The 72,089-nt window shown below is 42.2% G+C and overlaps 1 long non-coding RNA gene and 1 pseudogene across 1 annotated transcript; one reads left to right on the forward strand and one right to left on the reverse strand.

Annotated features, from left to right (window-relative positions):
- Window positions 1–1,677: 1,677 nt before the first annotated feature.
- Window positions 1,678–2,721, reverse strand: LOC117083011 (annotated as a pseudogene).
- Window positions 2,722–9,859: 7,138 nt separating this feature from the next.
- Window positions 9,860–49,295, forward strand: LOC117076388. Its single transcript, XR_004434351.1, has 3 exons — window positions 9,860–9,956; window positions 10,986–11,207; window positions 48,684–49,295. It is a non-coding gene; the product is annotated as an uncharacterized LOC117076388 (long non-coding RNA).
- Window positions 49,296–72,089: the final 22,794 nt, after the last annotated feature.

Here is a 72,089-nt window from a genome sequence, read left to right on the forward strand (position 1 = left end):
GGTCACCTCCAAGAATGGAGCCACTTCCTCCTACGAAGAAGTGATTATTCTTGTTTAAGACCTGGAGAGAAGTTAGTATATCTCCATTTTCAGCTTAGCTAGCCAAGTTCTAGCAGGAATCGTGATAATTGAATCAGCAAAGTACATTCTGGGAGTAAAATGTTTACTATACAAAGATTAATTCACCTCTGCAAAGAGATACTTCCTCATCCTCAGAGCTTCTACAGATTTCTGTGGAAGTATTTTTGGGTTTAGTGCCCTGACCATAAAGAAGTTGGGAAAAAGATATTATACTCTTGGGCCCAAGAGTAACTATCAGTCACTCCTGGAAAATGCTAGGAATCACTGGTGTTACTGTAGGAAATAAGAAGAGAGTAGGAATTGAATGCTTGTGGTTGAGCAGATGAGTAAATTGAGGCTCAGAGAGCTTAACTCTTTGTTCAATCTAGAAGGAGATAGAACCAGGATTTGAACTCAGGGCTATCTGGCTATAAAACCCACCACCTTTTTACTATCTCATTCTTGATAAGAGCAAGATTCTGTAAGTTGGTAGTTGGAAGGCGTTTCTGGCATCTGCAGAGAGGGAATGCCTCTTTACTCCTTTTTGAGACATTTAGTTAAATCCATGTGCTTTACATCAGTGTCTAGTGATCTGGGAAAGGCCCTTTTTTTCTTACTTTTCCATCTGTTCAATTAGAGAGTGGAACCAGATCACCTCTCAGGACGCTGCTGGCCCTGACTCAATGTTTGACCAGAGTAGAGCCAGTGGGCAGTTCTCACTATGTATTTGAAATGGATTGTGTTTGCCTTTGTATCAAAGATAAGCCAGGTGGTCACAAATCTGTTTCCTCTTCCTAGGCACGTGGCTAAATTGTATTTCCCAGCCCCCTTGCATCTGTGTGGGCCATGTGACTAAGTTCTCATCAGTGAATGCAAGGGCAGATTGCTGGGTCATTTCAAGGCCAAGGCAGCTGAGAACAGTTATGCTTCATCCAGTTCACTTTGCCCCTTCGACAACAACCTTGGAGACTATGTGATGTGGGTAGCAGCATGCCCAAGATGGAAGAGGCTTGGTTTCCTGAGTCAGTGCTGGTGGAGAGCTGCCAAGGGAGCTGCCCAACCAGAACATCTCTGCATTTGACTTTGCACGAGTGAAAAATACAACTGATTGTTGAGCCATGCCGTGGATATGTGGGATTGCTTGTTATGGCAGCTAATGTTAAGGGCCCTAATACAGGCATCCAGTGTCCATTCCCTCATTCCCTTTTCTGAAAGAAACAGCATCATTTTCAGTCCATCTGCTCCAGAGGATTTACAGTCATCTCTCAGTATCCATGGGGGATTTGTTCCAGGACCCCCACAAATGCCAAAATCCGTGGGTGCTCAAATCCCTGATATAACCTGGTATAGTATTTGCACATAACCTACGCACATCCTCCCATATACTTTAAATCATTTCTAGATTATTTATAATACCTAACACAATGCCTACACATCACTTCATTTGTGTGGATTCATCCTAGTACTTGTTGCGCGGCAAATTCAAGTTTTGCTTTCCAAACCTTTGTGGAATATATATATTTTTATACTGTATGAAGTTTATTGATATGTTACTCTTGGTGGCAGACTCCTCCCTGAACGTTTGTTGACCCAAACAGTGTCATTTCTGGATGAGTTTTAAGTTTCTGCTTTGCAAACTTTGTGAGCAGGAGTCACATTTATCTCCCAAGCAATACTATAACTTCCAAAGGGAGCACATTTGTCACCAGATCCTGAACTTTTTAAAGCTACACCTTCTACTGAGAGAACAACAGAAAGAAAACAAGGCTCTCTGGCCTGGGGACATCTTGTCCACTTGTAGCAAGATGAGCATTCTGGGGACTTAAGCTATGTTTCTGGAATTTCTCATCTGCAGGAACAGCAATGGGCACTTATGCTGCAGCGTAACTCTTCAAGACTTCTGACTTTGAAACAACAGCATGTCCAGGAAGAGGTTTCCATTCCTGTGCTTTCTGAGCATTTGAACCTACTAAGATAAAAGGTGGGGCACTGGTCTTACTATCTTCAATCATCTTGTAAGTTGGAGAAGTGACTTTTGTTGGATGCTGCAGAAACTGTGGATCCTTAGGATTAGATAGACAGAGAGTTGCTTGGGGAAAAGGCCCAGGTGCAGGTGGCAGTGATGGGTGACTTTGTTGATTCTTATTAGTTAGACAATAAGGGGTCCACATGTTAGAATATGGTGGTGGTTGTCCTGCTTCACTTGCTGCCATTGCTAATATCTGAGAAGCAAAGTGAGCTGTGTCAGCTGGGACATAGGCAAACTCTGGTGAAACAGCTGTTGGAGATGGTTATGAGGGTGGGGTAGTAGTCTTAGGGGTGGCTGGTTTGGAAGAAGGAACACAAACTGCTTCAGTTTGCTCAGTGCCTAGCTCAGCATAAATTGATGGAAACTGGGTGGTTTTGTCCCTATATCCTATTCCAGTTACATTGTCCTTGTCTTTGTCTGTAGATTTTTCTACCTGTGTGGGTACGTTAGATTCCGCTCCCTCTGACCACTTCATCCAGAGAAATATTCCCTTCTCTATACCTAATAAGTTCTTTAAAATAAACTGCTGCAAACTGGGTCATGTTTGATGGGTTGGTTTTGAGAATGGCTCTGCTAATTTCCCTGAGCAGAGTCTGGAGGTCACAGGGTACAGCAAGTCTGGGCTTTGAAAAAATTATTTTGGCATGAAGAAATTATTTTGGCAGGCTGTCTGTAACTCAGCTTCTTTCCAGCTGTGCTCTTAAGAACTTCCTTGTTGCCCCCTTGCTGGAATATTTTTTAAACAAATATTTTAGATCTACGGTTGATTGAATCCATGTTTGCAGAACCATGGATATGGAGGGCTGACTATGTGAATACCATGAGCCTGGCCAGTCAGAGCATTGCATGTCCCCCACCCTTAGCCACAGAGATTGGCTTAGCAATGGGCATTAGAGCCAAGCAGAGCCTTTGGGGAAGGCTCTGTTCTACTGGCTTTGAAGCTGTGATGAGAATGCAGCTGCTGAGCACCACCACATGAAGAGAGCCTGCCTGAGAGTGGCCACAGAAGAGAACAGACAAGAGACAGAAAGTGAGATTGGGAGAATCAGCTGGCACTGTATAAACCCCTAGGTTCAATCACACTGAAAGCCAGATCTACCTCGGGTATTTCTGTCACCAGAGCAAATAAATTCTCTGTTACTTTTTATTAAGTCATTTTGGTTTTTTTTTTTCTTTTGTCACTTGTTGCCGAAAGTGTATTAACTTACATAGGCAGTAAAGATGAGGAAGGGTTGAATAAAAACAAAACAAAAATCGCTGCAGGTTCAATGGCATGCTCAGTATCATGAGCTCCTTTTGGAGTCAATTTTCTATTTTTTACAAGTCATCAATTTTTATCCACCACATTTCAGAATGAGTGAATGAATAAAGGCCATGAAGGCCAGTGCCATGAGGAGAGTGAGCTGTGTTTCAGCCAAAGTACAAGAGTAGTTGGTGAAAGGTCTTTGGGGTACAACATCACCTGATCTAGAGTCACATGTGATTTTTCTATATAATATTTGAAAACATGATGTATTAGAACAAATTATTATAACTCTAACTTACATAATGAGTATGTATCACAGTACAGGATGTACAAATAAATATAATACTCATAAAGTACTTGATGGATTTATTTGACAATCAGCAGTGGTCTAGCTTGAATTCTTCCAGAACGCTGAAGCTCAATTATCATTGCAGGAACCATTGTGCTACTATAGGTAGGCTCAGTTTGGAAGCTTTAGTAATTGTAAGAGAAGAAAAGCAATCTTCATAAAGCAGAAAATAGTATGTGCATTTCCTTATTGAGTTTTTAGTATTGAGTTTTCCTTGGTTCATACAAATTGGCATCCTTCTTTACTAAACCAAATTCAGAATGAATGATTGAATGAATAAATGAATGAATAACAAAGTAACATAATTTACAACTGAAAACCAAATTCTAGTTGGTTGAACAATAAGAGAATAATAGCCCCATAAAGTTGAGAAGTCCAGAAGACCAGAAGTCAGATCCAGATAGTGAGATGAGGTCCTCCAAGACCCTCAGATTTTCTTCATGGAGCAGGCTTCACACAGTCCTGGCAGACCAGCTTATCTTTAGCAGCAGCAAGATGGCTGCAGAATTCCAGGCTGTAACATCATTGCAGTACATTCTCCGAGTTTAGAGAGAGGGTCTTCTTACACTAGTTTTTGCAGAGGATGAGAAATCTTTCCTTGCTGGAAGGATTCAATGATGCCCCCTCATCCTCTCGTGTGTCACTGGCTGATCCCTAGAGCCAGAGGGTCGGGAGATACTGGTTGGCTAAAGCTGATCAGGGCCTACACATTGTTGGGGGTTTCAACCTCACCTAAATCACATGGTTAGGTAGGGAGGAGGGATGGTTTCCCAAAGGAAATATGGGGAGATTGTTCCCAGGAAGAGGGTGAATCAATGATGGGCAGCAGATAACAGATGGCTTCTACAAACGGGAAGTGTATTTGCTGTAGTAACCTTGAATATATTTTGATAGCACCTCTTTGAAGAGCCATTTGCTTCGTTTTGATACATTGAATGGTCTCTAAGGGTCATAGAAAATCTGCAGTAAATGTTACTGAAAGGAAGAAAGGTAAAGAAAGAAAGACTGTTAGTAAAAGTAACACTAGTTTCACTAGTAGGTTCTCATATTTCAGTGGTTTAACACAATAGAAGTTTAATTCTGTTCTCCTCTCACATGGTGGTCTGTCAAGTTTTTCACACTCTGATTCTGAGACCCGAGTTTCTTCTGTCTTGTGCCTCAGCCAAAGGCCCCATAATATTTCACTTTCCAGGCCATACATGGGGAAAAAGAGGGGAACATAACCTTTAGGAGGTTTTGGGAAGCCATACATAGAAGTGATAAACATCACTTCTGCTTACCTTCTATTGAGCAGAACTCAGTCACAGGGTTACTTGTGACTTAACTGCAAGGGAATCTGGGAAATGCAGTCCAGCTGAGTGTTCAGGAAAAAAACAAACAAAAAAAAACCGTGAGAAAGGAACACAATCAGCCAGGCGCAGTGGCTCATGCCTGTAATCCCAGCACTTTGGGAGGCTGAGGCAGACAGATCACCTGATGTTGGGAGTTCAAGACCAGCCTGGCTAACATGGTCAAGCCTTGTCTCTGTTAAAAATACAAAATTAGCTGGGCATGGTGGCACACGCCTATAATCCCAGCTACTCAGGAGGCTGAGGCAGGAGAATCACTTGAACCTGGGAAGCTGACGTTGCAGTGAGCAGGGATTGAGCAACCGCACAGAGTGAGACTCTGTCTCAAAATAAAATAAAATAAAATAAATACATAAAATAAAATTTAAAAAGAAAAAGAAAGGAACACAATTAAAGAAATTCCATTCCCCTGATGCATTTGCTGGCAAAGAAAATGTTTTTCTAAATCAAAATGTATTACTAAGACAATAGGTGAGAATAGCTGCAGATTACATTGCACAAGTGTGTTAACACTATTTAAAACTTAAAAAAAGGTCAGGTACAGTGGCTCATGCCTGTAATCCCAGCACTTTGGGAAGCCAAGGCAGGTGTATCACTTGAGGCCAGGAGTTCGAGTCCAGCCTGGCCAATATGGTGAAACCCTGTCTCTACTAAAAAAAACAAAAATTAGCCGGGCATGGTGGCGCAAACCTGTAATCTCAGAGCTGTAGTGAGCTGAGATTACTCCACTGTACTCCATCCTGGGTGACAGAGTAAGACTCTGTCTCAAAAACAAACAAAATACTTAAAAGAAATCTGTATGTAACTGACATAGACATACACAAATGGCAATTTCACATAGTTTGACTTAATAACAATTTGCCACAAAATCTAGGAAATGGTGAAGCTGAAAACATATTGGGAACATCTCCTATTGAATTTCTGGGATCTTTATTTTGGAAAAACTTTCTGAGGTCTAATTTACATATGAGAAAATGCTGGCATTTTAGGTGTATAGTTTGATAGGTTTTAGCAATCTTACTCAACTTTTGATAGGGAAAATGTACAGGGAAGTAGATCTATACTACCACTATACAAAAGCGGTTGTTGAAGAAATGCCTGAAAAAGTCTCTAAAACAATTTCTCTTTCTTTGAGCTAATTAACAGTGAAAAAAGAATTTTGTCCAAGTCAGATTATTGCTTCAGTTTGCTTAACCAGGACAGATGCGACTTCAGCCTATGAACAGAATGAATATACATAACGAGTTTCTGATAAACCACATTTGCAGTGGTCAAGAGTTTGGGCTTTGGCATCATATTGATCTGGGTTGGGTTCTTTCTCTGTCACTTGGGCATTCTGAGGTTCAGTTTTCACTTCCGTAAATTGGGACTGATAGCATGCTAGCACTTGACATGGTTCGTATAAAGATTAAAAGAGATAGTACATGAAAACAGTACAATGACTAGCTCATAGTAAATGTTCAATACACATTAGCTGGTTTTATTATTATCATCCATTAGAAAAATACCCATTCTTTGAGAAACTCTGGTTTTGTACAGTATATGCCACTGAACAGCTCCTAAAGACATCATGCTCAGCTTGACTTCTTTACCTTTTTTTATTCACCATCCCATTATTTTCTTTTCTTTTTTTTTTTTTTGAGACAGAGTCTTGCTCTGTTGCCCGAACTGGAGTGCGGTGGCCGGATCTCAGCTCACTGCAAGCTCTGCCTCCCGGGTTCACGCCATTCTCCTGCCTCAGCCTCCCGAGTAGCTGGGACTACAGGCGCCCGCCACCTCGCCCGGCTAGTTTTTTGTATTTTTTTTAGTAGAGACGGGGTTTCACCGTGTTAGCCAGGATGGTCTCGATCTCCTGACCTTGTGATCCGCCCATCTCGGCCTCCCAAAGTGCTGGGATTACAGGCTTGAGCCACCGCGCCCGGCCCATCCCATTATTTTCTATAAGATATTTTGAATTCCCTGTGGAAGCAAGAACCATAGTAACAAGCTTTCAGCATCATTTTGCTTTTGAGATAATCATTAATGGAATTATTTTGATACTTTTTTTTTTTTAAACAAGACAGCCTTGAGCTGTCACTACAAATGCCTTTTCAAAATCCCCTGATTTATTTTTCTGTTCATCTGAACTCTTGTATCTTCATTTTCATATGTTCTTGATGAATGGATAATGTTGTCTTTAGATGTTCTCAACCATCCTGGGCACATTAAAACCCACCCAATGGCCCTCATCAAGTGGAAAAGAAGAAGGGGAAATCCAAGCAAAAAGATATTGCAGACTCGTCTTCCTGAGATACCCGCACCTGCTAAGGGAGTCGTATTAAGGAAATCTACAAAGTCGGCCTCTGATTATCAGGGTTCTTCCTTAAGGAGAAAAGGAAAAAAGCAAAAGCAAAATAACACATTTACTTCAAAGAACTCCTGTCTGATTGAGCAAAGGAAAAGTAGCCTCATTGCTTTGATCCTTTCACTGAGCAAAACAACATGAAAAGCGAAAACAAGGCTCAAGATATGGGCTTTTGTTGAGCGCATCATTAGGAGTGTTTATTGGCTGCTGCAAACACACATCCCAGCTCTGGAGCATGCAGTAAGGTTTGCTCAATGACAGCATGAGAGCGAGCCTCAGTAGCTTCCCCAGGGAAGGCAGGGCCATTGATTCGGAGTCTCACTCCTTTTCCAAGAGAGGGAGGAGGGACCTTAAGTTTCAAACCTCCTTGGCTCCTGGTGAGTTCAGGCTTAAGAAATACTCTTGGATTTTTATTTAAGGCCTTGGTTTGTTTACCCTTGATAAACACTGTCTGATTCTTTTCTTCCCTTTGAAGAGAAAAGCTGTTGAATAAGCTGATGAAAAAGGCTTTTTGCATATGAGCTTCTTCAAAACAACGCTGTAATAAGTGCAAACAAATCAGGATCAGATGAATTACATTTCCTCTTTAAAATACAGAGTTTAATGGATTTAAGGTGATGGGGAAGTGTTTTTGTGAAAGTGCTCTTCAAATCCAGAATCCTGGGAGGCAGTCAGTACACTAAAAGTATGGACCGAATTTGCCTTCCTATATTTCAGGACAGTATTTCTCAATTGGTGTGTGTGGCCTCAGTCCTTCAGAGGTGACCTGTCACATTTTGAGGAATGCATAAAGTTAATTTGTTTTACAGTGAGGAAATTCCCAACACAGCACTGAGCAGACAGAATGTGATGCTGAGTGGCACTGTCACTGTCTGCTACAAGGAGGTAAAAGGCATAATTTAATAGTAAGCTGGCACCAAAGAAAGATTTCATAATTTGAGGAATGTGCGAACACTTTGCTTCATGAGCACATAAGAGAGTGTGGCCAGGTAGGAAGCAAGCCCATACGGCAGCTCTGCTGGAAACTCCACGAAGGTGGAAGCCCAGGGTTTCTCCTAGCACTGGGAGCCCATTGCCCCACCTGGGGCTAGACAACAACAAATCGTTGTTCCATAAATGAATGAATGAATGAACCTGTCGCACAGTGGCAAACGGTGACCAAGGGGCTAGACTCCGTGGATGAAATCTACTGTCAAACTAGACCAGAAAATCAAAGGTTAAGAACCTTTGTTTTGAGCAGGAGAAAACCCTGTCTTTTCAACAGTCTTTTCTTATGTTGTATGTATTTTCTTGCTTTGCCTCCCGTCCTGGCCTGGAAGCTCACTGAGGGCAGAGTGCTTATCTTAACCCCCCCCTCCTTTTTTTTTTGAGACAGAGTCTTGCTCTGTTGCCCAGGCTTGAGTGCAGTGGTGGAATCTCGGCTCACTGCAACCTCTGCCTCCCAGGTTGAAGCCATTCTCCTGCCTCAGCCTCCCATGTAGCTGGGATTACAGACATGTGCCATCATGCCCAGCTAATTTTGTATTTTAGTAGAGACAAGGTTTCACCATGTTGGTCAGGCTGCTCTCGAACTCTTGACCTAAGGTGATCCATCCACCTCGGCTTCACAAAGCGTTGGGATTACAGGCATGAGACACTGCGCCCAGCTACTTGTATTAACTCTTTTGGTCTTTTTTCTTCTTTTAGAGGGCCTTGTGCATGGCATGAGATGCTAAATGATGCTGAAAGAATCCAGACTGTCATCTTCATCACCATCATTATCACCATCATCTTCACCTTTGTCATTATCTTTATCATTTTCCTTCATCATCAACCTTCATTATCTTCATCATCTTTTTCTTCCCCTTTGTTGATTTCGTTTTCCCTCGGGATAGTGTTGTGCTGATTTCTAAGTGCTTTCACGGGCATGATTCTGCGGCGGTATACACTTGTGCTCTCCGGCTGACCCGGTTAGGATTTTCCTTGTGGTCAGCATCAGTATCAGCCCCTTTTCTTGGGCACCTGCTACTGGTTCTGCTTGTTCTCCTGATTCTCCAGACACATCTTGAGGAATGGGTGGCTTTAGGTGCAGTGAGGAAACATAAGCTAGTGTTTGTTATAGTAAAAGAGAAATTTGTTAAATCACTAGGCAAAAATCAATAATTCAAACAAAGAAAAAGAGACTAACAGCAAAGTTGCGTTGCTTTCAGTAATGTAAAATACTCTGCTGTGACCCTTATTTTGGGCAGTGTTCTCAGTGAAGAATGCGCCAATTCTTAAATATCACGTGACTTCCTTATTAGTCTTAACAAAATAACAAAGAACTGTGCATATGAGAATGGTTAGAGCAGCCTTTTCATCCTACTGATATCAATATAAATAAAGAGATATTTTGCCGTAACTGGTCCTGGCTTCAAAAAGAGCCATAAATGCCTGGTGTGTGTGTGTGTGTGTGTGTGTGTGTGTGTGTGTGTTTTTAATCATTTCTGACTTTTGGTTTTCAGAGCATTTGATCTCTCTTCTTTCTGTCTCTGGCATCCTCTATCACAAGCATGAAGTGGAGATTCGTGGCACCCTCAGGCCAGTTCTTTGGTTTTCAGGTAAGTCTTTTAGATAAACTTGAATGAATAAATTCATATAACTTGACAATTTAGTCATTTAAAGAGACAGAGCTACTTTGAGACTCGTCTGAAATGAACAATGTTTGGGGCCTTTTAAAAGAAAAATCATTCCAGAACCACACCCTGCCACCACCAACGTGTAGACTTCTGCCATTTGAACCACACCCGGCCACCACCAACGTGTGAACTTCTGCTATTTGAATGTTACTGAAACGTATATTGCAGAAAAGTGGATATAAATTTCTAATGTTTGTAGTTCTTATAAAACCATAAAACAGAAAACTGATTTATAGGTTAAAGTCAAACAATAAAACAAATACAATTAAAGTTAACTGCATTAACTTTAGAAAGTTATGGTTTGTGAACGACACAGTTTTTTGGAAGTAGATCACTGCTTGAAACAAGGTGCTGGCCATCTTGGCTTTTCGTGAACTCCTTTGGTACAAATGCAGTATGTTAGAGTTATGGCCAACTCAGTTCTTCACTCACTAGTCTTTGACAAAGTAGTACCATTGGTACCAACATAAAGTAAACACAAGTGCAAACTTCGGCTTTGCCTTGTATAGGTTGGCCATCCAGGTGGTACAGAATAAGCTTACATCAAGTTATTTTATCATCAACCTGAAAACATCAAATTAAAAACTCTCCTTAGAGAGCTCACAGGTACCTGTAAACTCATCCCAGTAACATAGTAAATATGGATTTAGAGTTAAACCATTGAACTCAAGCTTATTATGAAAATGTTTTGATTATAACACAGTGACCTTTACATGTTGTAAGGATGATTTTGTACTTTTTTCTAAGGAGTCCATTTAACTTAGTTATAATTTACCAAATGGAACGGGTGTATCAACAGGAATATAAAAGGCTCTGAAGGAATTTAAAATCTCCTTTCCCTTTTTTTCTTCTATACAATCAGTATGACCTTGGTTACACTGCAGTAACAACCCTTGAATCCTAGTGTCTTAACCTAACAAAAGTGTATTTCTGCACTGCTGGTTGGGACAGGGCCTCTGCTCCTGTGGTCACCTGAGGACTCAAGCTGATGGAAGCCTTGACATGTGCTCCCACCATCTCCCTGGCAAGTGAACAAGGTATGATGACTCATGGCTTGGCTCTCTAAAGTTCAACCTTCTATACACAAACTGTTGGCCACAGACAGTTATATGGCCACCCTAATTTCAAAAGAGAGAAGTACAATCCCACCGTGTGCTCACAGAGGCGAGAACTGTAAGTATTTGTGAAGAGCCCTAGTGCCTACCAGCCCTTCCTTAATCCTCCTTCACTTGGTACGATGGCAGGACCCTCAGGGAGAAGTACTGCCTCTGATGTCTCTTTGGGTTGTCTGCCTGCCTTATCTCTCTAAAAATACTCATGCCATCTTAGAGAGCACATGGGTGATACAAAATAAGAAGGTCTATTTATTACTTTCAGAAAACAAAAGGAAGAAGTATGTAGTTGAGCAAAGGTTGAATAAAAATTGCAAATTTTGTGTTTAGAGGTAATTAATAAAAATAATATCATCTTCCTTCCTGGAGTAAAATTCATCTGAAATGGCTCTGACAGCAAAAAGGTTAGCTTTGGAGTTTGAATTCCATAGTGGATATTGGTTAACAAACGGGGCCCCCAAACCTTTTAGGGGTATTGGGTAATTATTACTCTTCTGGTGACTGTAGTCATTGAGGAAAAAATCCTCCATGAGTATCTTGTATTTTCACTTTCATATTTTAAGTGGCAGTGGGATTAAGGATAATTACGCATGTAATTTGTATTTAAATAAGGCATGTGAGTGGAAATATCACTGAATTTGCCTCTCAGAAATCTGTCCTCAATCGTGATGGTGAAATGTGCATTAAAAGTACCTCATGCTATGATAATTAAATGTTATGTTTTCCAAAGATGCTAGATGACACCTCCTGAGGGCCTCAATGTTTGCAAGTGCCTCTATTTTACATGACAGAACTTTAAAAAATAAGCAAAAGTAACTTTTATAAATTGAGGATTTAAAATGAAAATTAGACATACTCATTCTCTAAAGATATTTTATTCTACTATTTGACCGATGATAAATCTTTAAGTCTCTGGATATGGTACATAAAAACTGGAAATGTTTTTCTTTCACCAATAGGTAGCACCAAATATGCTACTTTTTTGTTTTCATTTGGCCATTAGGTTTTTAAAAAGTCAAAGTGACTTCTTTTGTGATAGGTAGTATACATTTAGATAGAAAACAATTATTGTCTTTGATGTCTATTAAAAAAGTAAAGCATGTTCACTGTAGGAAAATCAGGAAGTACTGAAGAACATAAAGAACCAAACCAAATAAAGCAGAGGTTAAAAAATAATAACTGGTAATAATCTTACTACCTAAGGGCAATCACTGAACATAGTGTTTTTCTTACTAGTCTTTTTAAAAATGTGTGTGTGCATGTGTGTGTGTGTGTGTGTGTACAGTTGGGATCATACGTAGGGAATTTCATTTTCTACATTTTTCATTTAACATTAGAATATTTTGGGTGGTGGTGGTGATGAGAAATGTACCAGGCCCTGTTTTATAACCTTTTTCTTAGAATTATGCAACTTTCTTCCAAATTTCGGAACACTGTTCTTCTTGGGATAAAAGCAACCACAACCCTTACCCACAAGGATGTGCCCCATGGGATGCTATTGGAAGCAAGTATCATAAAACCTGACTCAAATTAAACAATAAGGATATTTATTATTCCACGTTATTAGGCATCCAGAGGTAGTTCAGGCTTCAGCCGTTGCTTGATATAGTGGCACAATATCTTCAGGGACCAAGGTTCTTCCCATATTGCCTCTCTGCTGTCCACCCAATTGGCTTTGTCCCTGGGATAATGGCAGCAATTAGGTCAATGGGCTTCCTTATGTATACCTAGAGGGAGACAGAAAGATATCTCCCTCAAGTACAGCATGAAAGTCCTCCTGTCACTTGGGGGTCCCACTGGTCCAGTTTAGGTTACATTCCTGCCTAGGCACCATTAGCAGCTGTCTCGTACAGTGCTTAAACCTGGGATCCAAAAGGACTGGCTTCTATCTACTGGAACCCTCCCTGGAGCTGAGGGTGGCGCCATCTTTTCAGGCATCACAAAGCTGTATGGGGAAGGGCTGACCACCTCCACAAAGTTGGAATTCCTTTGGTGGGAATGAATGTGATGCTGAATGGGTATCTAACATCATCCAGTAAAAGGGCCCCTTACGATGTCTCTCCTGCCTACCCTCTCCACTTCTCCAGTCTCACCTTGCACTGTGGTCCCCCACCTCTTTGGCTCCTGCTTCTACAGGTCATGTTCTCAACCTCAGGGCCTCTTGTCCATGCTGCTCCCTCTTCCTGGGATGCTCTTGCGTCCTCTGCTCTCATTTCCTAGTTAATTCCTACCCATCCTTCAAATGTCAGCTGAGCTCCCCTCTTCCCTGATGAGGTCAAATCCCTTATTACTCTCCCTTTCTGGAACTTGGTAGTGTTTAGTCTTAATTGTGTCTTTCTTGACTAAGGTTTCTTTGTTTCCCACTAATTCTAGCCTCCCTTAGGGTGGAGATTACCTCACCGTTTTATTTCCTGTGCCTAACACAGTGCCTGAAATATGTAAGGTGCACAACAAATAATTTGTGAATAAAATATGACTGAAATTAATTTTAAGCAAAAGTTAGCCACCAGCATATAAGGATGAAATGTAATATTCAAAATCTAAATTTAGTATTTACCCTTGTTTATTTCAAGTATTATCCTCTATGGGAACAGGGATGGCATTTCAAAGCTGACTCTACTAGGGAGGCCCTGAGAATGTGGAGGCCAGGGGAGAAGAGTATGTGGTAATTGTAAGTTTGCCATACCATGTGGTTAAGTGGTAACTTACCACCCTATTGTGCCAGATCTCGTGGGATTGCTTGTGTATAGGGACAAATAATAGCCCGGTGCCCCCCTCCTTTTCTTATTTTGTCACCTTAAGAAGGTGAATCCCCTGATCTCAATGAGAAAAGGATAATTTTGGATGCGAATTATGATGAGCAATGAGAATATAGACAAGGTGTGAAGTTTCTCCTGGGTAATATTTTTGTTTCATTTAATGAGAAAACATAGACATTCTGTTAAGAAATCACATAGTTTATACATTTTAAACCTTCCATATTTTGAAGATTTATTGAAGAATATTGTTAAAATGCTAATAACTCATGAGGCTTCACAGAATTGATATTAAACTTCTACCAATAAAGATACTAATACAGGCCAGGGACAGTGGCTCACACCTGTAATCCTAGCATTTTGGGAGGCCGAGGCAGGCAGATCACGTAAGGTCAGGAGTTCGAGACCAGCCTTGCCAATATGGTAAAACCTCATCTCTACTAAAAATACAAAAATTAGCCAGGTGTGGTGGCACGTGCCTGTAATCCCAGCTACTTGGGAGACTGAGGCAGGAGAATCACTTGAACCCGGCAGGCAGAGGTTGCAGTGAGCTGATTGCACGACTGCACTCCAGCCTGTGTGACAAGACTCTGTCAAAAAGAAAAAAAGATGCTAATACAAATGGTCATGGAGGGGGAATATAGAGAAGATCCATTTTGTACAGAAAAATCATTGGCTAGTATTTTCTTTTTTTTTTTCTTTTGGATTTCTTTTTTTATTATTATTATACTTTAAGTTCTAGGGTACGTGTACACAACGTGCAGGTTTGTTACATATGTATACATGTGCCATGTTGGTGTGCTGCACCTGTTAACTTGTCATTTACAATAGGTATATATTTTCCTATACCCTTAAGCCTAAGGATGTAGAAAACAGTCTTTGTTTATATTATGTTAATGTCTGCCTACTATCTCATTTTCTGAGCATGCAGTGTCTAACCTGAAATTGACATTTCATTCTCCCCACCTCTTGCTACTATGAATAATGCTTAGATGACCATCTCACACATAAATCTTGGCATAAATCTTCATTCCAGGTTATGTCCTATGTCCAGATTTCCAGAAATAGGATTACTGGGATGTCCACTTTTAACGTCCAGCTTCAGAAGCCTTCTGTGCACTCAGTATTTGAAATATATGTTGGCTTACTGCAATTCTGAAATTGGAGATTAGGCAGAGGAGATGAGGTGTCCCGCTCAGGGTATTGCATTGGCTCACCCGCAATAAGGGGCACTCTGCAGGTGTGCCAGGGATGCGGGCATTGTGATCTTCTCAGACATGCAGATTGTCAGAGAGATGCCTGCATTCATGGGCAAGTTTCTTGCTCAGACCTCAGAGTGTGAGAACCCTGAGAGGAACCCAGGTGAAGTCCATGTCAGCAGCTCACCTTTAAATATTAGACTTGGAATGTGATCAATCAGCAAGCCACAAGGGAAGAAGTATAAATAAAACATGTGCCTTGCAAAGAGGGCAAAGCTGCAATTTGCCAAGTGCACTATAATTGCTCCCGGTTAATTATCTCAGTGGTGAGCTGGGAGCACCAAAGGCAAACACTTACATCCACATTGTGGATAAAAATAATACCACTTCTTGGATGATCCTAATTTCAGCTGTCAAGATGTAGACAATGCGCATCCAGTTCCTTTGGATAGTAAGAGATGGATAATGACTTCAGATAGCTCCAGTTTTTGGATCATCAATTTTTATCATCATTATAATTACTTATAATAATAAAGTAATATAATTCTTAATAATAACCACTAATAATTACAGTAATACTTACTGAATGCAGTCATTGGGCTAAGCACCTCCCATGCATTAGCTCACTGGATGCCCACAATGACCCTAAGAGGCAGTATTACTTTCGTGATTTTCTTTTTCGTTTTTTGGGAGTTTTTTTTGAGATGGAGTCTTACTCTGTCCCCCAGGCTGGAGTGCAATGGCGCGATCTTGGCTCACTGCAACCTCCACCTCCTGGGTTCAAGTGATTCTCCTGCCTCAGCCTCCCGAGTAGCTGGGATTACAGGAGTCTGTGCCACCATGCCTGGCTAATTTTTGTATTTTTAGTAGAGATGGGGTTTCACCATGTTGGCCAGGCTAGTGTCGAACTCCTGACCTCAAATGACCCGCCCACTTCGGCCTCCCAAAGTGCTGGGATTACTGCCGTGAGCCACTGTGCCCGACTGCACTTTCATGATTTTCAGATTTGGGAACTGAAGCTTAGAGAGATTAAGTGACTTGTCCAAGGACACACAGCTGATATTGATTCCCAGTTGTTATGTTAGGATCCAGAGATTTCTCTTAGCCACTGTAGCAAACACTGCTGGTGCCCCACCTAGACAGCAGATCTAGGAAGGACCCCTTTTACCACTCAGCGTGGCCATCCCCCAACTGCTAGAGGTGTTGCTGTTAATAGTTCACAGCTGAAACCTTTTCTGTTGCCCTTCAGAGATTAGAGCAACTTTACCTGGAAGTGCCTAGGGGTAACTGCCAACCTCTACCCTGGAGCAGTACATAGCTAATAAACAGATGGTGCAGAAGCATAAAAATCCAGCTCCCTTGTTTAAGGTGGTTCAAGTTCTGTGATATAGTGTGGTTCTAGAGCTTCCTGCAGGATCACACTGTGGCCACATGTCACCTAAACTGCATCCTTGCTTAATTTCTTTTTCCCTAGCCTACTTTTCCCCTCCCATACTATTTCCCCTGAGATCAATCCCTTAATAAGCGAGAAATCCCCTCTCCTGCTCTACTTCTAGGGAGCCTGACCAAAGATAACCACTATGCCAAGTTAATTCCTGGTATGTTGTCTGATTTGTTAAAGGAATCCTTCCTACTGAAGCAGTGTTGCCTTTGCCTTGCCTCTATGACTTTGGATACATTTTACAGCCTTATATGCCTTCTCTGCAAGATGAGAGAGCTAGATTGGATGGTCCTTAGGCTTCTAGTCCTGGAAGCTGCTGAAGTTTCCACTCTCTAAAATCCATAGTTTTGTGGCTGTGCCAGAAAAGGGACATCTGGCTTGGCAGTGTGCCTGTGGCAGGAAGGCTCCCAGAGAGTGTGAACTTACTTTTCTCCCCTCTCTCTGTCCCTACTACAGGGGACTCCTGCAGGGACTGGATTGTCTGCAGTGTCTTTAGGAGAAAAAGGCATTCCTAGGGTTAGACAGTGAGGGCAGCATCCTCCAGTACAGGAAAGTTACCGCTTGGGGTGGGGTAGGGGTGGGCATTCCGTGTCTAGAACAGGTCGGATGAGTGGAGCTAATGGATCTTCGGATTTATGAAGGGGGAGATCACTGGTGACTTTGACAAGAGTGGATTCGATGGAATTCACTCTGACTGGAATGCATTAATTAGAGAATAATGGCAGTGAGGTCTCACAATTGGCAGCAGTCCTGGAGACTTTCTGACCATGGTGACTCTCTGATCATGGTAGTGGTTGCATGGCTTTGAGGTCAACAGTTATAATGCAAGTTTCCAGATCAGGCAGTGCTTCCTTGTCATAGGAGAGACAGCAGTCTTTTGGTGGTCCATTTCTGCCATTCTAGAAAACTTAAGGTAGAGTCATTTTCTTCAAGTCTCTATAATAAGCCTCTTCGCTTAAAGTTTTTAGAGTATGTTCTATACTTTACAACTGAACTCTTACGGGCCTACTTCAGATAGTGGAAATGCAGATACCCTATAAACACAAAACAGTACCTTCAGCATAAGCCTCTGGTTGACTAGGCTGGGCGTGGTGGCTCACGCCTGTAATCCCAGCACTTTGGGAGGCCAAGACGGGCAGATCATGAGGTCAAGAGATTGAGACCATCCTGGCCAACATGGTGAAACCCTGTCTCTACTAAAAATACAAAAATTAGCTGGGCATGGTGGCGCATGCCTGTAGTCCCAGCTACTTGGGAAGCTGAGGTAGGAGAATCACTTGAATCTGGGAGATGGAGGTTGCAGTGAGCTGAGATCGCACCACTGCACTCCAGCCTGGCGACAGAGCGAGACTCCATCTAAAAAAAAAAAAAAAAAAAAAAAAGAATATTCCAAGAGCAGCTCTTCTTAAGTACCCACTTTGTACCAGGCATTGTCTCAAGTCCTTACATACAGAGTAGCCATGATCGTCTCCACTGCATAGACAAGGAAATTACAGCACAGAGAAGCTGTTTCTTTTTTAAGGTCACACACCTGGAAAGCAGCAGAACCATGTTTTGAACCAGGTCTGTTAGATGGCCAGTCCACCATGCTGCCTCACTGGGTAGGGACTGCTCTATCCAGGACACAAGATCTGAACAAGTTCCTAAGTACAGAAAAGTGTTCGTGTGTGTGTGTGTGTGTGTGTGCGCGCGCTAAGAAATATCTCTGGGGATAGTTTTCCCTCTTAAAACTTTAGTAAAATTGGAGTAACTTTAGTATATGAAAGGTTAGACATGCTTCTGTTTTGACTATCATACCAAATCACAAAGATTCCTAAATGGTAAGGATTTAAAGGCAAGAGGAGAAGGGCTGTTGGAATCCTAAGCTCCCAATGATACAGATAAAAAGAGAGGGTCATTTTAGCAAAAGAGAGAAGGGCTTGGGAGCTGCCATCAAAGGGGCTGAGCTTGGATATACTGAGGGGTGATGTGATGCATCCTCAGATGAGGATTTAAGTCAGAGGCAGAAAAAGAATAAAGGAATCGTGGCTAAGCAAAGAAGTGAGAGATGGAAGGACAGAAGAGCCTCATCCCTAGGAAGGTACACTATACAAGAGGCCACTGTCCTAGCACAGAAGCACGGAGAATCCAACAGATCTCAGGACCTGCTGTGGCATTAGTGGGAGAGGAAGAGAGAAGCCAGCAGAGAGGCTATAAGGAAAGGTAAGCAAAATAACGAAACAGAGAGAGATACCAAGAAGAAAGGCATGTGAGATGTGGCTGAGCTTTAATTGGCTCCTCTCAGCCTTTCTTCTGTCAGACAAACGTGATTCTGACCCATCTGTTTTGGTGCCACAGCCTTTTGCTCTCCAACTATTCCTGGATCTGATTGTTATCAGCCAAATCCTAACATAGCCTCCAGGCCCTGTGCGGTCCTTGCAGGCAGAACTTCCGCATTGCTCAGCTCTGGCTCTTGGGTTTCATTAGCCACTAATAGCGCAGGGACTTGGGCTAGGGATTATTGAGGCTGGACCAGCCTTGCAACCTTGGAAGAGTTACCCAACCTCTCTGAACCTCAATTTTGCCACTAATAAAATGAGAATGATGACAGTACCTGTTGAATAGCTTAAATGAGATAATACGCAAGAAAGGCCCAGAAAAGGGCTTGGCACACAGAAAGTTCTCCATTCAGTAAATGCTAACTCTTATTATCATTCTTATCATTCTTTGGCACCTTATACTTTCCCTCTTGTACTCCTTTTCTTTTTTTTTTTTTGAGGCGGAGTCTCGCTCTGTCGCCCAGGCTGGAGTGCAGTGGTGCGATCTCGGCTCACTGCAAGCTCCACCTCCCGGGTTCACGCCATTCTCCTGCCTCAGCCTCCCAAGTAGCTGGGACTACAGGCACCAGCCACCGCGCCTGGCTAATTTTTTGTGTTTTTAGTAGAGACGGGGTTTCACAGTGTTAGCCAGGATGGTCTTGATCTCCTGACCTCATGATCTACCTGTCTTGGCCTCCCAAAGTGCTGGGATTACAGGCGTGAGCCACCACGCCCGGCCCTCTCTTGTACTCTTACCTGGTGAGAGAGGAAATATTAAGACTTGAAGAATCTGGATTCCTCTTTGGCTCCACCACTTACTTGATGTGTGATTTGGGAAAATCCCTAGACCTCTCTAGGCCTCAGTTTTCTCATCTCTACAATGGTTGAACAGATGAAGTGGTTGAAATTAATGAGGTCTGTCCATGACAGGACTGTGTAATTTATATTCTGTCAGGGATATTCCTGGAAGGTAAGAGTTTACCATTTCCTTCCATTCAGGTTGAAGCAGTCTTCCGGTTGGGCTTTGCAGTGACCTAGTTTAGTTTCATAAATTATTCACTGAAGGCCTCTTTGTGCCAGGCATGGGGTCAGAAGCTGAGGGTGAGTGTGCCTAGTGAGTGTGACAAGCCAAACCCCTGTCTCTGAGGGACGACTCATGTCTAGTGAGAAAACAGGAAGAAACACAAAGCCTATTACAACCTACTGGGGTGCATGCATAAGTTAGAGATCAGAAGATGGACTGATTTGCTGGCTGTGGGGGTGGGATAAGCCTTCATGGAGAAAATAAGGGGCACTCTCTTCCATGTTCATTAAATTAACACATGTTCGGTGGAAGAAATATGCAACACGTTGAAATATTTCAAGAAATCACTTGAAATATTTCAAGTGCGTAGAAAAGAATCCCACTTTGATGCATGTATGTTCTTCTCGTCCTATGTATGGTATGTGTGAGTACATGCCCAATATTGAAATCTTGGTTTGCACAGTGTGTTGTCACTTGTTTTTCAACTTTAGCAAAGTACCCTGAAAGAGAATAGGAGTCTGTGGAGGCAAGCAGGGAAAGGAGGAGAGATGAAGAGGGCAACATTCCAAGCAGCAGTGACAGCATGAGAAGTAGCAGCTTTAGCTTTCTACTTGAAAGATGGTACATTTCTTTCCTAAACACAGCAGCATAGTGACTGGAAACAGTCACTACTGTTCATATAATGAATATGGAGGTGAAACAGCATATTCGCTTCCATGTGTCTTGAGCTTCAAGGTGTAGTCTGTCTAGCAGCAACTGGCCTGCAATTTACTCAGCAATAAAGAAGGACTTAGTTCTGAAAGCAAACAAACCAGAATCCTTCAGTGGCCCCATAGCTCTTCCCAAGGGGGATGAAATGAAGGAGCCTCACTGCAGAAAGGATTTGTGATGCTCCAAGGGCCTGCCATGCACGCAGCACGTTCTGAGGAAAGGGGCCCCAAGAGGCTCTCTCTGCTTCCAAGTGTTAGCACTCAGGCTGTGTGCATACCTGGGGACCCACCCTGTGATTCCAGGCATGATCTATCGGACCCATGACTGTGGCCTGATCTGTGAGCATCTGATGCAGGCTGGTCCTGCGGGAGGCCAGCTCATCCCTGAGGTGTCTTGGTGCACAGCTTTCCAACAGAGGTGACCTTTGATGTCAGAGGTGCGGAGCTGGGCTATGAGAGCTCAGGTTGTCCCCACAACCATGCCAAGCTGATTGCTGCAATCCTACACCAGGCCTGATGGCGCCAGAAACCCCAACAAGCCTGTAGCTGACGAGGTCGTGTCTGGGGCACCCTCACTTCCTGGCACATCATTATGCTAAACTCCCATCACCAGGATCATCCACGTCTGACTCTTTTTTAAATCGTAACAACTCAAACACAATAGTCTTTCCCGACCAGTTAGTGATGAGTCAGACTGGCTTGCACTGGCTCACAGGTACTAATTGTGAGATTCTGGGGAATTCTGTGAGGTGGTTGTTAAGAACAACCATTACTACACATTAAATTATATATATATATGCCTGCAATTAAGTAAATTATATTAAAAACAAAGGTAGTGAATACTTGAGAGCTTGTTTGGAGGTTCTAGCAGCTTCAGGAAGGATACTGAGTGGTGAGGGAGGAAAGGGACACCCGCCTTGCCAGCAAGGTCAGCTGAATCAACCCTGGTGATCGATGAGGTGACACATGTCACAGCCGGATCACCCTCACATCCAAAGGTAGTAAATACTTGAAACTCATCTCCTCTTAGTTATTTTATACATTTTACTCTTCTCTATGCTTTGGGGATTATTTACATCTATTTTATGTATATAATGCTGTGCTAGAAGCTTTAGTGACTTCATGTAGATAGCTCTGAATCAGGCATGGTAGGAGTATTTACATCTCAGAAATCAGTGAATGTTACAAACCAAGGCCTTCCCTTCCCTCTGAAAGCTGGTGATTACACATTTACCAGCACACCCCTGCCCTTAGGCACCGGGGGAAGCCGGGCTTCCTGCATGTGCGTTTTGGAGAACAGCATGCCTCGCTCAATTCCACCAGCAAGTCAGCATGGCTAAAGGCTGGAAACTGTTCTGTATTTGTCACCCATTTATTCATATAATTTCCTCACAGCAAAGGTTTCCCAGCCTGTTCCTTGAGAGGCAGATACTCTTGATCCACCACCCACAGGCCTATTATGATCACTGGATTCTCATTTGACTCTACAACGTAATGAATACAGAGCAGCCAGGATACTCCTTCCTCCCTCTCTTCTGACTTGCCTGTGGCACTGTCTAGGCAGAGTCTAGAGAAGTCTTCAGTGCCCGGGCCACTTGCTGCTAAGTGCAGGTGGCACATGGACCAAACTGGGCTTTGTGGGGAAGCAATTCCACGCTTCTTTTCACCTCACTGAGAAGACAGTGCCTAGGTCCCTTCTCTGCGCTACCAACTGTGAAGTGGAGGGGTAGCAGGATTCCACCTGCTGCCCCCTCTGCCCAGAGGGAGGGGATGGAATTATGCCCCATGTCATGGGGGATGTTAAGGAGCTGGCCTATTCCAATCTCCCAGATGCTTACCTGTGCTGCAGAGTGAGTAGAGAGAGCAAAGTGCCCAGCAGCCTTAAAATAAGATGCCTGTTGTCGTTGCAGACCCTTATATCTCATGAGGAATGAACAAGGGGAGCCTCAGAATGCACTGCTGGTCCATGGCCCTGAGCTGGGTCAGCTGACCTGGGTCAGGGAAAGAGGCAGACATGGCTTGGACTTAAGAGCTGGGAATGACATGAGATACACGGGGATCTTCCTGATGCAGTGGGAAAGAGTTTGCTTTTATTTCTGAAATAAACCCTCAAGGGACCTTGAGCCTTGAGAGTGCCTTTTGGAAATGATCTGTGATACAAAAGTCCTGGCCTAAATGGGAGGTGCTCCAGTGTGCAGGTGATGTCAAGGGCATGGGCTTTTGGGCCTGACAGTGGAGCTGGCATCCCAGCTCTGTCTTTAATGTCTCACCCTACCTAAATTCCATCATCTTAAACAGTGGCTAATAACAATAACACTTGTCACATAGAGTTGTTTTGAGAATTACATGAAGAATGTAAAAAGTTTAGCACAGGGCCTGGCATCTAGCAAACACTCAATAAATCCTGGAGCTCTGGGACAGGAATGGGAGAGAGACATTTCTCTCTAAGCTTTGTTATACTGCTTGAAATTTTATTTTATTTATTTTATTATTATTATTATTCTTTTCAGACAGGATCTCACTCTGTAGCTCAGGCTGGAATGCAATGGCACATTCGTGGTGGCTTACTGCAGCCTTGACCTCCCTGGCACAAGTGATCCTCCCACCTCAGTCTCCTGAGTAGCTGGGACTACAGGCATGCACCACCATATCCAGATAATTAAAAAAATTTTTTTCCTTAGGGACAAGGTCTCTCTATGTTGCCAGGGCTGGTCTTGGACTCCTGGGCTCAAGTGATCTTCCCAAGTTGGCCTTTGAAAGTGCTGGGATTACAGGCATAAGCCACCACACCCAGCTTGAAATTTTTAGATAAAGTGTCTGTATCACCTATTTTAAAATTTTTTATTTAAAAAGTCAGTACCTTTTTAAGTGACAAATAATAATTGTACCTATTCATGGGGTACACAGTGATGTTTTCATACATATAATGTATGGTGATCAGATCAGGGTTATTAGCACATTCATCATCTCAAACATGCATCTTTCTTTGGGTTGGGAACATTCAATATCCTCCTTCTAGCTGTTTGAAACCATTAGTATATAATATGGTTAACCAGTCATCCTATAGTGTATAGAGCACTAGAATTTACCCTCCTATCTACCTGTCATTTTGTATCCTTTAACAAATCTCTCCCTACCCCCACCTCCCTTCCCAGTCTCTAGTATCCTTGGCTCTACTTTTTACTTCTTTTTTTTGCGACCTCTGTCTCCGGGGTTCAAGTGATTCTCCTGCCTCAGTCTCCTGAGTAGCTGGGATTACAGGCACCTGCCACCTTGCCCAGCTAATTTTTTTTTTTTTGTATTTTTAGTAGAGACAGGGTTTTGCTATGTTGGCCAGGCTGGTCTCAAACTCCGGAGCTCAAACGATCCACCCACCTTAGTCTTCCAAAGTGCTGGACTTACAGGCATAAGCCACCATGTCTGAGCTTCTACTTTTTACTTCTATGAGATCAAGTTTTTTCACTTTCATGGATGAGTGAGAACGTGCAATGTTTAACTTTCTACCTAGTTTTTTAAAGGTGAGAACAATAACAATGTTTCACAGACAGAGTTTTAATGGATTGGGAAAAGGACAAGAAAAGTCCACAAATCTTCCTTCTAAGTGTCATGTCTTCTTTTATAAAATTGGATAATAATGGCACCAACATCCTGAGGTGTTTGTGAGTATAAGGGCTCAGCCCCGTGGCGGGCATATGATCATTGCTCTGAAGTGCCCCTCAATGGGGACAAGCTCACAATCTTGAGGTCCTGCATACAGCCTGCTATTCTAGCCTTAGATTTGCGTTTCTCAAACCCAGTACTAAGGGGAATTTCTACAGAAGGAGACCAGTCCTCAGCAGGGGAACCCCTGCAAGTGGTCCTGATAGGAACCTCTGGGCTTGGTGCTGAATCTGAGCCCTTTGGCGGGATGGCCAGTGCCTCCAGTGCTCTCAGTTCCTAGAAGGTGGTCAGCAGGCAAGTTCTAGAGCTGCAGCAGGTCCTGACTCTGGTTACCTGCAGTCAAGCATGCAGGACTATAGGAGAACAAAAGGGAGCTCTAGGAGTTCTGTGCAGCAGGAAAGTTTGAAGCATAGATAAAGTGTGGGAGGGCAGGCTTAGACAGGTAAAAGGCTTTCCATTGCAAGTTACAGCAAACCCTTCTCAACCTGCCTGAAACATAAATGGGCTGTTATTGCCTTACTTATGTTGTTAAGAACAAATAGTTCCTCTTCAAAAGGTTTCAGTTCCTGGTTCTTTGTTCTATTCTAAAATGTAATCATACCCATTCATCTATCAGCCCTCCCTCTCTCTGCTGTGCTCGGACACCCCAAGATGTACCTTACCTGTCCTTCCCATCAAACGTCCACTTTCGCCTTGTTGATGATGTCAACTGTAGCCAATCAGAATTAGCCTAGATTGTGTGGTCCAACCCCAGCCCTCAGGGTAAGGACACAGGAACAGGGTCTGCTTTAGGGATAAAAAACACCTGCTTTCCTTTGTTTTGCACAGTCTCCCTTGCCTCTGCCTTGCATACAGGAAGTGTCTTTCTATAGCCTTGCTGAGTGCTGGGTTCACTTTGTGACACTGAAAATTTGTTGCTAACAGTTTGGGGGCTCGTCCAGGAGTCCCATTCTCCTCCAGGAAAGGGGTCTCTGGTCATCTCCCGGGGGGGGGACGTATCCCACTGCCTCATTGTGGTGGCCTCAGGGGCTAGAGATCAAGACCCCACCCACTATGCTGAATGAATCCATACTCTCAGCAATGTTGGAAGGAAAGTCTTGCCTACAAACACCACAGTGACTAGGTAACTTTGTGCACAGACCAAGGTAAGAAAAGCTGTGGGGGCAGCAAAGTATTTCCTTGGTGGTAGGGACACCCTGGTTGAAAGTGTGTGTGAATAATCACAAGCACTACTGCTTGTGATGCTGCTTGTGTGAACAGTGATAAGCACTACTGCTGTGTGGAGTGAGTGGGTACTATCTATGGTTCTGTGGTCAACTCATATGGCTTAGAACGGATCCTGCCATGGGGCTTATACTGGCATGCCAATGCTAAAAGGGACCTAATTTCCCATGAGGGAAGTGGCCAGATAGGACAAAGCAAATGGAAAGGAGTACAAGAAGCCTCCAGTAAGGTGGGTTGAGCCTCTAGATAAAAGGGAAGGCTTTAATAAGAGAGGTTGGGCCACATACACACACTCTCAAGGGAGCATCCGAAACCTCCAAGATGGGAAACACTCCTAGTACAACAGGGAAAGGTAAGGACGGGGATAGTCAGATCCCCTCTGATAGTGTTTTAGGTCTCATGCTAGAATTATTAGATGGAAAATAAGGGGACCAGACACCAAAAAAAGCAGCAGATGATAAAATATTGTTTTATTTGGGCCAAGAAACCCATCCTCAAACCTGAGGTCTTCTGGCCAAAATATGGATCAGATGAGGATTGGGTCCGTCATCTCTTAATTCAGCATGTGAGTGACAAAAGTCTGGTCTTGCAGAAAGAAATAGACTATGCTCTCTGCTGGAGAAGAAGACCTGTTATCCTCTTTCCCCTAAAAAATGCAGGGGAAGGATCAGATTTCACACTTACCACCACCCCATGAGTCAGCCTAAGTATCCTTCCCTAAAAGGACTCAAAATCTTCCTTTCCCCTCTACCTCTAAGGAATCAGTTCCAACTCTCTTCCCTTTGAGATAGGTGCCCCAGGGAGGAAGAGAATGTCCATCCTGCATATCCTCTTCTCAGGGGAAGAAAGGAGGATATGATTTGCAGGGCTGCCATGACAATTTGGGAACGTGAACATCCTTCCAGCCAAAACCTTCCTGCAGCAGGCCAGAAATTCCCAGCTCAAGATCCTCGATGGGATAATAACAACACAGTCCACTGGAAAAACATGATATGAAGCCATTCTATTAAAAAAAAAAAAAAGATGTTGTCAGGTGTGTTCGCTCACGTCTGTAATCCCAGCACCTTGGGAGGCTGAGGCAGGCAGATCACGAGGTCAGGAGATCGAGACCATCCTGGCTAATATAGTGAAACCCCGTGATCCAAGATCACATCACTGCACTCCAGGCTGGGCGACAGAGTGAGACTCCGTCTCAAAAACAAAGAAACAAACAAACAAAAAAAGATGCACCACTGACAATGCCCTTAACCCTACTGCTTTCCTAATTAGGAATCCAAACCCCAAAGATAAAGATCTTAGGGAAATGATAAAGGAATTTGGGAGTCAGTGCCCCACACTCAGAATCTTTCCCGAGCATTTGACGTACAACAGGAAGAAGATAAAGGCCCCCATGAAATTTCTAAAAAGACCAAGGGAACAAACAAGAAAATATGCAGATTTAGATCCAGAAGACTCTCTCTGGCAAGAAATGTTAAAGCTACATTTTGTCACAAAGAGCTGGCCAGACATAACAAAGAAGTTGCAAAAACTAGAAAACTGGAAAAACCGGTCCATAGAGAAACTCCTAGAAGCCCAAACATTATATGTGAGGACAGATGAAAAAAAGCAAAAACGAAAAACGAAACTTATGCTATCCACCTTCCAACAGATGGCACCCAGCCCATAGACTACTAAACGGAGGCTTCAGGGGGCCAGGAATTATAAAGGGTCCAAACCCCTGTTTAGAGGACCCAAGCCTCCAACTTAGGGACCCAGACCCTCAGCTACCTGGCCCTCTAAAGAGTATAGGGGAGCAAGTTCAAAGAATCCTAGAACTGAGGGAGAGAAAGGACAGGACAGGTGCTTCAAATGTGAAAGAGCAGGCCACTTCAAAAGAAAATGTCCCAGTAGGGGAAGAAAAAAAAAATTGTTCTATCTTTGAAAGCCGAGGAAATAACCTTGCTGATAAAATCACAAAGCAAGCTGCCATCTCTCAAAAAGCACCTATTTTCCACCTGACTCCCTGTCTCTCTCCCCCAGTTGCAATCCCTATCTTCCCTCCCGCTGAAAAAGAAAAGTTAGAGAAACTTAGGGGCTCAGGAAAACTCAGAAGGGAAGTGGGTGTTACCAGACCAAAGGGAAATGCTTTCCAAACCACTTACGAGAGAAATCCTGTCCCAACTACATCCACGGACTTAATGGGGACCTTAAGCTATGTGTGGTGCAGTTCTCAGAGTCTATGGATGTATAAGAATTTATACCTTAGCAAAACAAGTTGTGGACAGCAGCCTAATATGTAAGAAAACTAATAAACAGGCCCTAATAATTTGTGGGGAGAAACCCAAGATTAAGGCCATTTCTTTTTTTTTTTTTTTTTTTTTTTTTTTTTTTTTTTTTTGAGACGGAGTCTCGCTCTGTCGCCCGGGCTGGAGTGCAGTGGCCGGATCTCAGCTCACTGCAAGCTCCGCCTCCCGGTTTACGCCATTCTCCTGCCTCAGCCTCCCGAGTAGCTGGGACTACAGGCGCCCGCCACCTCGCCCGGCTAGTTTTTTTTTGTATTTTTAGTAGAGACGGGGTTTCACCGTGTTAGCCAGGATGGTCTCGATCTCCTGACCTCGTGATCCGCCCGTCTCGGCCTCCCAAAGTGCTGGGATTACAGGCTTGAGCCACCGCGCCCGGCCGATTAAGGCCATTTCAAAGCATTCAAGTTGGCTATACTAAAATATCTCCACTAGGTCACCTTGAAGACCTAATAGTAATAGTAGACCACCTCACTCATTGAGTTGAAGCCATTCCTCTCCCCAGTGCAACAGCTCATAATGTGGTTAAAGTATTACTAGAGAATATAATACCTCGTTTGGGCTGGTAGAAAACATTGACTCCGACAATGGGACTCATTTTACTATAACTATCATTAAAGGACTTACTCAAGCTTTAGGAATCAAATGGGAGTATCATACTCCCTGGCATCCATCCTCATCAGGAAGAATAGAAAGGATGAATCAGACTTTTAAAAAAATCATCTAACTAAGTTAATTTTTAAAACTCAATTACCCTGGACTAAGTGTCTCCCCAATGCTCTACTCAGAATCTGAACTGCCCCTCGAAAAGACGTTGGCCTATCTCCTTATGAAATGCTCTGTGGGTTACCATACTTAAGTTCCACTAGTGACATTCTCACTTTTGAGACCAAAGATCAATTCCTTAGGAGCTATATATACTTGGTCTGTCTTCTACCTTATCTTCCCTTAAGACTAAAGGTCTCTTAGCGCAAACCCCGCCTCTTGAGTTTCCAGTCCATCAGCACCAGCCTGGAGACTTCGTCCTCATTAAGAGCTAAGAGAAAGAGAAAGTTGAACCATCCTGGCAGGGACCATATCTAGTGCTCCCGACAACTGACACTGCAGTCCAAACCACTAAAAAAGGATGGACCCATCACACCCGAGTCAAAAAAGCACCGCCCCCTCCAGTGTCATGGGCCATAGTCCCAGGAGAAAATCCTACCAAACTAAAGCTAAGGGAAGTTTAACTCTCTTTCATCTATTCTATTACTCCTTCTTCTTTCCTTGTTCTGTTACTAGCCACCTCATTATTAATGTAACTAGATCAGACTCACCCCAGACCATTACCTTTGATGCTTGTTTAGTTATGCCTTGTGAAGATCTCCAAAGCCAGAGACAGCTGACAGCAGCAGAAAAATATCTCTGCCTCTCCATAGCAGATGCTTGTAAATTGTTTAGGTACCCGTTTTGTCATACTTAAAAATATGTCTTTTGGACCAGTCAACGTCAAGACTGGGTCCCCTCAGAAGATTTCCCACTAACTGTTCTAAATCTCTATATCCATTTTACCTCTCAATTGTCAATATAACCAATGTAACCCGGGGCAAATTTCCATCACCATCCTGACTCTCCAAGATTCCTCCCCAACCCTAAACTGTTTCTGTGATATGAGAGCAAACATAGCAGAAAAAGACCTCTAAGACTCTTTGAGTTGCACCTCATCACATCCTCATCCCTCACATCTCCACCTCAATCCTCTTCTAAACCTGCTGACCAGACCACTGTCTCTTCTCCACCTAATGACAAAACCAAAGTAGCTATTGTAGAGATTAAAAATTTAAAACAAACACAAGCAATTAAAACAGGATACCAAGACGCAAATGCCTAGATGGACTCTAAACAAAAGTGACTGTTAGGCTTGTGCACACAGTAGGCCAGAGGCCCAGGTCGTCCCTTTTCACTTGGATGGTCTTCTGACCAACCGGACATGAGCTGTACGGTGGCTCTTTTCCAAGACCCCCCAGCTTGGGGTAATGAATTATGTCGAATTCTATCTCTGCTATTCCCTGAAGTTCAACACCCTGTGGGTCAGCCCCTGAGGGCCATCTAGCCTCCATCTCCAGAAGTGAATTTTACTTTGTGTCTCTCATGACAGGGAGAAAATTTGGCATTTCTTGGAGACCTAAAGGGATGCAGTGAGCTTAAGTCTTTCCAAGAACTTACCAATCAGTCTGCCCTTGTTCATCCCCCAGCTGATGTGTGGTGGTATTGTGGTGGACCCCTACTGGACACTCTGCCAAGTCACTGGAGTGGTACTTATGCTCTAACTCAATTGGCCATCCCTTTTGCCATGGCATTTCATCAACCGAAAAAAGGGAAACCACAACACCATAAAACAAGAGAGGCTTCTCATGGATCCTTCAACTTTCATGTCTATATGGATGCAATTGGAGTTCCACGGGGGGTACCTGATAGATTCAAAGCCTGAGACCAAATAGCTGCAAGATTCGTATCATTATTTCTGTGGGTAACTATTAATAAAAATGTAGATTAGATAAATTACATCTATTATAACCAGCAGTGATTTATTAATTACAATAGGGATGCTGTTAAAGAAATAGCCGAACAATTCGGGCCTACTAGCCAAATGGCTTGAGAAAACAGAATGGCCCTAGATATGATATGAGCAGAAAAAGGTGAAGTTTGTGTTATGATAGGAACCCAATGCTGCACCTTCATTCCCAACAATACAGCCCCTACAAAAGCTTTATAAGGTCTTACCTCCTTATCGAATGAATTAGCCACAAATTCTGAGATAAGCAACCCTTTCACAGGATGGTTAGAGAAATGGTTTGGTAAATAGAAAGGACTCATGGCCTCTATTGTTACTTCTCTCGCAATCGCAATCGCTGTGCTTATTCTTGTTAGATGCTGCATCATGCTCTCTACATTTGTGGACTAGTCCAAAAACTTATAAAAACAGCTGTTACCAAAACCTTCCCTAGTTCTTTCCAATCCTATACTAATAAATTCTTTCTCCTAGAAGAACAACAAAGCTGAATCATGTTAGATAAGTTTGAAAAAGAAAATGTATAAATTCAAGCGGGGGAAATTGTTATTAAGAACCAACAGGCCGGGCGCGGTGGCTCAAGCCTGTAATCCCAGCACTTTGGGAGGCCGAGACGGGTGGATCAGGAGGTCAGGAGATCGAGAGCATCCTGGCTAACACAGTGAAACCCCGTCTCTACTAAAAAAATACAAAAAAACTAGCTGGGCGATGTGGCGGGCGCCTCTAGTCCCAGTTACTCGGGAGGCTGAGGCAGGAGAATGGCGTAAACCCGGGAGGCGGAGCTTGCAGTGAGCTGAGATCCGGCCACTGCACTCCATCCTGGGCAACAGAGGGAGACTCCGTCTCAGAAAAAAAAAAAAGAACCAACAGTTCTGGCCGGGTGCGGTGGCTCACACCTGTAATCCCAGCACTTTGGGAGGCCAAGGCGGGCGGATCATGAGGTCAGGAGATCGAGACCATCCTGGTTAACACGGTAAAACCCAGCCTCTAATAAATATCTTTAAAAAATTAGCTGGGCGTGGTGGCGGGCACCTGTTGTCCCAGCTACTCGGGAGGCTGAGGCAGGAGAATGGTGTGAACCTGGGAGGCGGAGCTTGCAGTGAGCCGAGATTGCACCACTGCACCACTCCAGCCTGGGCGACAGAGTGAGACTCCGTCTCAAAAAAAAAAAAAGAACCAACAGTTCCTCTTCAAAGGGTTTCAGTTCCTGGTTCTTTGTTCTATTATAAAAGGTAATTATAGCCATTCATCAATCAGCCCTCCCTCTCTCTGCTGTGCTCAAATACCCCAAGATATACCATACCTGTCCTTCCTGGCAAACACCCACCCTCGCCTCCTTTGACAATGTCAACAGTAGCCGATCAGAATTAGCCTAGATTGTGTGGTCCTACCCCAGCCCACAGGGGGAGGACACAGGGGACACAGGAACAGGGTCTGCATTAGGGACAAAAAAACTCCTGCTCTCCTTTGTTTTGTGTGCTCCCTCTTGCCTCTGCCTTGCACACGGAAAGCACCCTTCTATAAAAGTAAATTGCCTTGCTGAAAAAACTTTTGCCTGAGTGCCAGGTTCACTTTGTGACACCAAAAATTTGTTTCTAACACATAGGTAATGAAAAATCCAGACACATGCTAATTTCAGGCTCACTTGAATGGAGGGGCTCAATCAATGTCACCAATTCTCAGTTCTGTTACGTGGGTTAGTTTCCTTCTCAGGGAAGATGACTGATGGCCCATGGCTCCAGGGCTATACCCTGGTAGGTTCAAGCCCAGTGGGAAAGAAGGGCCCATTTCCCTCTCTCTCTCTTTTTTTTTTTCTTGAGACGGAGTCTCACTTTGTTGCCCTGGCTAGATTGTAGTGGCACTATCTCGGCTCACTGCAGCCTCTGCCTCCAGGGTTCAGGTGATTCTCCTGTATCAGCCTCCCAAGCAACTGCAATTACAGGTGTGTGCCACCACACCTGGCTAGTTTTTGTATTATTAGTAGAGATGGGGTTTCACCATGTTGGCCAGGCTGGTCTCAAACTCCTGACCTCAAGTGATCTGCCCGCTTTGGCCTCCCAAAGTGCCAGGATTACAGACGTGAGCCACCATGCTCGGCCAGTCCCACCCACCACATCTCTTTGCCTTGAACAGGTCCCAAGCTCATTCCTGCACCAGTCATCCCTCCAAGGAGAATTTGATGCCAGGCTTGCCTGATCAGTGGTTGACTGAACTCCACCCAAAACCATGTGGGCTGCAGTGGGAGAGGGGAGAGTTTCCAGAGGGAAACTGAGGTACTATTAGCATTAGAAGAATAAACAGGTGAAAACACGGCAGCATCCACTGCACAGGCCAGTCAAGAAAGTCAGGAGTTAACTGTGTGTGGTGCCTGTTGTCTCTTATCAATTCCCAGAGCCTCCTAGGCTTTCCATCTGTTGCTCTTTGATCAGGGCACTTTGGTTTGGCTTTTGGCTTCAGGGTTGGCCCCAGGCATAAGCACTACCTTTGTCCACCCTGCCTAGGCAGCCAGGAATCTCCCCATTCTCCTGGCATCTCAAGAACAGTATCCTTGTTATTCTTTGTTATGTGTCAGTGAGGACTTGTGCCCTGTTTCCTCGGGGACACATTGGAGATGGCAGAGCTGCAGCAGGCAGTGGCTGCGCAGTGTTTCTGAAGGCTTTGCCAGGTGTACTAGCTAACCATACAGGCAAACCTTGGTGCCACTGCTTACCAGCTGGGCAGTGACTTGCCCTCCCTGTACCTTGTTGTGTCTCCTGAATCAAACAGAAATGGCAGCAGGGCACTCAACAGTGCTTGGAACACTGAACGCTTTCCTTACACTCACGTTTTCTTCTGTACTTTCTCTATCATGTTTCTTGATTGTGGGGCCCTGTGCTGGTCCAGGTTTTCCAAGAAACAGATGTTGAGATGGGATTTTATCGGGGAAAACACCAGTGAGAAAACATGGGCAGGGAAGTGGAGTAGGCTGGGAGACACATCAGACCACAATGCCAGGGAAGGAGAGGGAAGGAAGGTTGGAAGCCCTTAGACTCCCATGCCGTAGGACAGACTTCAAGTCAAAACAGGCCATCACAGGAGGATCGCTTGAGGCCAGCCTGGGCAACACAGGGAGACTGTGCCTTCTAAACAACAACAGCAATAGCAACAGAGGACTCCCAGGGTTTCCTCGGAATGGGCCTGCATTAACAATACCCCTGTTGGACTGAGTTGGCTGGTGCTGCCTGCAGAAGGAATGAACTCAGTGCAAACGCCAGGATGGGTTTCCTGAGTCCTTTACTCTTTCTGTAGTTGAGGGTCTGTGAGGCATATCCCGTGGCCTCACAGACCCTTCCAGACTTTCAGATCCCACAGGACTCTGGCTCATCCCCTGCTGTAATCTCTGAGCCCAGCCTGAGTGTGACCCACACAAGCATCCCTCAATGTTTGTGGGATAAATGAGCAGACTGGAGTCTGCAGTCCTGATATGGATGGTTTTGAAGCTGGTTTCCTTGCATGGGAGAGTGCTCCAGTGTATTCTTCTCAATCTCCTTTCTTTCTGGAAATTAACGAAATGACTTCTTGTGAGCTCAGCTGACTGGTCTGCACTTTCTCTTTGAGGGGAAACTCCTTTCATGTATAAACTGCCCCTCAACTTGGCCTTCTCAACTTGGCCCCTGCCACCATCTGAGCCATGTTCTCTACAATCACTCCCTTGCCAATAACGCCGCCAAAGCTACAACTGAAAATCAAAGAACATTTTTAATGAAAAAGGCCCTTTATATCTTTTTCCTGCAAATCTACTGCAATAATTTTGAGACTGTTAGTGACATTTAAACCCTTCTAGATATCCCTATCCTAGGGGGAGGCTGTTTTTGCAACACAGTTTCAAATAGTAAAATCTCTTTACATTTCACCTGTGACCTTTTCTTTCATATGATGTCAACAATATAGAAAACAAATGTTTGAAGTTTCTGAGACAGGTTTTGGTGCTTGGGTAACCACCATTCTCGCCATTATTCACATTCATTATTCAGGCAGTGTCTCTAGAGAACCTTTTTAATAAGGTTAATTTGCATATGCATGTCTCTTTTGTACTTCATGCTATCTAAGCATAGCACACACTAACATTTTAAAAAATATTCTTTCACATTATGAAAATATTAAGAGGAATTTCTTAATTTCAGTAACCTAACAAACTGTTCTTCCTTGGTGAAGCGTGGAACGAGTGACTGGCATTTGAAAAACAAGTTAGCCAAGAACAAAGCAAGCTTTGCTTCGGCAGGGAGAAGTGATAGATGCCTCTTGGCAATCATGTTTGGAACCTGCATCTATGAATCTTTAAGCACCTACTGGGACCAGAATTTTGTCTGCTTTATCTGTAACCCTCATAGCATCCCTGCAACCTAGAGGGTATCACTTCCATTTCACAGACAGGAAAGTGAGTCTCCGTGAGACAGTTAACTTGCCCACTGTTGTAGGGTTAATAGCTGGCAGATCACAGTCCTGCTCTCAGCACTTTCTGAATGCAAAACAAGGTTGTGTCCCCCCTTGCTGCTCCACATTCACAGCAGAGGTGATAGTGTGACCTGGGGTGTCCTACCTAGACTGCCATTTGGATAAGAATGAGGGAGGCACACCCAGGCATCTACTTTTAAAATGCCCTCTTCCTTCCAAATGATCTCCGTGTGCAGCTGGGGTTGGTGGAGAATGACTTCCCTGGGAGATGCAAACACACATCCGTGGGCCACACTTGGCTAAAGTTGAGGAGGCTTAGTTTGAGACAGTTCTACCTTCCCCCCATGGATTAGGGTGCAGTTCTGCTGCTTAGGTAGGGGGAGAAACCAAGATGTTTATGCTTAAAGGGAATTGGTTGAGTTTTAGCTCAAGAAACTTAGGCAAGATGTGCTTTTTGTCAGGGAAATGACTGTCCAGGGAAGCTCAATATCCCCGGATCCCCACTCTCTCTCTGGTAACAGCACATTGATTGTGTCTGGGGTAGCCAGCCTTCTCTCCTCCCTCACTATGAGTGCACCAGCTGCTGCAGACTTAGGCGCATAACTCAACCCTGGCCAGTCAGGACACAGTATCTCCCAGCTCTGAGATTGGTTCAGGATGCTCACAAAACCCACGCCAAGCAGTCAGGTCCAGTTTGCCAATCTGGGGAACGTTGCTTGGATTTCAAAAGAGATGCACTCCACTCCTTCTTCTCTCCCTCACTTCCCCTTGCTAGAGTTGGGTCTGTGAAAGCCCCGAGTTGTGATGAGCCATCTCGGTTTCACAAGGAAAGAGCGTGAGAATGGAGCCAGCACAGGGAAGTCAAGCTGAGAGAGAAAGAGAGAGAGAGAGAGAGAGAGAGAAAGAGAGAGAGAGAGAGGCCAAGTCCTGCATTGTTTAAGCCCCTGGATCCCGTTGAAGCTTGCTCATAAACGTCATAGTTATGGAAGACAGTAAATCTTCCTTTATGCTTAAGATGGTTAAGGTCGCATTTTATGTCACTTACATCTGAAAAGAGTTCTAACTGACGCAAGATATCAGACATCACACTCACGTCAATCTAAATAAAGGAAACATGCTTCTCTGGTAGTAATTACATTTAGCCAGTCATTCCATAAATATTTGTTGAGCTTCTGCTGGTTGCCACTCATTCTGCTACATGCTGTGGGAGCTTCTGAGGCAGCCCTCAAGGCACAGATGGCCTGGTGTAAGAGGACTGGAAGTAGAAGACAAAGGCGAAACAAGGTGGAAAGGAAAGATACCCAAAAGACGCAGATCATAGGCTAAGGGATTCCGGGGCAGTGCTCACTCGGAGAGAAGGCTTGGGAAAGGCTTCTCTTCTGACTGTCGAACTGTGTCTTCCTGTGCTCTAAATCCCAGCTGCTCAGCTCAGCACCTGGCACCGGATGAGTGCTCAAAGAATCCTTAAAGGGGGAATGGCTTTGTGGAAGATGTAACACTGAGGAACAGGACAGCTGAACCCCTGAGCTAGGCCTCCAGGGAAAAGTTAAACAGTCACAGATCCCTGCCCATAATTCTTTCTGCCACACAGTCTGTTGGAAGAAGGAAGGCTTCACCGTTTGAGTAGAGCAGTAAAGTCAGTTCCAACTAGATGTTCAGCAGTGATCTGATTTCTATCCATTTGGTTAAATGAGAACCTCCTAGGATCTGTCTTTGTCTTTGAGTTTCTTGATAAATAGTCCTTTTTGAAGAAACAGAAATATGATTGTTAATTTTTTTCTGATTATAATTTTGCTATGCTTACCCAATTTTCATGGAATGCATTCAAGTATAAAGGAGAAATAAACTCTCATAATCATATTACCAAGAAATAACCACTTCTAAGGAGCTTGCACACACACAACACACACATACACGCATACACAAAAATGAAAGAATTCTGATGTTTAAGTTAATCCACTTTAACATTATGTCATGTCTTTCCATGTCAACAAATAGAGATGTACATTATTGTTTTAATGAGTGCTGAATATGCTATTGTAGTGATGAACTAAAATTAATGGAACCAATTTTCTGTTGTTGGGCATTTAGGGTTATTCCAGTTTTATGCTATTATAAAACCACTGCTGTGAACGAACATCCTTACAGCTAAAATTGTCCACCTTCTAAATCATTTCCTTCAGATAAATTCCTAGAAGTGCAATTGTTGGGTCAAATGAGATGGACGCTTCTAAAGCTCTGTGGCTCATGTGGCCAGACTGACTTTTGCTATTTACTCTCCCCAGTACTGGGTGTTATCTTTTTTTTTTTTTGCCATCTGAAGGATAGGGACATATAGACTTGTGTAAGAGTGTCAGGTGAGGTGTCATGTTGGTTTCTCCTGTTCCTTTCCCAGAGAGACTCCCTGACAAAGAAACCTTTCTCCTGGACATGGATCAGAGCAGAATAGCAGGTACCCCCTCTATGAACCTATCCTCTAAGTTTGGAGGGGCTAGGAACATCACTTTGCCAGTCTCATGTTTCAGGAGAATTACCTCCTTTTCCCTTTAGTCCCAGGCCAGTGTTCCTCTGAGTGCTTAGGATGCCGGGTTCTTGACATAGTGGAGAAACAGAGAGAGAATCAAACTGCAGATCCTGTCAGCTGACTTAGGAAAGGAAGGGGAGCTCCTAAGTCTCTCAATGATAGTGTGGTCGTTTCATCATGCCACAGTCCTAGGTAATCATGGATGATACTGGCAGGGGTTTTGTTAGAAAAAAGCCTAGTTTTATTCTTGCCACAATTACTATTCTTCCCTCTTTCTCCGCATTAAAGTTTAATGCTACACTCTCAGCAAGGATGCTTTTCCTTAATTGATGGGCACTTCCTCAGCTGAACCATCACGGGGGATGCAGAATGATAACCAAGAGAAGACCTAGTGAGAGGAACAAGCTACCTCAACCCGGAGTGGTGCTCCTGAAAGTCTCTGCAGAAGAATCCAGAACCAGTATCCCTCGTTCATTCAACACCTAATTACCGAGGTCCTTCTCTGAGACAGGCCCTGGGTTAGCTCAGAGAGAGTTCATGAAGACCATTGCTCATGGTCTTTCTTCTAAGGGGATGTTCCTAAAATTCCAGGAGCTCAGTCATATTGAAGTTCTATGGTGGATGAAAAATCACAGGCCTTGCAATCGTGGGGACCTGGGCTCCATTATTGTTTGAATGCTGCTAACCCATCATTTCTCCTCTCAGGTTCAGTTTCTTCCTCTGTGAAACAGCATGGCAACAGTAACTTTACATAGAACTGTGAGGATTCAGCAGGGTGAGCATGAAAAGTGCTTCACATAGAGCTTGATGCGTAGTGAGCACTCAATACATTTTAGGTCTGTGATGATGATAATCTGTAAAATGAAGAGAATAATGCTAATCATATAAAGCTATTATAAAGATTAAATGAAATAAGGCTTGTTATGTAGCTGGTACCTAGAAAGCGCTCATAAAATGGTAGTTTTAGGGCTATTTCTTTATGTTAGAAGTATCAGCCAGGTGTGGTGGCTCATGCCTGTCATCCCAGTACTTTGTGAGGTCAAGGCAGGAGGATAGCTTGAACCTAGGAGTTCAAGACCAGCCTGGGCAACATAGTGAGATCCCATCTCTACCAAAAGAAAATTACTTAGGTATGGTGGTGCATACCTGTAGTCCCAGCTACTTGGGAGGCTAGGGTGGGAGGACCACTTGAGCCCAGGAGGTCAAGATTGCAGTGAGCTATGATCGCACCACTGCACTTCAGCCTGGGTGAGAGGCAGGAAGACTCTGAAGTCTAAGGACATGAATTTCTGAACAAATAGTAGTTTTGACTTTTAAAGTCAGGCTCCTCTTCTTCTATTTATTTATTTATTTATTTATTTATTTTTTGAGACAGAGTCTCACTCCATTGCCCATACTGGAGTGCAGTGGCACAATCTTGGCTCACTGCAAACTCATCTCCCAGGTTCAAGTGATTCTCCTGCCTCAGCCTCCCAAGTGGCTAGGATTACAGACACCCACCACCACACCTGGCTAATTTTTTTGTATTTTTAGTAGAGATGGGGTTTCACCATGTTGGCCAGGCTGGTCTTGACCAGGCTGGTCTCGAAATCCTGACCTCAAGTGATCTGCCCACCTCAGCCTCCCAAAGTCCTGGGATTATAGGCATAAGCCACAGTGCCCAGCTGACAGGCTCTTCTTGAAGCATCTCCAGTAAATGTGCAACAGGGAAGAAACAATTATTTCTGCCATTTGAGAATATAAAGTGTCTATCATTGCTTGGTAAATTATAGGAGAATAGCAGAATTGATCCAGACAACAAGAGAGAGGAAGAAAAGCTCTTGGAAATGGAGAGAAATAGGGCTGGTGACCCAAGGGTCCAAGGAAACTACAACAGTAACTCTTAGTCAGAGGATAGGTGATGAATTTTCAGTAACTATTCATGTCAAGCTTTAAATATGAAGTTTTGACTCCCAGTCCTGAGCTGTAATTACTCTCTGTTCACTCCAGATTTAGTAAAGGTCTTTTATACACAGAACCTTGGATTGGTGGTGCTTGGGAAAGGAAATGGGGGAGGCTTTGCTCATGCTTAAGGAGAAAGGGTTGGAGATGAGCTCTGAGCACAAACTCAGAGCAAAGAGGGAACAGGAGCTTGCCTCTTTACCTCTTGGGAAGAACTGTGGTACAATGAGGTGAGTCATTTTAGTTGGGTATTGAAGCAGAGGGTGACTGTCCCAGAAGGCTGAGGAGTGCAAATAAACAAATTGAAATAAACCCTCAGGATGATTTGCTTATTAATTAGGTTTCTAGGAAGGTCTCTTGGTATCCAAACTACTTGAAAACAAAACAAAACAAAATACAACATATGCATGAGTGTCCGGAGAGTTAAGAATGCCAATTTTTTTTTTTTCAGAAGCCAAGACTAGTGCTGATTCTGCCACAGTAGAGATATAAGCTTTGACGACTCAAAATTATATGTACATCAGCCTCAAGCATGGTTTCTAAAATGCTTTTCCAGTCCCAGAGGGACCAATTTGGCACTCAGGGCACACATTTGCCATGTGCCACCTCAAGCTTTGGCATCATAATCAATGAAGAGGAGCTTAATGATGAATTAGAATACTCTTTGGGTATAAATTACCTGCCATTTAAAGCAGGAAGTCCTCCTCACTTTGTTAGTTGGTTGTGTAAATACCCACCAGCCCTGTGCAGATTTGATCCACCCTAGAGTGAATGGATTAAGATTTAAGATGCAAGAGTGTCCTTGTTTTTTCTTTTTTCTCCCTCTTAGTGATCTGGCTGGATGATTTCTCCCTTCTCTTTGGTATTGCAAGGAATTGTTAAATACAGTATATGGCAAAATGGGAAGAAAGAACAGGGAAGAACATGGAAGGAAGAGAAAAACCTGATTAATCCATGACTTTTAAATAAGAGAAAAGACAGTGGGAGAAACAGGTGCAACATTTAGTTAGAGGGTAGGGAAAGAAATAGAGAGAAAGTGGGAAACACTAATAAAGACTTGTGACAATAATGCAGAAATAGCCACTGTTTAATGAGAACTTACTATGTACTAGTGCTAGGCTAGCAAGTATGCCAAGTACAACCAGTAAAAGCAGGCTTGGTCTTTGTTCTCGTGGAGCTTACCCTCTGTGGTCTACACAACTGGACTCGGTTTCTGAGGCAAAGGTCACATCCACTGATAGGCTGGGACCTCTCCAAACTCACCTTGCACCATTCTGTTCTCTGTATTTTCTCATCAGTCATTCTGTAATCTTTTCAGTTCTTCCAGCCTGCCAGGCTCTCCTGCTGCCCACATATTCCCACATACTCTTCATTGCCTGAGAGCTCTTTGCCCCTTTGCTATGGTTGAGATAGGGTCTTGCTCTGTCACCCAGGCTGGAGTGCAGTGGCATGATCATGGCTCACTGCAGCTTTGACCTCCCAGGGTTCAGGTGATCCTCCCACCTTAGCCTCCTGAGTAGCTGGGACCACAGGTGTGCAGCACCACACCCAGCTGATTTTGTATTTTTTGCAGAGATGGTGTTTTGCCATGTTGCTCAGGCTGGTCTCGAGCTCCTGGGCTCCAGTGATCCTCCCACCTCAGCCTCCTAAAGTGCTGGAATTTTAGGTGTGAGCCACTGTACCCAGCAGTTTGGTTTGAATGTTTGTCCCCTCCAAAACTCATGTTAAAATTTAATCCCCAAGGTGGCAGTATTTCCGGGGTAGGACCTTTAAGAGGTAATTGGTTTATAAGGGCTGGGCCCTCATAAATGAATTAATCCACTCATAATGAATGGATTAATGGGTTAGTGGATTAATGAGTTATCCTGAGAGTAGGACTAGTGGCTTTATAAGAGGAGGAAAAGATACTTCAGCTAGCACAGTTAGCTCCCTCACCATGTGATGCCCTGCACTGCCTCGAGACGCTGCAGAGAGTCTCCGCCAGCCAGAAGACCCTCACCAGATGCAGCCCCTGTACCTAGGACTTCTCAGGCTTTATAACTGTGAGAAATAAATTCCTTTTCTTTATAAGTTACTCAGTTTCAGGCATTCTGTTATAAGCAACATAAACCAGACTAAAACACTCGTCCTAACTGGCAATCTCCTATTCAACTCAGCAAAGACCGTCTTCCTTCCAGAAACTTTCCTCACCCCAGACTAGCTTAGAGCCTCCTGTTACACGTCCTCACAGTTCTCTGTAGGGCTTAAGTAATACCTTGTAACTATTGGCTTCAGGCCTGTCTTCCCCACTACTCTGTGATTTGTGAAGTCACAGACAGTGGGTTGTTCACCAGTGCCTAGCACAGGGCCTGGCATGTGAGAAATGCTTGTTAAACATTGGGGAGGTGAAAGCTCTGTTCCTTACAGCCTAGAAGTTATGGGTCTTAATTTAATTTAATTTTTAACCTTGGATTGTCGGTCCTTTTTTTTTTTTCTTGCGTCTATGACACCGTGGTATTTCTTTATTAGTACATTTTGTTTTTACACACACCATCAAGGCAAAACAAAGGATAAATGTGACTGAAGAAATAAACAAATTTTTTTTCTGACATAATAAGCAGGTCTTGGGAGAATGGAACATTTTCTTCAAGGCGAAGAAGACTGGAGCATTGGTAAAGATGTTGCTGTAAATTCACGTGGACAGAGCGCTCCAGTTTAAACCCTATAGTATTAATCTATGATTATGGCTTTTCTCATTTCTCACATTTGAAAAGGAAATATACATTTTCATTGTGACTTTAGATTACTGTGCTCTATGAAGGCTTTCAACCCAAGGACATTGAAAAGGAGAAAATCTGCACTAGAAAATACAGGCAAGGAAACATGCTTTTAAGATGCTAAAAGCAGTGTGATGTCAGGGTGGACAGAAGCGTTTCTATGGAAAGTTGCACCCCCTTGAGTGCCAGAGAGCACCCAGATTTATTAGTCTGAGGAAAATTTACCAGTGCCATAGCGTCTACCACAGAGAGCCAACTAAATGAAGCATGATTCTTACAGCGGCCTTTCGGAAACTGTAAGTGCCTACAAGCGGCCTATAAAGGGTGAATGATTAACACAGCCCCTGAGTGAAGACCACAGACGCTCTGTAGCTCATTTCACTAAATCCAGCAGTGACTGAAATAGTTGATAACTCAGTGAGAATCTTATGTGGCACAGGAAGAGGTATAAGAACATTTAGAGGCCGTGCGCGGTGGCTCAAGCCTGTAGTCCCAGCACTTTGGGAGGCCGAGACGGGCGGATCACGAGGTCAGGAGTTCGAGACCATCCTGGCTAACCCGGTGAAACCCCGTCTCTACTAAAAAAAAAAATACAAAAAACTAGCTGGGCGAGGTGGCTAGCGCCTGTAGTCTCAGCTACTCGGGAGGCTGAGGCAGGAGAATGGCGTGAACCTGGGAGGCGGAGCTTGCAGTGAGCCGAGATCCACTGCACTCCAGCCCGGGCGACAGAGCGAGACTCCGTCTCAAAAAGAAAAAAAAAAAAAAAATAACATTTAGAGACCCATAGACCAGGATTCCAGACCTAACTTTACAGCTTACAAAGGAGGGTGCCTTGGGAGAATCACTCGTCCCCATGAGCTTCCCCTCCCTTCCTGTAAAATGGGTTTAATAGTCCATAGGCACAGGATGGCTTTGTAGAACACTCAGCCCAGGCTCAGTGAGGGCAGCCGGTTTCCGCCTTTGTTCTGTCTGCTACCAGTCGTTGAGGGCCCAGTTTCCAGGCCTGGGTGGCACAGCTGTCAGCCAGACAGTCCAAGTGGGGCCCTCTAGTTGAGGCTAATTATAAAGAAGGTTGGCAGGGTGAGAAAACTGTTTTCTTCCACTTTGGAGGGTTGGTTTATTAGAAGCAGAGCCCTGAGGGGATTCGTAGGGCTAATAGGAAGTTCAAATACTGTCTTGGGTACAAGGCAGTGATTTCTGCGGGTCAATTTTTCCTCCGACTAAAAGCACTTAAGAGAGTGGTGGGGGCAGGGGTAAAGGAGGCTACAATGAGGAAAACATTGAAAAGAAAGGGAAAAAGAGTTGTGCACCAGGCTGAGCAGCTCCAGATTGCTGAGTTCTTAAAAAATAAAAAAGCCAGATCCGCAGCCGCTTTGCCCGTGACCTCCTAGCAGGCAGCTCAAAGAGGCGCTTCTTAGCAGCCCAGGGTCAGTGTGTCCGCGCGCGGCTCCCAGTCCTCGGGACGTGGGGCTAGGGTCCTGGGATCGCCGGACGGGAGGCACACCCTACGGGCAGCACGCTGAGGGTGGGTGGCCCCACGCAGCCCCTGCCGCCTCAGGAGCCTCTCGCATCACAGGCCCGCCGCTAATTGACCTGCTGTTTTCTTCATTTCCTGGTTGATAGCTTTTCTTCCCGAGCCATCTGGGACCCTGCGGGAGAGAGTCCCGCCCCTCCCCGAGGGCACCGCCCGGCTCTCTCTGCCATCCTGGCCAGCCAGCAGAGCCCGGCATGTTCAGATGCGTTGGGGAGCGGGCACCGGCCAGGCTGCCGCCCTCCTGAGCTCGCCCGAGGTCGGAGGAGACCTGACGCACCCAGGCCCCTGGGCGGCAGCGTGGAGCCTTCCTTTGAGCGTCCCCAAGGCTACCCCCACGTCGGGGGCTTCCGCCAGGGGACCTCAGCCAGCTTCAGACTAACTATTCTTGCCTTCTGGAACAGAACGCATTCTTCCCAAGCACAGACAGCGCGCCAGGCTCAGGGTTGCGGAGCTCTCACTCTTTGCTGGCCTTGGAGTGCGGACTTGAAGGCGTCTCATGGAGTCCTCCCTAAATCTCTTAGAGGTGAGGGCAACGCCCCCTAGGGTCACAGTGAAGAGGCCGAGGCTCAGGAGGTCAAGAGTAGCCCTGGTCGCACACCTTGTGTTGTGGGGGTGCTTGTCGCTTCCCCAGAGATCATCCTTTGGATTTTTCCCTGGGGACGTGGCTTCCCTTACTCCAAGTCATGCAGTTTGGGTGGGAGGACCTCATTCTGATGGTAGCTGCATGGTGATTGCATGGTGAGCTGAGTTTCTCTAACCTGCCTTACTCAGCTGAGGACTGCTGGAGGTGTAGCATGGTTCTCTCCCTGAGAGGAAGGTGGGACAGCCGTCAGTTGGCTGGTCTTTCAGCATAAGAGTTATTGCCAGCTGCCTTGCCAGGCCAGCTGCCTGGGGAGCTTGACTAGATTGTTCCTTTGTTGGGCCAGTCTAGAAACAACTGAGGAGTCAGCCTGGCTCCCACCTGCCCTGCCCCAGTGTACTCTTGCTCCCACCAGGGCTCACAGGACAAAGGGCTGGCCCTGGAGCACAGAGTGGACTCCTTTGGCATCGTAGGAAGAGGGCTGTGTGGGTGAGTGGAGAGCTCTCAGTGAAATCACGTACCTTCCTGTAGCTTGGTTATCACTTATAAATAACATATGTGGGCTTCCATCTACACTCTTGGTCCATACCCATACATTTAGGGGTCGACTTACTCACCACCATTCCCGTATCTTTCCCTCCCCGCAATGAAATCTAGTAGGCCTATTGTGCTGGTGGTGGGGTACAGTCTTAAGGTAGAAGAGACAAAGAGGTGGCACTTCCACTGCGTATTTATCATACCTATGTCCAGTGGCCTGACACCGCATCAGCTCCTGGACTCCATGAGCTCCGCGGTACCCAACTGCTTAGACAGTTGACTGGATTAGCATATTGTCAACCTAAATAACAAACAGAGAGACTCTCTAAAAGCCCCTCTATTCCCAAATACCTGTTCTTGAATAAATATAATTTTCTTTTTTTTTTTTTTTTTTTTTTGAGGCGGAGTCTCGCTCTGTCGCCCGGGCTGGAGTGCAGTGGCCGGATCTCAGCTCACTGCAAGCTCCGCCTCCCGGGTTTACGCCATTCTCCTGCCTCAGCCTCCCGAGTAGCTGGGACTACAGGCGCCCGCCACCTCGCCCGGCTAGTTTTTGTATTTTTAGTAGAGACGAGGTTTCACTGTGTTAGCCAGGATGGTCTCGATCTCCTGACCTCGTGATCCGCCCGTCTCGGCCTCCCAAAGTGCTGGGATTACAGGCTTGAGCCACCGCGCCCGGCCAATATAATTTTCTTTTAGAGAGCCTCTCTCTGTTATTTAGGTTGACAGTTCATTTGTTCATTCATTCATTCAACCTAGAGATTTTCAGGCACTGGGCCAGGCATTGACCTTTTCCAACTCATAACACTAAATTGACTTATCTCAAGTATTCAGAACAAAATTTTATGTTCCATGGGGAATTTTTAAGGATTTAGAAATTCAGATTAGTACTATTGCTACTTTTTAAACTTATAAATTCCCGCTCCCTTTGAGGGAAATCACATTAATTGATTTTCATTTTCATGTATCTAGAAAAATCTCTTCCTGATTTAAAACAAAAATATTTCTCTGATTCAGTCAGAATCACAGCTAAGATATTTACTGAAAGAATAAGTAACAACTACATACATGACAACTGAATAAACAAGGAGAGAAATCTCTTTAAATAAGATAATGTAGGTTGATTCACCTAACCAAATTATGGTTATTTCATTAACTCTCCAATCGAAATTCCAAAGCCTCATTCTGTTTGCTGAGGTGAATTTGTTTAACATGAAGCCCTGACACCCTTTAAAATAATTACGCTTCTAAATGAAAGTTTAATTTTTAATCATTTGCTTTGCTAAAATAGAAGCAAATGAGAGGGTAATATGACAATTTAAAGGATTTGCGGTAGATCCCCTCGAGTTGGAGGAGACATGATTTTTTTCTGAGTACTGCTGACTAGTGTAGGAATTTTAAGTATGGTAATAGAACTACTTCCTCACAATGTTTGCTTCTTTGATGAAAATGAAACTAGAGGGAATTAGAAGCCCAGAGGTGAGGCAGGTCAATGCTACCTGATCAATCGCCAAACTTAATGGAGGCTGTGATCTTTTCTCCACCATAACAGGTCCTCTAGTGGATTTCTGGACTTGAGATTCAGGGCACTGCAATGCAAGTCTCATTATAAAAATGAGCCAATTCTCAGTGAAACAGAGTTAAAACAATTTTCATCTTAGAAGAGGTAGATGCTCTTGTGTATTTGCAAATAATGAAATCTACACAATAGGAGGGACAGCTTAGTTCATCTCCTCTTTCGGCTAAAAGCTGTGATTTTTGGTTTGTTTGCTTTTTAAGTCACTTACCAGCAGTTGAATATGATATCTGCCCAGTTCAGGTTTAGAATGTGCATTCTTTTCAGAGATATTTTTAATCAGAATTACCAGATGATGAGTTAAAAACAAAGCCCCTTTTAATTGATAACTCTCTAGATAATAGGCTTGATTAAGGAGTTTTTAGTCTCTCTTCATTGGGACACACTCTTGCAAATAACCACTTTTTTCTCTTTCCAGGAATTATGAATTGTTGCAATTCTCTTTACCTTTTCATATTCCTCATTGCTTCAGGTGGTGGAGGATACAATTTTCAATACCACATGTGCTTATTTACTTAAGATAAAATGAAAACAGCATAGAAGGAAAATGTACTTGTAATTCTCTTTTGTAGGGCTGCTTCAAGAACTGAGCTCAGAGGTTGAGGGCTCATTTTACAGTGGCCTTGACTTGTAATCTATATTTTGTTTGATTAACTGTCCCTGGTCCTTTTAAAACTGGTAAGAGTGCAATGACATTCACAGTAGTCGGAGTCTTTAGGAGTTCATAGATGACTTTTCTGAAGCTTATTACCATTATTATTTATTGCACAAACAACCGTAAGGCACTATTAATATAAATCAAAGTGAAAGAGAAAGTTCATCCACAATCTTTATCAAATTATTTTTATTGTTTAACTTTCCTCCCAAATCTTGTTTATGGACAGAAGAATTTTTTACACATTTGTAATTGTAGGATAGATAAGATTTTGTATTTTCCTTTTAAATGTAAGGTATCATACACATTTTTCAGTGTTACATTATAGTCTTCACAATTAAAATGCTTATTTCATTAAATGGTGAGACTCTAACCATTTTTCATTTATGAACATTTAGATTAAAAACAGTATACAGGCCGGGCGTGGTGGCTCACGCCTGTAATCGCAGCACTTTGGGAGGCTGAGGCAGGTCGATCACGATATCAGGAAATCAAGACCATCCTTGCCAACATGGTGAAACCCCATCTCTACTAAAAAAAATACAAAAAATTAGCTGGATGTGGTGGTGGACGCCTGTAGTCCCAGCTACTTGGGAGACTGAGGCAGGAGAATGGCGTGAACCCGGGAGGCAGAGCTTGCAGTGAGCCAAGATTGCACCACTGCACTCCAGCCTGGGCGACAGAGCAAGACTCTGTCTCAAACAAACAAAACAACAACAACAACAACAAAACACGGTATATAAATGTTGCTGCGAAGTGTATTTTTATTGCATAATTCAAAAAATTATTTTGGGTTATCTCCTTGGTATAATGTCCTCAAAGTGAGGTCAAAGGGTATGAATATTTTTATTCTTTTTAGCATATTACAAAATTGTATTCCTAATGAGTTGTACTCATTTACACTGCAATTTTTGACAATATCACTTTTATCTGATAGCATGGGGAATTCTCACTTAAATTTTTTTCTACTTGAACTGCTAGAAAGTGACTATGTTTTGACTTCATTATACCATTGTCAGTAGACCAATGAATGTTATCTCTTGCTCTCTTGAGAAAGAATGTGATGGCACTTCTTTAGATCCTTAACTTATCGTTTCATAAACTAATGATTAGGATACAACCAAAGGAAACATTATTTAGAAATCTTAGCATGATTTAATTTCTATTTTCTTATCTTGTCACTTTCTTTTATCTGCTTTTAGTTGGGATGTTAGAAGCAGAAGGGGTCCCAGCTGGGATTAAAGAGGGATGCAGTGTTACTGTTCCCCAAATTGTTCACCCAATGCCCTGTCATTCCCTATGTCTTTGCTTATGCACTCCATTTAGCCTGGAAAACCCTTTCCTTTTGTCCCCATTTTAATGACTGTGGTAGGCAGAATTCTAAAACCAAGATTCCAAGCTCTACTCCCTAGAATTCATTGATTGATAAGCTAATCACTCCTATGATTATGTTTTGTTATATGGCATAGTTGACTTTAAGATAGGCTTAGGCCGGGCGCGATGACTCACGCCTGTAATCCCAGCACTTTGGGAGGCTGAGGCGGGCAGATCACAAGGTCAAGAGATCGAGACCATCCTTGCCAACATGGTGAAACCCCATCTCTACTAAAAATACAAAAATTAACTGGGCGCGGTGGTGTGCATCTGTAGTCCCAGTTACTCAGGAGGCTGAGGCAGGAGAATTGCTTGAACCTGGGAGGTGGAGGTTGCAGTGAGCTGAGATTGTGCCACTGCACTCCAGCCTGGCGACAGAGCAAGACTCTGTCTCAAAAAAAAAAAAAAAAAAAAAGGCTTATCTGGGTGGGCTTGACCTAATCATATGAGTTATTTTAAAAGCTGAGAGCTTTCTCTCCTGTTTACAGAGGGGAAGTCATAGATTTGAAGCCCTTGTAGGGATTTGGCATGCCACTGCTGGATTGAAGATGGAGGCAGTCACCTGCCAAGGAGTGTGGGCCTCCTTCAGGAACTGCGAGTAGCCCCACCTGACAGCCAGCAAGAAAACAGTGCCCTCACACCTACAGCTGCAATCAATCAGCAACCTGAATGAGCGTGGAAACAGATCCTTCCCTGGAGCTTTCAGATAAGAGCTGAGATGGCCAACATTTTGTCTTAGGCCTTGTGAGACCTTATGCAGAGAACCCAGTTGAGACCACCTGGACTTCTGACCCACACAGCTGTGAAGTAAATGAGGATGTTGTCTTAAGCTGCTAAATTGGTGGTAATTTGTTAGAGCAACAACAGAAAACAGATACAATGACATAGAAAGAGCTTTGTCTTACATAATAAACATTAATTTTAGCCAAGTTGCTGGACTTGAGAGAGTTCACATGTAACAGTTACTGACTGAAGCCCATGGCAGCCTGAATGCTTTGGTTGCCAGGGACTTGTACTCCTGTCCTCTCTGCTTTGGTGGGCTGAGTCGTATGCTCCCAAACTTGCTGGTGCTAATTCTATTGCTTATTATAATTTTCTATTTATATGTATTTTGGTACTGTGTCAACAGGGGACATAAGACAGTGAACATGAAGAGAGCTGATCTTTCTACCAAGAGCTGAATGCTTTGGAAACACTGGATGAACAGTAATCACTGAAAAATGCCATGGAATTAGGTGAGTGAGGCAATTAAAGAGCAGAAAAGAACTGTAAAGGTTTAGAAGGTTTTTGGAGTCACATTACTCTGCTAGCCTCTCAATTCTTCCTTTATGTTAAAGACTTCAAAACTAAACTTTACACAGTGCATGTGGAAGATGGCTTACTCAAGACTGCTGCCAGGACAGCCCCCAAGCAGTGCTGTGCCCGGAGAAAAGGTGCTGCCCGAAAGCAGAAGAGTGGTAAATGAAGGCACAGGACTTTGCTTTAAATTAAAATAAGATATTTCAGGTGTTGGTTTTTATCCTATCTGATGATTCCTTGCATTGACTGAATTTTTTTTTAACTGACCTAGTGCATCCAATTCTATCAGATAAGAGAGCTTCTGTTTTAATATTAGATATGTGCATGCACACTCATACACACATGCATGCTGGGTGAAGTCTAATCATGAAATATGAACGAATTTTTGTAAAAAGTGCATATTGCTAGAAAAAATTGGGAATATCAATAGTAATTATATTTGAGTAGGGAGCTTATGTATATTTTCTATAATACAAATATATTGCTTTTTAAATAAGGCAACAAAAGAAAGTAATCATCATCATCATAATAAAAGAATAATTGCTAGCTATCCTTCAAGGTCAGCGTCCAAAAATTTCCTCCCTGAAGTTTTTCTCAATTCACATGAAGTTTCATAAATCACTTATTTCTTTATGCTCCCATAGGTTCTTATTTGTGCTTAATTAGTTCTGATATTTAGCATGGCCAATTGTGTCTTTCCCTTTCATTTGAGAGCAGGGACCATGACTTATAAATATTCATATTTCATAACACCAAGCACAGTTCCCACCATTTAGGAGGTAATTGTCAAAAGAATGAATAAATTGTGTTCTGGTGTAGTCACAAATATATCAGATAGGTTTTGTTATTTTTTTTTTTAAGACTCTTTCTTCATGTCCTTTGGTAAGCAGTTTAAAAAATCATACTTTGGCCTATGTGATCCAGATCATGTGTTTTTGTATCTTATGTAATCTGAAAGCAAAGGCCATACACCTAGCCCTCAAGCAGAGCCTTTCTGGGCAAAATGAGAACAGCTTTCTGAAAAACAAACTTGGCACCGAGTGTGTAGGCACCACACAGATGTTGGCCAGGCCCTAGAAGAATCTGCATAGCGGAGTTCCCTTGGCACTCCTGTCCTGTTCTGCATCTGTACTACCTGTGAGCAAGCTTCCTCATTACGTAGGGGAGCATTGGTGAAGTGTTTGCAAGTATTTTTTCGTCTCCTGCAAGCAGACTGGGCTATGTCCTGATTTTGTTAGTGTGATTGCTGAAAATAGAGTGGTCTATTAAAAAGTAGTGGTCACTGTCTGATGGATTTGCTTCTTGCAACATTAGTGTCATGGTGATGGATTAGGAGAATCTCCAAAGTGGAAAGGCATGTTTCCTCTAATAATTTTGTATAAACATAAATTCACTTGCCAACATGACTTATTTCCCTTTTATTTTTTAATGTATTATCCATAATATTTGCCGTGCATCTTTTAGCACACATGTGGCCCTCTCTGGAAGGCTCTGATAAGTGATTCTAGCAGGGTCAGAGGAAAATTGGTCTTGTCTTGTGCTCATATTTACAAAGCTTTCCCTCTGTTTCTGAGCTGCTTGCAGGATGGGAGGAGAAGGCAAGAACCATAAGGCAGGACCAAGCAACCTCGCTGGGCTAGGAAAGTCCTGAGAGGAATCTCTTTTTACTAGAAAGGTAAATCTGCTTAGTGATTTGAAAACTCCCTGCCTTCATTTCATCTTTCACTGAAAAATTAAAGGACTGTTTTTATGTTGCCTTTTGACATCTAAAAGAACCAAATCAAGAAATGCATGATTTCTCTCACTAAGACTGGACTCAACAGCTTACATAGCTGAACTGTGATGTGTTTTCAGGGATTGGGACTAAAAATCTCTTTCCATTAAGGTCATTCCATTAAGTACTTCAGAAAAATGCATTTAGATGGCGACAAGGCTTTCCTGCACAAGAGAGGAAATATATTGGGAAGCTTGCCCAATAGGGCAACAAACCGAAGGAACCCAGAGACCTGAGAGACTGGGATACCATTGGGAAAGGACCAAAGCTAATAAAAAGCATTAGTGACCCAAACATTCTAATAGACAGAAGAGACACACACTCATGGCCCCTTTTCTTTTTTTTTTTTTTTTTTTTTATTATACTTTAAGTTCTAGGGTACATGTGCATGACGTTTATATCATGTATAACTCCCCAATGCAATCCCTCCCTCCTCCCCCCTCCCCATGATAGGCCCCAGTGTGTGATGTTCCCCTTCCCGAGTCCAAGTGATCTCATTGTTCAGTTCCCACCTATGAGTGAGAACATGCGGTGTTTGGTTTTCTCTTCTTGTGATAGTTTGCTAAGAATGATGGATTCCAGCTGCATCCATGTCCCTACAAAGGACGCAAACTCATCCTTTTTGATGGCTGCATAGTATTCCATGGTGTATATGTGCCACATTTTCTTAATCCAGTCTGTCACAGATGGACATTTGGGTTGATTCCAAGTCTTTGCTATTGTGAATAGTGCCGCAATAAACATACGTGTGCATGTGTCTTTGTAGTAGAGTAATTTATAATCCTTTGGGTATATACCCAGTAGTGGGATGGCTGGGTCATATGGTACATCTAGTTCTAGATCCTTGAGGAATCGCCATACTGTTTTCCATAATGGTTGAACTAGTTTACAATCCCACCAACAGTGTAAAAGTGTTCCTATTTCTCCACATCCTCTCCAACACCTGTTGTTTCCTGACTTCTTAATGATTGCCATTCTAACTGGTGTGAGATGGTATCTCATTGTGGTTTTGATTTGCATTTCTCTGATGGCGAGTGATGATGAGCATTTTTTCATGTGTCTGTTGGCTGTATGGATGTCTTCTTTTGAGAAATGTCTGTTCATATCCTTTGCCCACTTTTTGATGGGGTTGTTTGTTTTTTTCTTGTATATTTGTTTGAGTTCTTTGTAGATTCTGGATATTAGCCCTTTGTCAGATGAGTAGGTTGCAAAAATTTTCTCCCATTCTGTAGGTTGCCTGTTCACTCTGATGGTAGTTTCTTTTGCTGTGCAAAAGCTCTTTAGTTTAATTAGATCCCATGTGTCAATTTTTGCTTTTGCTGCCGTTGCTTTTGGTGTTTTAGACATGAAGTCCTTGCCCATGCCTATGTCCTGAATGGTACTACCTAGGTTTTCTTCTAGGGTTTTTATGGTATTAGGTCTAACATTTAAGTCTCTGATCCATCTTGAATTAATTTTCGTATAAGGGGTAAGGAAAGGATCCAGTTTCAGCTTTCTACTTATGGCTAGCCAATTTTCCCAGCACCATTTATTAAATAGGGAATCCTTTCCCCATTTCTTGTTTTTGTCAGGTTTGTCAAAGATCAGATGGCTGTAGATGTGTGGTATTATTTCTGAGGACTCTGTTCTGTTCCACTGGTCTATTTCTCTGTTGTGGTACCAGTACCATGCTGTTTTGGTTACTGTAGCCTTGTAGTATAGTTTGAAGTCAGGTAGCGTGACGCCTCCAGCTTTGTCCTTTTGACTTAGGATTGTCTTGGCAATGCGGGCTCTTTTTTGGTTCCATATGAACTTTAAAGCAGTTTTTTCCAATTCTGTGAAGAAACTCATTGGTAGCTTGATGGGGATGGCATTGAATCTATAAATAACCTTGGGCAGTATGGCCATTTTCACGATATTGATTCTTCCTATCCATGAGCATGGTATGTTCTTCCATTTGTTTGTGTCCTCTTTGATTTCACTGAGCAATGGTTTGTAGTTCTCCTTGAAGAGGTCCTTTACATCCCTTGTAAGCTGGATTCCTAGGTATTTTATTCTCTTTGAAGCAATTGTGAATGGAAGTTGATTCCTGATTTGGCTCTCTGCTTGTCTGTTACTGGTGTATAAGAATGCTTGTGATTTTTGCACATTAATTTTGTATCCTGAGACTTTGCTGAAGTTACTTATCAGCTTAAGGAGATTTTGGGCTGAGACAATGGGGTTTTCTAAATATACAATCATGTCATCTGCAAACAGGGACAATTTGACTTCTTCTTTTCCTAACTGGATACCCTTGATTTCTTTCTCTTGCCTGATTGCCCTAGCCAGAACTTCCAACACTATGTTGAATAGGAGTGGTGAGAGAGGGCATCCCTGTCTTGTGCCAGTTTTCAAAGGGATTTTTCCAGTTTTTGCCCATTCAGTATGATATTAGCTGTGGGTTTGTCATAAATAGCTCTTATTATTTTGAGGTACGTTCCATCAATACCGAATTTATTGAGCGTTTTTAGCATAAAGGGCTGTTGAATTTTGTCAAAAGCCTTTTCTGCATCTATTGAGATAATCATGTGGTTCTTGTCTTTGGTTCTGTTTATATGCTGGATTACGTTTATTGATTTGCGAATGTTGAACCAGCCTTGCATCCCAGGGATGAAGCCCACTTGATCATGGTGGATAAGCTTTTTGATGTGCTGCTGAATCCGGTTTGCCAGTATTTTATTGAGAATTTTTGCATCGATGTTCATCAGGGATATTGGTCTAAAATTCTCTTTTTTTGTTGTGTCTCTGCCAGGCTTTGGTATCAGGATGATGTTGGCCTCATAAAAAGAGTTGGGGAGGATTCCCTCTTTTTCTATTGATTGAAATAGTTTCAGAAGGAATGGTACCAGCTCCTCCTTGTACCTCTGGTAGAATTCAGCTGTGAATCCATCTGGTCCTGGAGTTTTTTTGGTGGGTAGACTATTAATTGTTGCCTCAATTTCAGAGCCTGCTATTGGTCTATTCAGGGATTCAACTTCTTCCTGGTTTAGTCTTGGGAGAGTGTAAGTGTCCAGGAAATTATCCATTTCTTCTAGATTTTCTAGTTGATTTGCGTAGAGGCATTTATAGTATTCTCTGATGGTTGTTTGTATTTCTGTGGGGTCGGTGGTGATATCCCCTTTATCATTTTTTATTGCGACTATTTGATTCCTCTCTCTTTTCTTCTTTATTAGTCTTGCTAGCGGTCTGTCAATTTTGTTGATCTTTTCAAAAAACCAACTCCTGGATTCATTGATTTTTTGGAGGGTTTTTTGTGTCTCTATCTCCTTCAGTTCTGCTCTGATCTTAGTTATTTCTTGCCTTCTGCTAGCTTTTGAATGTGTTTGCTCTTGCCTCTCTAGTTCTTTTAATTGTGATGTTAGAGTGTCCATTTTAGATCTCTCCTGCTTTCTCTTGTGGGCATTTAGTGCTATAAATTTCCCTCTACACACTGCTTTAAATGTGTCCCAGAGATTCTGGTATGTTGTATCTTTGTTCTCATTGGTTTCAAAGAACATCTTTATTTCTGCTTTCATTTCGTTATGTACCCAGTAGTCATTCAGGAGCAGGTTGTTCAGTTTCCATGTAGTTGAGCGGTTTTGATTGAGTTTCTTAGTCCTGAGTTCTAGTTTGATCGCACTGTGGTCTGAGAGACAGTTTGTTATAATTTCTGTTCTTGTACATTTGCTGAGGAGTGCTTTACTTCCAATTATGTGGTCAATTTTGGAATAAGTGCGATGTGGTGCTGAGAAGAATGTATATTCTGTTGATTTGGGGTGGAGAGTTCTATAGATGTCTATTAGGTCCGCTTGGTGCAGAGATGAGTTCAATTCCTGGATATCCTTGTTAACTTTCTGTCTCGTTGATCTGTCTAATATTGACAGTGGAGTGTTGAAGTCTCCCATTATTATTGTATGGGAGTCTAAGTCTCTTTGTAGGTCTCTAAGGACTTGCTTTATGAATCTGGGTGCTCCTGTATTGGGTGCATAGATATTTAGGAGAGTTAGCTCTTCCTGTTGAATTGATCCCTTTACCATTATGTAATGGCCTTCTTTGTCTCTTTTGATCTTTGATGGTTTAAAGTCTGTTTTATCAGAGACTAGGATTGCAACCCCTGCTTTTTTTTGTTCTCCATTTGCTTGGTAGATCTTCCTCCATCCCTTTATTTTGAGCCTATGTATGTCTCTGCATGTGAGATGGGTCTCCTGAATACAGCAGACTGATGGGTCTTGACTCTTTATCCAGTTTGCCAGTCTGTGTCTTTTAATTGGAGCATTTAGTCCATTGACATTTAAGGTTAATATTGTTATGTGTGAACTTGATCCTGTCATTATGATATTAACTGGTTATTTTGCTCATTAGTTGATGCAATTTCTTCCTAGCCTCGATGTTCTTTACCTTTTGGCATGTTTTTGCAATGGCTGGTACCGGTTGTTCCTTTCCATGTTTAGGGCTTCCTTCAGGGTCTCTTGTAAGGCAGGCCTGGTGGTGACAAAATCTCTAAGCATTTGCTTATCTGTAAAGGATTTTATTTCTCCTTCACTGATGAAACTTAGTTTGGCTGGATATGAAATTCTGGGTTGAAAATTCTTTTCTTTAAGAACGTTGAATATTGGCCCCCACTCTCTTCTGGCTTGTAGAGTTTCTGCCGAGAGGTCTGCTGTTATTCTGATGGGCTTCCCTTTGTGGGTAACCCGACCTTTCTCTCTGGCTGCCCTTAAGATTTTTTCCTTCATTTCAACTTTGGTGAATCTGGCAATTATGTGTCTTGGAGTTGCTCTTCTGGAGGAGTATCTTTGTGGAGTTCTCTGTATTTCCTGAATTTGAATGTTGGCCTGCCCTACTAGGTTGGGGAAGTTCTCCTGGATGATATCCTGAAGAGTGTTTTCCAACTTGGTTCCATTTTCCCCCTCATTTTCAGGCACCCCAATCAGACGTAGATTTGGTCTTTTTACATAATCCCATACTTCTTGCAGGCTTTGTTCATTTCTTTTTCTTCTTTTTTCTTTTGGTTTTCTCTTCTCGCTTCATTTCATTCATTTGATCCTCAATTGCTGATACTCTTTCTTCCAGTTGATCGAGTCGGTTACTGAAGCTTGTGCATTTGTCACGTATTTCTCGTGTCATGGTTTTCATCTCTGTCATTTCGTTTATGATCTTCTCTGCATTAATTAGTCTAGCTGTCAATTCTTCCACTTTTTTTTCAAGATTTTAGTTTCTTTGCGCTGGGTACGTAATTCCTCCTTTAGCTCTGAGAGTTTGATGGACTGAAGCCTTCTTCTCTCATCTCGTCAAAGTCATTCTCTGACCAGCTTTGATCCGTTGCTGGCGATGGGCTGCGCTCCTTTGCAGGAGGAGATGCGCTCTTATTTTTTGAATTTCCAGCTTTTCTGCCCTGCTTCTTCCCCATCTTTGTGGTTTTATCTGTCTCTGGTCTTTGATGATGGTGACGTACTGATGGGGTTTTGGTATAGGTGTCCTTCCTGTTTGATAGTTTTCCTTCTGACAGTCAGAAGGACTGTCTGTTGGTCTGTTGGAGATTGCTTGAGGTCCACTCCAGACCCTGTTTGCCTGGGTGTCAGCAGCAGAGGTTGCCGAAGATAGAATATTGCTGAACAGCGAGTGTACCTGTCTGATTCTTTCTTTGGAAGTTTCCTCTCAGGGGTGACTCCACCCTGTGAGGTGTGGGGTGTCAGACTGCCCCTAGTGGGGGATGTCTCCTAGCTAGGCTACTCAGGGGTCAGGGACCCACCTGAGCAGGCAGTCTGTCCGTTCTCAGATCTCAACCTCCGCGTTAGGAGATCCACGGCTCTCCCCAAAGCTGTCAGACAGAGTCGTTCGCGTCTGCCACGGCCCCGCTCTTTCCCCTAATGGACTGCAGCTGTGCGCTGTCCGCAGCGGTAGAGTCTACAGAAACAGGCAGGCTTCCTTGAGCTGCTGTGAGCTCCACCCAGTTCGAGCTTCCCAGCGTCTTTGTTTACCTACTTAAGCCTCAGCAATGGCGGGCGCCCCTCCCCCAGCCTCGCTGCTGCCTTGCGGATAGATCGCCGCAGACGGCTGTGTTAGCAGTGAGGGAGGCTCCGTGGGCGTGGGACCCTCCCGGCCAGGTATGGGATATATTCTCCTGGTGTGCCTGTTTCCTTAAAGCGCAGTATTGGGGTGGGAGTTACCCGATTTTCCAGGTGTTGTGTGTCTCAGTTCCCCTCGCTAGGAAAAGGGATTTCCTTCCCCCTTGCGCTTCCAGGTGAGGCGATGCCTCGCCCTGCTTCAGCTCACGCTGTGGTCAGGCTGCAGCAGCTGACCAGCACCGATTGTCCGGCACTCCCTAGAGAGATGACCCCAGTACCTCAGTTGAAAATGCAGAAATCACCGGTCTTCTGTGTCGCTCGCGCTGGGAGTTGAAGACTGGAGCTGTTCCTATTCGGCCATCTTGCTCCGCCTCATGGCCCCTTTTCTACTTTTCTGATTTCACTTAACTCTGGCTCTATGGATGCCCATCTATCTATTGGTTTTGCTGCCCAGGATTCATTCCCCCTTCTGCTGGTAGATGCTTTTGATTTTCCTTGGGGAAGGCTTTGTTCATGACTCTTAGATTTAGGTTTGGATGAAGTTGACTTCGCCTCTGACCTTAGGAGTGGGAATGTGGCCCAGACCTGCCAACGAAAGCCTCATCCTTTCTAGACCCCACTGACTAAAATAGAAATGGATCAGCAGCTGACCCAGTTGGCAGATGCTCAATTATTGCATGTTGGATGATTTCAGAAATTTTCCTTGTATACATGAAGGACTTTCTTGGTTCCATCTTATAAAAATCTCCCTAGCAACATTCCTTCCATTAGGCTTGATATTTCTCCCTTTTGTTATTATTTTTCAGTGTCAGAGAATTTGCAATGTAGTCAAATTAACATACATACAATATTGTAGCAGCCCGGGGGTTTAAAGATAGTTAACTAACTGGGAGAGTCATTCATTGTCTAGCATAATACTCAGATAAATGTGAAGGTGGGGTGCTTTTGGTTGAGTGTTCTAAGATAAATGAATCTTCTAAGAAATGAGACTTGCAAACTGGAGTCCAGTGGATTGCTTCAGCCAGATCTGGTTAGCAGTAAATGTCATTAGCTTAAAATGTTTTCTCTTACCTCTGTTGTCTGTGATAAGATGAGCCTCCTAAAAGGGAAAGTGCTGTTCTTTCACATTTTAACTCCTCCTGGGTGTGTTAAAGCCAGCTGAAGTCAGGCTTCCTGCAAGCTACATTAAGCTTGTGTTTCTCCAGGCCATAAGGGAAATTGTGATGTCTCTTCCAGGTTGAGAGGCTCCAAAGGGAAGGCAGCTTTCTAAAATCAGGGCCCATCTGTCTGCCTGCCTGCCTGCCTGCCTTCCCTCCTCCTCCTCCTCTTCCTTCCTTCCTTCCTTCTTCCTTCCTTCCTCCTTCCTTCCTTCCTTCCTTCCTTCCTCCCTCCCTCCTTCCTCCCTTCCTCCCTCCCCTCCCCTCCCTTCCCTTCTTCCTTCCTTGCTTCCTTCCTTCCTTCCTTCCTTCTTTCTTTCTTTTCTTCTTTCTTTTTCTTCCTTTCTTTCTTTTCCTTTCTTCCTTCCTTTCTTTCTTTCCTTTCTTTCCTCTTTTCTTTCTTTCAACGGGGTCGCCCTCTGTCACCCAGGCTGGAGTGCAGTGGTATAATCATAGCTCGCTGCAGCCTCAGACTCCTGGGTTCAAGTGATTTTCTTGCCTCAGACTCCAGAGGAGCTGGGAATACAGGCATGAGCCACTGCACCCAGCTCTTAAAATATGTTTGATGGAATTTTTCTAAGATTCCTGCTTGCCCCGCCCCTCCACATTGTAGTATTGATGTTCAAGATGAAGATTTGCAAGATTTTGATATTGAAAAATGAGTCTGATTTTCTCTTTTGAGATTATTATTTTTACAATGAGTTCTTTAGTGGTGTTGTCAAATCATTCTTTAAATTTTCAGGAAGCACTTTATGAAACAGTTAACCAAGTACAAGTCAATAACATTAAAAAACGAAGAAGAAGAAAGAAAAAAGTAGTGGTGATGATGGAAACTATTTTAGATTTTAAAAAGACGATTTTAGAAATGAAATGGTCAGTCAGACTTTATGTGGATCCTAGTTCAAACAAATAACTATAAAATACATTTTGGGCAGAAATGGGGGAAATTTGAATATTGTCTAAGAATTAGGTGATATTAAGAAATTATTGTTAATTTTGTTAGGTATAAAAATGGTTTTGTGGCTATAAGATGTCCTTATATTTTCAAAATGCTTGCTAAAGTATTTAGGGATGACATGTTATAATCTGTATTTTTTTTTTTAAAGACTAAGCAAATATGGCAAAATGTAAGTCTACATGATGGTTATACTTCTATTTGTATGCACATTGAAGGTTTTGTAATACAAAGGCTTTTTGAGAAGGACACATAAATTGCCAATGGATTTCTTTACTATATCTGTTTACTTTTTGGTTTTATTATTATTATTATTTTTTAGAGGCAGAGCCTTGCTATGTTGTCCAAGCTGAACTTGAACTCCTGGGCTCAAGCAATCCTCCCACCTTAGCCGCTGAAGTAACTGGGATTACAGGCATGCACCACCTCCCCAGCTTCTACATCTATTTTAAGGAACCAATATGGGCGCCATCTCTGATGAAAACTGTGGAAGAAAACTCCAAATATAAGTTAGGTAGATTTAAATGAGCTTTAAAAAATATTATCAGCTACTAGAATATAAAATGATGCAGCATTTATATGTAAAAAGGTCATGAAGCTTTCTTAATTCATTTATCCCCACCCATGTGGGGATAAAAGAATAATAAAAGCATTGCCTGTTGAAGGAATAAAATTTTGTCTCTTAAATTGAACTTCATGAAAATTATTTAAAGTACTTCTAGATATAATAGGTTCACCAGAAATAGTTCTCATTTGCATGAGAGCATTTCCTATAAATGAGCAGAAGGTAATGTGTCCATTGTAAAAAAAAAATACAGATAATCCATTAGGAGAAAAAAAGTCCCATAATTCCACCCCGTTATTAATATGTTTGTATAGCTCTATCCAGTACTTTCTTTGTGCATAGGTATGTATCTGTATTTTTTTCCTTCCTTTCTCCCTTCTCCCTTTTTTCACACCACCATTAAATGTGAAAATAAAACCAGAAATAGGAAAAAGTGGCTACACCTAAGAGTGAAATCCACTTGTGATGAAAGCACTCCATTCCCAGAGTAAAGCAGTCTTTACTTTGGTAATTTATGTTTTCTTTTAACAGTCTTATGACTTTCATTTTTATTTTTTTACTTATGATTGACACAAAATAATTGTACAAATTTATGGAGTACAATGTGATGTTTTGATACATGTATAATTGTGTAATGATGACCATTTAATTAACATATCTATTGTCTTAAACATGTAATATTTCTTTGTGATAAGAACATTCAAAAACCTCTCTTCCAGCTATTTTGAAATACACAATACAATGTTGTTAACTGTAGTGATCTTTCTATATAACAGACCACCAGAACTTATTCCACCTATGTAACTATAGCTTTGTACCCATTGACCAATCTCTCACCTTCCCCCGCTTCTCCCCATCCTCCCATCCTCTGCTAACCACTATTCTGCTTTCTACTTCTATAAGAACAACTTTTTAGACTCGACGTATAAGTGAGACCTTGTGGGACTTATTTTTGTATGCCTAGCTTACTTAGTTTAAAAACATTTTCCAGGTTCATCCATGTTGCCACAAATGACAGGATTTCATTTTGTTATTATAGCTGAATAGTATTCCATTGTGTGTGTGTGTGTGTGTGTGTGTAAACTATAATATGTATATATACGTACTATAGTTTCTTTTTTTTTTTTTTTTTTGGTTGAGACGGAGTCTCGCTCTGTCGCCCAGGCTGGAGTGCAGTGGCCGGATCTCAGCTCACTGCAAGCTCCGCCTCCCGGGTTTACGCCATTCTCTCGCCTCAGCCTCCCGAGTAGCTGGGACTACAGGCGCCCGCCATCTCGCCCGGCTAATTTTTTGTATTTTTTTAGTAGAGACGGGGTTTCACCGTGTTAGCCAGGATGGTCTCGATCTCCTGACCTCGTGATCCGCCCGTCTCGGCCTCCCAAAGTGCTGGGATTACAGGCTTGAGCCACCGCGCCCGGCCTATAGTTTCTTGATCTATTCTTCTGTTGATGAACATTTAAGTAGATTCCATATCTCAGCTACTGTGAATAGTGCTGCAGTGAACAAAGGAGTTCAGATATCTCTTCAACATACTGATTTCATTTCCTTTGGATATATACCCTGTAGTGGGATTGCTGGATCATATGGTAGTTCTATTTTTAATTTTTTTTTTCTTAGAAACATAGTCTTACTCTATCACCCAGGCTGGAGTGCAGTGGCTATTCACAGCCGCTATCATGGTACACTATAGCTTTGAACTCCTAGGCTCAAGCTATCCTCCTGCCTCAGCTGCCTGAGTAGCTAGAATTACAGGCCCATGTCACTGTGCCCTGCTGTTAGTTCTAATGTTTTGAGGAACCACCATACTGCTTTCTTCCTAATTTGTTAAGAGTTTTTATCATGAAGGGATGTTAAATTTATAGTATTTTAAAGATATTTTTAAGAATTCTTATATATGAGGGCTATTAGCCCTTTGAGGGCTGGGTTGCAAATATTTTCCTCAGTCTGCCAGTTATTATTTTAAGTCTTTCACAACTTTATTATTGCACTTGGTCACATTTATGAAGACTTCATATAATTACAAATAGTTATAATAAGGCAATTATCATAATGCAAAGGAATCTATCAGCATCTCTTGAAAATGGTATTATTGCTGGGCACAAATATACAGAGATAAATCTAATAACCATAATTTTTAAAAATCAAGGCATAATTTGCACATAATAAAATGTACAAGTCTAAAGTACTCAGTTTTTAAAATTTTGGCAGTGGTATTCACTTGTGCAAAAACCACCTAAACCAAAATTTGGAATATTTGTATAACCCCAGAAAATGCCCTTTCTAGTCAATTACCCAATGCCTCCCAACTGAGCAAGCATTTTCTAATTTCCCACCATTAGTTTTTGTTTGTTTCTGGACTTCACATATTTTAGAATCATTATAGTATATACTGTTTTGTACCCAGCTTCTTTCATTCAAGCATAATGTTTTTGAGATTCATTCATGTTGTTCGTTGGATTCATTCATGTGTTAACAGTTCATTTTTAGTGCTGAATAGTATTCCATTACATGAGTATACCACTATTTGTTTATCCAAAGACTTGTTAATGGACAGTTGGATTGTTTTCATTTAGGGACTAGGAGCATTTATGTATAACTTGTAGGCATGTGTTTTCATTTTTTCTGAGTAAATACCTAGGAATTTCTGGATTATAGGGTAGGTATATAAGAAATTGCTCTAGTGTTCCTCAAGATGGTTGTACTCTTTTACACTCCCATTGGTGATACATAAGCGTTCTAATTGCTCCACATCCTCGCAACACTTGATATTGTCCAGCTTTTTAATTTTAACTCTTCTAGGGGTGTGTAGTGATAACTCATTGTGAATTTAAATTCGTATTTTCCTCTTACGTAATGATGATGAGCATCATTTCATGCACTTTCGTTTTTTGCCATAGATCTTCATTTGTGAAGTGTTCAAATCTTTTGTCCATTTATAAATTGTATATTTTGTATTTTCTTGCTATTGAGTTGTAGGAGTTCTTTATATGTTCTCAATGTCTTTTATTAAATATCGCTTTATTTTTCTATTTTTCTTTTCCCTCTCTTTTTTTGAGACAGAGTCTTGCTCTGTCACCCAGGCTGGAGTGCAGTGGCGTGACCTCGGCTTACTGCAAGCTCTGCCTCCTGGGTTCACGCCAGCCTCCTGCCTCAGCCTCCTGAGTAGCTGGGACTACAGGTGCACACCGCCACGCCCGGCTAATTTTTTTTTTTGTGCTTTTAGTAGAGATGGGGTTTCACCGTGTTAGCCAGGATGGTCTCTATCTCCTGACCTTGTGATCTGTCCACCTCAGCCTCCCAAAGTGCTGGGATTACAGGCATGAGCCACCGTGCCCGGCCTATTTTTATTTTCTTATGGTGTTTTTCAAAGAACAGATGCTTTTAATTTTGATGAAGTTCAAATTATCAGTACCTTCTTTTTTGGTTAGTTTTTAATTGTATCTAGTCTGAGAAATCTTTGCCTATACTAGGTGATGAAGTTATTTCTCTTATGTTTTCTTCTAAAAGTTTTATAGTTTTAGCTTTTAAGCTAATATCTACAATCCATTTCATTTACTTTCTGTGGACAGTGTCATGCAAGGGTTGACGTTCATTTTTTTTTTTTTAATACAGATATACAATTGTACAAAAACTCTTCTTTCTCCATTGAATTACCTTGGACTCTTTGTTCAAAATCAATTGACCAGGTAAGTATGGGGGTCTGTTTCTGGGATCTCTATTCATTTTATTTACCTTTATGTCTATGCCTAAATCAATACATTGTCTTGATGATTGTAGTGTTATGTTTTAGAGTTGAATCATGTAAGTCTTCCAACTTTGTTCTTTTTCAAGATCATTTTGTCTACTTTAGGTTCTTATATTTCCCTACGCATTTTAGAATCACCTTGTCAACTTACACAAAAATGATTCCTGGGATTTTGCTTGGGCTTAGGGTGAATTCAATTGGGAAAATGGACATCTTAACAATATTGATGATATATCTCTATTTATTAGGTCTTATTTAATTTATCTCAAGAATGTTTTGTTGTTTTCAGTATAGAAGTTTTGTATATCTTAGATTTATTTATTCCTACCTGTTTGGTGTCTGTTGCTAATATTATGCTATTTTTAAATTTCCCTTTTTAATATGATTTGGATTTGTATCTATGTCCAAATCTCATGTTGAATTGTAATCCCCCGTGTTGGAGGAAGGGTTGGGCGGGAGGTGACTGGATCATGGGGGTGGATTTCCCTCTTGCTGTTCTCGTGATAGTGAATGAATTCTCATGAGATCTGGTTATTTAAAGTGTGTAGCACCTCCCCTTTTGCTGTTCTCTGCCTTCTCTGGCCACGTAAGACATGTCTACTTCCCTTTTGCCCTCTGCCATGATTGTAAGTTTCTTGAGACCTTCCTAGCTATGCTTCCTGTGTATCCTGCAGAACTGTGGGTCAATTAAATCTCTTTTCTTTATACATTACCCAGTTTCAGGTAGCTTTTTATAGCAATGTAAGAACAGACTAATACACTTTTGTTTGTTACAAATATATAGAAGTTCAGTGGCTTTTTATATATTGGCTTTCTATCTGTGACCTTGCTAAGTTCACTTATTAGTTCTAGTAGATTTTTAAAAATCTGTATTTTTGTAGATTCTACAGGGTTTTCTGTGACACAATCATGTCATCTGCAAATAATAAAAATTGTACTTCTTCCTTTCCAATCTTCCTTGCCATATTGAACTGGTTAAGATTTCCAGTCCAAAGTTAAATACAAGTGGGAAGCCTTATTCCCAGTTGTAGGGGGAAATTATTCAATGTTTCACTGTTAATATGATGCTATCTGTAGGTGCTTTTGGCAGATGATCTTTATCAAACTGAGGACGTTCGCTTCTATTCCTAGTTTTAAGCTATTTTTAAAAATCTTAAATTTGCATTGAAGTTTTCAATTTTATTTTGCATATATGAAGAGGAGCACACTCCCCCCCACCTTTATTCTGTTAATGTGGTGAATTGCATTGATTTTTCACAGGATGAAACAATTTATGTTTCTATTATTTTTCAAAAGATAAAAACCACTCTTGGTCATCATGTATTACCATTTTTTATACATTGCTGATTCAACTTGCTAATATTTTGTTCAGAGTTTTTGCATTTATGTTCATAAGGGATATTGATCTGAAATTTTTTTCTTGTAATGATCTTGTCAGGTTTTTGTATCAGAGTTATGCTCATCTCATCAAATGAGGCTGGAATTGTTCCTTCCTCCTGTATTTTCTTAAAGTGTTTGTGTCTATAATTACCTATTTCTTCAATCTTTGATAGAATTTACTGTGAAACTACATGAACCTAGAGGTTTTTATTTGTCTTATTAAAATTTAATTAATTGTATAGATACAGGGTTTTTATATTTTCTTTCTCTCCTTGTTTCTATTTTGTATGAAGTTGTATTTTTCTTTTCTTTTTTTTTATTTTTATTTTTTATTTTTTTTTATTTTTTTATTTTTTTTATTTTTTATTTTTTTTGAGGCAGAGTCTCGCTCTGTCTCCCGGACTGGAGTGCAGTGGCCGGATCTCAGCTCACTGCAAGATCCGCCTCCCGGGTTTACGCCATTCTCCTGCCTCAGCCTCCCGAGTAGCTGGGACTACAGGCGCCCACCACCTCGCCCAGCTAGTTTTTGTATTTTTAGTAGAGACGGGGTTTCACCGTGTTAGCCAGGATGGTCTCGATCTCCTGACCTCGTGATCCACCCGTCTCGGCCTCCCAAAGTGCTGGGATTACAGGCTTGAGTTTTTTTTAGATGGAGTCTCACTCTGTTGCCTAGGCTGGAGTGCAGTGGCGCAATCTCAGCTCACTGCAACCTCTGCCTCCCAGGTTCAAGCAATTTTTCTGCCTCAGCCTCTTGAGTAGCTAGGATTACAGGTGCACACCACCACGGCTGGCTAATTTTTGTATTTTTAATAGAGACAGGGTTTCACAATGTTAGTCAAGCTGGTCTCGAACTCCTGACCTTGTGATCTGCCTGCCTCGGCCTCCCAAAGTGCTGGGATTACAGGCATAAGCCACTGTGCCTGGCCGAAGTTGTGTTTTTCAAGGAATTTGTTCATTTAATTTACATTGTTGGCCGGGTGCGGTGGCTCACGCCTGTAATCCCAGCACTTTGGGAGGCTGAGATGGGCGGATCACAAGGTCAGGAGATCGAGACCATCCTGGCTAACACGGTGAAACCCCGTCTCTACTAAAAATACAAAAATTTAGCTGGACCTGGCGGTGTGCGCCTGTAGTCCCAGCTGCTGGGGAGGCTAAGGCAGAAGAATGGCATGAACCCGGGAGGCGGAGCTTGCAGTGAGCGCCACTGCAGTCCAGCCTGGGCGACAGAGCGAGACTCTGTCTCAATAAATAAATAAATAAAAATTTACATTGTTGAATTTGGATTTGGTGGCATAAAGTTTTTCATAATATCCACTTACCATTCTTTTTTTTTTTTTTTTGAGACTGAGTCTGGCACTGTCGCCCGGGATGGTGTGCAGTGGCACGATCTCAGTTCACTGCAACCTCTGCCTCCCAGGTTCAAGTGATTCTCCTGCCTCAATCTCCCAAGTAGCTAGGATTACAGGCACCCGCCATCACGCTGGGCTAATTTTTTTTTTTTTTTTGTATTTTTAGTAGAGACGGGGTTTCACTATGTTGACCGGGCTGATCTCGAACTCCTGACCTAGTGATCCACCTGCCTTGGCCTCCCAAAGTGCTGGGATTACAGGTGTGAGCTACTGCACCCGGCCCACTTATCATTCTTTTAATGTCTATAGGCTTCATAGGAATTTCTCTCAGCTCTCTCAGACCTTCTACCCTACCCTCAGACTTAGGAGAGTAGCTACATTTTCATGATGAATGCCTGGAGTTCTTTAAAGTAGGGGTCTCCAACTCCTAGGCCATGGACTGGTCCTGGTCCATGGCCTGTTAGGAACCAGGCCATACAGCAGGAGGTGAGTGGCAGGCGAGAGAGCATTACGGCCTCAGCTCCACCTCCTGTCAGATCGGTGGTGGCATTAGATTCTCATAGGAGTGTGAGGCCTATTGTGAACCGCACATGCGAGGGATCTAGGTTGTGTGCTCCTTATGAGAATCCAGTTAATGCCTGATGATCTGAGGTGGAAAAGATTCATCCCCAAACCACTCCACCACCCACAGGTCTGTGAAAAAATTGTCTTTCATGAAACCGGTCCCTGGTGCCAAAAAGGTTGTGGGCCGCTGCTTTAAAGGTATTTCTCAGAGTTATCTGCCCCGACACCAGCCTTTGGCGGACTGCTGCCTTGTAGTTGGGGAAAGTCTCTGCCTTGCAAATAGAGGAAGACCCTGTTTGCAATGGAGGGATGTTTGTCAACAACTTTGCCTTATCCCCAGCCTTTAGTACACCACCGCCATGTGCTTAGTGCAGATTGTGGGAGAGACTCAGCAGGTGAGCGGAGACTTGCTTTATTGCTCTATGAATGGGTGTGCTCAGAATTCTAATCTATCATGCCAGTTCTCATGCAGCCATCAAAAGTTCAGATAGTTTCCTTTTATCTCTATCTAAGATGAATGGATTTCTTTTGTACCTGCTTCTCCACCAAAGGTTTTGTAAGTTTCCAACTTGTTCTCTTTCTCTCTCTCTTTTACGAAACAGAGTCTTCTCTGTTGCCCAGGCTGGAGTGCAGTGGTATGATCACAGCTCACTGCAGCCTTGACCTCCCAGGCTCAAGCCATCCTCCCATCTCAGCATTCCAAGTAGCCAGAACCACAAGCATGTGCCACCACACAAGGCTAATTTTTATTTTTATTTTTTGTAGAGACATGAGCTCCCTATGTGGCCCAGGCTGGCCTTGAACTCCTGGGCTCGAGCGATGCTCCTGTCTCAGCCTCCCAAAAGTGCTGGGATTACTGACGTGAGCCATCACACCTGCCTGTTCCTATTTCTTATTGTGACAGTGATGGTCTTTTGAAATGATAACTGGAAGTCTGTTATTTGTCATTTGACTTTGCTTAAAATATTTTTCAGTAACCATACTTTATGTGATTTAAACTTCTTTATGTAATTTAACTTTTTTATGACTTCTAGATTTGAGGTCACAGTTAGATAGGTGTTTCTCATTCCAAATTTTAAAAGGAATTCTCTCATGTTTTCTTCTAGTATATTTTTGGTATGTGTATTAGGGAAGGGGAATTGTTTCTTTATATTTAAATCTTATATCCAAATGAAATTTTCCCTGATGTGGGTGTGGTATAAACCAAAATTTAACTTTTCCGGATAGATATCTAATTGTCTCAACACCAAGTACCGTTCTTTTCCATTTTCATTGACATTCTCCTTTAATCATATATTAAAGGCCTGTATAGTATTTATTGGGTTTATTTCAGGATTTTCTGTGCTGTTTTTGGTTGTCGGTTTGTTTTTGTTTTTTGTTCTAATAATCTGTTCATTTTCCAGTATCACAAGGTTTAATTATTGGCACTTTATATTTTAATATTTGTTAGGTGTGCTGTCAAGTCAAATCCATGGCTGTAGTCACCCTAAAAGCAGCAGCAAGGGAATTCCTACAAGGGACTGCCTGAGATGGGGCCAGTTGGGATTTCAAAGAAAGAAGCACTGAATACTAGGATGATCAGTCCAGAGCGTTCATTAGGGGAACTTGCGTATAGAGGAGTCTGCTGCAGATCCTGGAGTCAGACAGTGAGATAAGGGATGTTCTACCTAGGTATGTATGCCTTGAAGGGGTTGGGTTATGGGGTTTTATATGAGAGTTTAAGGAATCTGGTTCAGGATGGGGGCTAATATCTACATGTTTAGAAAAAGGTTATGTTTTCAGTGTTTTTGAGCAACAACCTAAGCAGCTTTATCAGTGCCCGAGAATGTTCCAGGCCCCTGGATGGGTTCAAGCCTGCAGGGAACATGCAGCCGGCCAGGTCACAGAGTGGTCAAGGCACTCTGTTTCCAGATCAGGACATAGAAGGAGAGTGTATGTGTGCCGCAGGGAGCTGTGTGGGGTTCACTGGGGAACCTATAGTAGGCCTAGTCTTCCATTGTTACATTTCTTTTTCAGGATTTTCCCAAGTATGTTAGTTGTTTTTTCCATGTGAACTTTAGAGTCGTGTGTTCTAAAGCAAAGTTATTGATCTTTTTTATTAAACCATTTTAAATGTATAAATTAATTTAGAGATCACTGATATTATGTATATATTATCTAAGATAATGATATATTTCCTTTCATTCAGGGCATCTTTCTGTCCTTTAATGGTATTTAAAATTTTTCTTACACATTTCTTTTAAGCTTGCCTCTAGGCATTTTGTCTTTCTTGTTACTACTACAGTATATGAGGTATTTTTTCCCATTATATCTTCTAACTAGTTGTGGTATATATATGTATACATGAAAGCTATTAACTTCCACATATTCAGTTAGCACCACAATATCTTTTTAAATTCTCACACTGGTTTTTCAGTTGATTCTTTTTGATTTTCTAGTTGCACAATTAGACAACCTTCAAATAATGATAGTTTTATCTCCTCTTTCCAATTTTATGACTTTAGTTTTCTTTATTTTTTCCTGCTATCAAATTACATAGACTAGTACGTTAAGTAGGTACATCAAGTAAGCACGTTATTTTATATTAAATGATGAAGAGCTAGTTGGCATCCTTATATTGCACTAGTTTTGATCAGAATGCTTCTGGAGTTTCCTCATTAAGCACTTCAAGCTGAGATACATTTATGCTATTACATTAAGGAAGTATTTTTTTGAATCCTATATTATCATGTATTTTTTTGAATCAAGAATAGTTGCTGTCTGGTTAAAGGGAATATGACACACCTGAAGGGACTGATGAGAATCCAAGCTCTCCTTGCTGGGCCACAAATCATAATTGAGAGTTATGCCTTGGGAAGGTAATATAGATTACTTTCCTTATAACTATGATTTTACATTTGTTGAAGCTTATTTAATCTTTAACTGCCCAACCACTTAGCTTCATAAGACCTTTCTTTTTTATAATAATAATTATTGTTTTAAAATTTAGACATTGTACTGTTTATTTTTATAACATAATAAGTTGCATTGTTTAATTTACAATGTGTTATATTTTGTTAAGATATAATGAGAAAATAGTGGTGGTTAATAAAGAAGATGTGATAGATGTTGTCATTCAGTGTGCCATTTAAGATTAATGTGCATCATCATATGAATTATAGATATGCAATTCCAATGTATAATTTCAGTTGTGTTGTATATTCTGGGTTGTAATCATCACATAACTCAGTGTATCTCTATATATTTATAAGTATATATGCAAAAATATAAACTTGCAAAAGCAAAAACCAAACAATAAAAAAAATTTTTAGAGAATAGTTGCTGAATTTTAACAACTGTCTCTTCAGCATTTATGGAGATAATCTTATTAGTTTTCTTTGTTAATTATTAATAATATTTCAGGATGAATTATATTAAAAGATTTCCCATTATTGAACCATTCTTGAATTTTTGAATCAATCTTACTTCGTCATGATAAATTATTCTTTCAATGTGTTGCTAGATTCTATTTGTTAATATATAATTTGGGGATTTGCAGCACCATAAATAAGATGGGTCTGTAGTTTTTGTTTTGTCTGTAGGCGGATGTGTGCTTCCTTTATAATTTTTTATAATGTTTCTAATCACTAGTTTCTGCCTTTAACTTCACCTAGTCCTTCACTGAGCTTTTTCTAAATTTTGGGGTCAAATGTCTATTCATTGGTTGTCTTTTATCATTTTTATTGCTATAAGCATTTAAAGATATGAATTTTCCTCTGAGTACTGCCTTAGCTACATAAGCTTTTATTTAGTCCTTAAAATATTTTTATTCCCTAGGAAACTTGCAATTTCTGTTTTGCATTATGATCAGAAAATATTGTCTATAGTGTTCATTTTTGGAGCTTTATTGAAATTTCTTTATAGTCAATTTCTGTGTTACACAAGCATTTGGAAAGAATAAATGTTCTCTATTTTTGGGGCAGAGTATTAAAAATATATCAATCAGATCTATCTCGTTAATTGTGTTATTTAGAACTTCCATATTATATTTTTTGGTCCACTGGGTCTATCATGGTGAGTTCGTCTTTCCCAGTAATAGCATTTCTATTTCTCTAGTTTTTATGTCTGTTGTTCTACAGTATTTGATAAATAAATATTTATAAATATTGTATCTTCATTGTAAACTCCATCATTTTAGTTTATTATTTTCCTAACCTAAGCTTATCTAGGTTTCAGCCACCATTTTAGTGTCATAAAATGTTTTTCTTTGTCTTTTTAAATGCTTTTTGGCAGTAACTTTACCTTGTTTCTTATTTAAAATTACAATTCCTGCTTTCTTTTTGTTTGCATTTATTTGGCTTTTCTTTGCCGTTTCTTTTTCCTCTGTGAATGATCTTGTTGAAAGTATGCTCTTTGTAATAGAACATAGAATAAGGCTTTACTTTTTGGTATTCAATTTGAAATTATTTGTAAAAAGGAGAATTAAGTGAGACTCTGTCTCTACAAAATAAAAAATAAAATAATTAGTCAGGCATGGTGGTGTGCACCTATGCTACTCAGCTGGGTGCACCCACCTGAGTGCACCCAGCTACTCAGGAGGGTGAGGTGAGAAGATCGCTTGAGCCCTGGGAAGTCAAGGCTGCAGTGAGCTGTGATCTTGCCACTGCACTCCAGCCTAGGCAACACAGCGAGACTGTCACAAAACAAAACAAGAAGAATTAAATTCATCAAAAACATTTTAATCTTTTTGGTCTATGTGGTATTTTTTGGAATAAATCTTTCAGTATATGGGCTATTTTTGTTTTGTTTTGTTTTGTTTTTTGCTTTTTTTCCTCTCTGTAATTCTTTCGATGTTTAGGAAGGTATGGATTTTTGTTCTGATAGTTTAAATTTCTATGATACTCTTAATTCTTTATTTCTTTGAGCAGTATCTATTTAACAATATGTAATGAGCTATGATAAGATTAAAATTCTCTCTCGCTCCCTCCGTTTTTCCATCCCATACCTAACTTTAGACAACAATGCCATCTTTTTTAGTGTTTGACATTGTGCCATGAAATAA

The sequence above is a fragment of the Trachypithecus francoisi genome, unplaced genomic scaffold (assembly GCF_009764315.1).
Source record: "Trachypithecus francoisi isolate TF-2019V2 unplaced genomic scaffold, Tfra_2.0 Lachesis_group0, whole genome shotgun sequence".
In the NCBI taxonomy this organism is placed as follows: Eukaryota; Metazoa; Chordata; class Mammalia; order Primates; family Cercopithecidae; genus Trachypithecus; species Trachypithecus francoisi.